General features: G+C 47.5%; 1 protein-coding gene, 1 long non-coding RNA gene and 1 other non-coding gene across 3 annotated transcripts; 2 read left to right on the top strand and 1 right to left on the bottom strand.

Moving 5' to 3' along the window:
• Positions 1-7,999: 7,999 nt before the first annotated feature.
• TRNAP-CGG (transfer RNA proline (anticodon CGG)) lies at positions 8,000-8,071 on the bottom strand. The gene has a single exon. It is a non-coding gene; the product is annotated as a tRNA-Pro (tRNA).
• Positions 8,072-16,390: 8,319 nt separating this feature from the next.
• LOC139048042 (neprilysin-2-like) lies at positions 16,391-42,891 on the top strand. The gene is made up of 4 exons (XM_070522426.1): positions 16,391-17,578; positions 20,802-21,014; positions 27,324-27,434; positions 40,577-42,891. The coding sequence occupies exons 1-4, from the start codon at positions 16,466-16,468 to the stop codon at positions 42,602-42,604; spliced, it is 3,465 nt and encodes a 1,154-aa protein (XP_070378527.1). The 5' UTR covers positions 16,391-16,465; the 3' UTR covers positions 42,605-42,891.
• Positions 42,892-65,869: 22,978 nt separating this feature from the next.
• Positions 65,870-66,680, top strand: LOC139047522 (uncharacterized). The gene is made up of 2 exons (XR_011507194.1): positions 65,870-66,074; positions 66,594-66,680. It is a non-coding gene; the product is annotated as an uncharacterized lncRNA (long non-coding RNA).
• The last annotated feature ends 5,409 nt before the right edge of the window (positions 66,681-72,089 follow it).

Consider the following 72,089-nt stretch of genomic DNA (forward strand, 5'->3'; position numbering starts at 1 on the left):
CGTCTTGCATATAACCGCGCCGTTCGGGTAGCGCGCGCGCTTTTTCTGCTTCCTCGCGCTGTTTGTGCGCCTAAAACGAAAACTTTTGGGGCATGGCGTTAACTTGTCCTGACAGCCAGAAAGAAATTATAAGGTTTTAGGTGCCAAAACCACTTTCTGATTATGAGGCACGCCGTAGTGAAGGACTCCGGAAGTTTCGACCACCTGGGGTTCTTTAGCGTGTACCTAAATCTAAGCACACGGGTGTCTTTCGCATTTCGCCCCCATCGAAATGCGGCCGCCGTGCCTGACAGCCAGAACATCGCACTCATATTGCTAGTATTTCGGCTACGTCAAAAACGGAAGCGGACCATACATGTACATGCGAAAGCTATTCGACAAGCGCCCTCAACTCGGCGACTACCACCAGCTAGTACAGGAGCTGCGAAATGCAGCTTACCTGTGGCGAGACCACACTGCTTTCGTATAGCTTCCCACGCGTTGTTCTTGCGCTCTGTGTCGCGGTAGTCCATGCGTTTCACATCGTATACACACGGAAGGTTGCAAATCGCTTCAAGCAGGCGTCCTCACTCGCGCTGTCATCCCGCACGGATGTTGAAAAAACCACAGCCGCACTGTCAGTACGCGCACCGCAGGCCGCCATTCTGCCTTCTGCTCGCTGCCGCTGCAGCGCGCAGTGCATTCTGGTCTAGCGGCAGCCGCGTGAAATAGAACACGCTCTATGTCCGCGCCGGCGGCGTTGTGCTCGCCAAGCGCGCCTGGGCACGCCGGCTACGCCGTGACGCCGGACTGTAGAGTGCGCGTTTTTCACCGACGTCGCTTAACCGCGACGCGCGTGGCCGCGCGCGCGCGTTACGCCGGACTATATCTTGCCCTTTAGAATGCAACAAACGTTGTTCGCGTTGCAGCGTGCAACCTATTCAATTCGCGTCGTCATTTCGCGATGCTAGAGACAAGCCAACTGAAAGCGGAAAAGAAGGGCCATCACATTGAAACAGAAGGCAGCTATCGTGAACGCAATCGTGTAAGATGCTGACAAGTTGTGTGTTGAGGACGCCGAAATTTCTTTTGCTGTTTTCTCTTCAGCGCACGTCGATACGATCTCTGAGGCCACGTCTAGCTGCACTAGCCTGCGCGCTGCCGAAATCGGAGAAATTGCGATGGCGGTTGTGAACCTTTGCTTATGCGCAGCTAAGCGCAATGGTGAGAAGGAACAGTGTTCGACGGCGCATTCAACGCACATACCCAAACGTTTTGGCACAGAATGTGTGCCGAACCCCGCGAAATGCGATGGAGCCTGCAAAAGCCGGGCATTTCATGTTTCGGAGACAAGTCAAGTTTGTATTCCGGAGACAAATCAACTTCGGCAAATCTATTGGCAGGATAAGTTTACTTAATTGAAACAATGTTTAAAAGGTGGACATCTACGGAGATTTCAAGGCAAATTTCACTTTGTTACATCCAATAATCGTTATGTCCCGTTTCGTTATAACGAAGTTTCACTGTAACATGTATGTGTTAATACCTTTTTCTTATCTTCTAATTAAAGGTGACAAATCTGAGCTCAAGTAATATTAGGAACAAGCTACATTGTCTGCGTGTGCATCAGCCTGTGGAACTCCCTGAATCTACCAGCCCCTGTATCGTGAAATGACCAATGTGTGATAACAAACAGGCACAAGGCAAATTTCTAGAAGGTGCATAAGAAACATTTTGCTTATATAATTGTGTTATTGATTTTATTTATTAAAAAAAATTATTTGAAACCTTTGGCCACTTTAGCGCTTCATTTGTGTGAATCATCATTCTTTTGCTAAGGGTGGCCTTAACATGTGTTATCACTTTTGTGGCCTTGCCAATAATTCAGTGGTGCTGTCGTGGATTGCAAGAATTGGAGCATAGGCATTGGTACTGTCGGTACAGCCATTCTTTTTTCAATATTGCGAGGGTTAGGTTTTATTCCCATTGATTTGTCCATTTAGCAAGTATCAGGAGACGCTCAATTTCTTTATACTTATGGTATAGTGGAAGGGTGTATCATGTTCTAAATTCATGTGAGTGCCAAATATCCACGTAAAAAAACTTCCGTGATAGTGTTGTTAGAGTCCTCGCTGTTATTCCATCCGCAAACCTCAAACAATGTTGACAAGGTAAGGAAAATGATCTTCGGTTTTCCCAAACCATCACAGATGTGCAGAGTATGCTGTTTCTAGCCAAATCACTGAAGCTCAGCAAAATTTCGTTGGACAGTTGATCTGGAAGGAGACACACTCTGGATTGCAATGTACGTTATGACTGAATTTTGGCGTCTAGAGACTACTTAAAATGTAATCTTTGTGCTAGTGCTTCCCCTGACAATAGTGTTACCATGCATTGTAAATCGACAGGTTTGGTAGGTCTTGCTGTCATTTTTGCAACTACTCCCTACCCCAACGATCAAGTGCTTTTCGATACACTTTTAAGGTGCTGATGCTTGCAGTGAATGTTAAACATTCCTAACTAGAAGTTTCGCCACTTTTTCAAGAGCTTTGAATGGTCTGCGCGTACGTTACAAATCTCACTCAACGAATTGCTTTACTAAATTATGGGGTTACGTTACACAAATATTGACTAGAAGGTATCATACCTTGCTCTTCAAAAGTGTGTTCAATCTGTTGGGAAAACATTTCTAAGACGGCTACAAAACGTCTCGCAAAATTTCTTACAACCATTTTTAAAACGACCATAAGACATCTAGTAAAACGTATTTTTTGGCGGTGCATTAGACGGTCTTCACGGTGGCTACAAGAGGTTTTAAGACATCCGACAAAGTTTTGTAAGACGTCTTCAAGAAGTCTTAAATATCTTGCCAAGACGTCTTGAAGATGTCTTGCAACCGTTTATGATTTTCGAGACGTCTTGGTGATCTTGCCAAGAGGCCTTGTAGATGGCTAACAGACCACATGTACTGCAGTGTGTTCAGTGGGCAAGTTACTGCTCTTTTCAAAGAGCGGAATACAGCCACATTCTGCACAATGGACACCTAGAAACCCCTCTCGCCCTTTGCGCACATTATTGTTGTGTTCTTGCAGTCTATCATTTAGGCATCTGCCTATCTGCCCTATATAAGGCACACTGCATTTCAGGGGTACCTTGTAAACTACACCTCTCGAACCCACAAAAAAGCACTGCGGAGAATAGGTAAAACCAACGTTTCGATAGAGCGGGGCCACAGTGCCCTCTGACGCGCCTTCCGGGACGCCACAATGCATTCTGAAGCTCCTTGCGCAAGAAGGATCTCTGGACGCCGTAATAGGACGTGACTCCTCTCAGAAGCATTGCAGGAGCTGCCGCACTCGTCTCCTTGCTCGCGCGCAACAGCAACGACAGTCCATGGAGGAGGTATGGGGAATGTTAGAGAGGGAGTAAAGAGAGAGAGGAGGCAGGGAATGAGAACAACCGGATCCCGCATGGACGCAGTCACGAGGCGGGTGATTTTAACTTAACCCCTTCGCGCTCGTGGCAACGGGACAAAGAAGAAGCGTCACCAGAAAGCATTGATAATTTGGGCTCTCTTCAGTAAAGGAGTGAGTGAATGAATGACACGGCTCTCTGAATTCTGTCTACTACGTGTAGAAACCCGAGTGGTGCAGGCAAGGTAACCTTTAAAGAATACATTATTGCGCCAAAAAGGAAAATAAAGACTTAGGAGGGAGAGTATGAAACGACAGATCGAGTGCTGATTCAACTGATTTTATTCTTACAGCAGGGCAGGGAGAATGAACAAATGCGCATGCGAACATCAGTGTTGCCTAGAGCGATTACAGTGACGTTTTTAACAGCTGCATCTCGTTGTCAAACAGAAAAACAGACGTATCACTAACACAACTCGCGCCTCTCTCTTTTATGTGATATGCTTCCAAAAGTTGTCTTGCTAACGTATCACTACTTCTGACAAGTATCTTTATCTCACGCAGTAGTGACTGGCATCTGCCTTCCAGGTAAACCATGCAATGGGCAGGTAAATGCGCATTACCTGTGTTGATTACAGACTATTCATGCTCCCGTGCCCGGTCATTGACACATCTCCCCGTTTGTCCAACGTAGGACTTCCCACATTTTAGCGGTATCTCGTATATAACGCCCGTCGCACATTTCACGTACTGTATAGTGTGCTTTTCTGGCATACTGACTTTTTGTCAACGCGGCTTATGCGCGGACAAAGTCCGGCGCCGAGAAAACAACTGGCACACCAAACCTAGTAGCGACTTTCTTCAAGTTGTGGGAAAGCTTGTGGACGTATGGCATCACTGCGGGTTTGCATCGTTCTTGATCGGGCCTAGGCGTAGGCTTTTCTTCTTCCCCTTCACCTTCTGGAGTAATGTTTTTGAGGCCACGCCAACGACCAAGCTCGGTAGCCGGCTGTGTGTAGCCTCGCCAATTGCTTATCAAAGCTAGCCTGCATCGCGTGAGGGTACGACTTCATGAGAGTAGATTCGAGGCAAAAAGCGGTTATTCCTCTTTTAACTCAGCGCTCGATCTGTCGTTTCATACTCTCCCTCCTAAGTCTTTATTTTCCTTTTTGGCGCAATAATGTATTCATTAGATCACAACCAACTCGCCCAGCGACAAGTTCTACGTAACATTAAAAATCGCACCGCGACTGTCGTATACCGTTAACGTCACCGCCAAATACCCTCAATGAACGCAAACAGCACAGAAAGCTTCGCTTTCATCGGTTCCACTAATGACGAGAGCGGCCCTTCGTCGCGGGGAAGTCGTGCTACCAGTGCCAGCGGCGACAACACCCAAGGGAGCGTCACATCGAGCCTTACTCGTGGCCGCTCGCCATCGCCCCTTGCAGGAACAGTGATCCCTGCCACACACGCTGGTACCGCGAACTGGCCTCAGCAGCAGACGAGCGTAACCCCCCTCACCTCACGTCACCCTGGCCCGCCGTCGGAAGCACAAATGAGATCGCTCACGCGGCTGCGGTTGCCGCGGCCGCCGGCAATTCAGCGCATGCGCAGGCCGTTTCCCCTCCGCGCCTCCTCCGCTCTCCGCCTCATGGTTCCGCTGCACCCTTCATGTTAGCCATTCATGTTAGCCGTATTAAATTTTACATATTTGTCTCCTCACTTATTCTGCATTGGTATAGACTTTTAAAATGGTTGGAAATTTCAAAAGTACTGAAAACCTGCGCAGACCGCACAACTGACAAAATGGGTTCGAAAGCTGCGAAAAATCATTTTTAATATTCCTGCATTCGCCACCGCAGTGAAGCAAATGTGAACTGACACAAGTACACAAATGTGATTCAAGTAGACAAGAAAGTAGGCAGTACGTACGAAGCTATTATCGCAGATTGAAGAGCTTCATAGCTGGCATGACAAGAAGGCGTTAAAGGTGAGGCCGAAGGTCGCTGTTCCTTCTGCCGTTCTAGACACGAACTCGCATCCAAGTGCAGTTCCGCAGCTCCCTTCTTGTGCACGTGGAGGAGGAGAAGGTGTGTGAGCCATCCTCTGCGTCATTCGACTGCGCGAAAATGTTTTTACTCGCCTCATAGCACTTAAAGATCGCTCGCCTGAAGCAGCTGACGCAGGCACAGAAAACAGGAGTTGTAGGTACTGGACAGCCTGGTCCATCATTTTTTCCGCATTTGGTTTTCCAGTTTTCAGCATTTGCAAGAGTTCTGGTCAGTTTTGTTTGATCTGAAGAGATAGTTTGGAATTGTAGTGTCCTGTCATTGCCTGACTTGTGTATTATTTGTAGGGCAGTGCGGTGGTATGAGGGAAATGTTTCTCATCCATTGATGTGTTGCTCCCTCTCCGTGAGTAAGTCAATATTCCGCCATTTTTTGTGTATCTGTTTGCGTAGTTGCGATTTAATGAAGAGTTTGGTTACTGGTATGTTGAGTGGCATGACTTAATTTGTGGCTCCTTAACCGGCCATCATGCCACCGTCGTACGTCCAGTTGATCATCGGCTTTCTGGAAAGCACTGGACCACACAACCATCAGTTTGAAAATTCAACGTGTAAAAAATGTGATTTTGGCGTAAACAGCCGGAATGTGGGGGGTCCTGCTCTCTGTGGAAAAACGTTGGAGGAGGGGGGGGAGGCAAAACGCCCACCGGTACCGGAGAGCCTGCTGACAAAGAGCATCGTTAGTGCTGTCTCTGTATGCTTCAGGCAATCAGTTGCATCGGACCCGCCGTGGTTGCTCTGTGGCTGTGGTGTTGGGCTGCTGAGCACGAGGTCGCCGGATCGAATCCCGGCCACGGCGGCCGCATTTCGATGGGGGCGAAATGCGAAAACACCCGAGTACATTATGGTGCACATTAAAGAACCCCAGGTGGTCGAAATTTTCGGAGCCCTCCACTGCGGCGTGCCCCATTATCAGAAAGTGGTTTTGGCACGTAAAAGCCCACAATTTAATCCTTTAATTTGCGTTGGGGCCAGTACATAAGTAATGCGGCATGCTTGGACGCCAACCTTTCGCGGGAAATGTGTCGTGAGAAATCATAGTAATTGTTGATCGTAAGCACACGTGCAGTCATCATCATCAATCAGCATCTCAATCATCATCAAACAAGCTATTAAAGAGGTTGACAATTGGCCAGAATGCGTTGTGAGACGTTGATGGAAGCGAAATGACTATGTTTTATAGTAATAGAATCTCGCAAACCGTTCGCAATTTAAATAGGAATTATAATTTTAAATCGGCAAAGAAAGTCTCAAAAACCAGGAAGTGGCGATACCTGGCGGTGAAATTTCGGTACTTCGGATGTATTCTGTGAGGTTACTGCACGTAAGTCGACTGTTATTAAGTACAGCACAATCATTGCTTAAAGTTTTAGTTGTCATATTAGTAGACACTCGCAATTTATTTTATGCTTCGGAAATCAAAAGCGCATGCATGGTTGCGGCAACACGCTGAACCGCGTGTCACGTGTAATAGCGTCGTTTCGTTTTCAATCCGATTGGCTTTATTTTGTCTGGTTAAATACGGAAGCAGTTGGACAGGAAGCCACGAAGACACGAAGCTATTATCGCAGAAGTAGTTTAACACTTCGGAAAGCACTAATCGCAGGAACATCGAGTTGATAAACAAAATGATACTTTCTCACAGTTACGGCCGCGCTTGTCGTCTACCTCCGACTAATGTCGGCGTATAATCGCTATTGCGCTCACCTATCGCCGCTTTCAGCATGCTTCCTGTGAACGACTACACCCTCACTTCAGATAGAAAAATTACGATAAAAAATGTTCCACGGCGTTTTCCGCGTTACCGCTTCCTGATTAGACACACTGACCGGTGAGCATTCCATTGCATTAAAAAAATAGGTGCCATGAAAATTGGTTGCCACCTGGCGTGACAACTGTTTTTACTATAAGTATGCAACCAACTTGTGCTTGCCAAATGACATATTACTGGCACGTTTCAGTTGGCATCACAAGTTAGTAATTGAAATCATCAGCGGAAACGGAAGTTTCCAGTTATTTCCGACGCGTGCGCGTCTGGGCACTTCTGATTTTTTTTTTTTTTGCGAGTAAGAACACGACAGCAGTTGTGGCGATAGCGTACGGTGCGTCATCTGTATCGATGAAGCACGCTACTCCGTGCATTGTTTACGCGACGACGGGGCAACAACCGTCGACTACGGTGTGTTTGTGTAATCGTATAATCGCGTGCTTCGTAAAAAGCGTCATTTTCTGCTATCTATACGTATTTCGTCTCGTTTCTCGCCCGGCTGCACCGGTGTGTCGGAACAGCGGCCACGCTGAAGCAGCCCTTGTTTTCTTTTTCTCTTGTTTTTCTTTATTGTCTTTTTTTTCAGAATGGTTGTCTGTAATAGATCCATTGAGCCCAGTTTCGATGAATACTAGTATAGGCTACTGATAATTATGCGGATGTTTCTGCATACTACGTTAAGCACGAAAAAACAAAAAACCTGGCCTTACTCAAAGCTGTAAAAGAAAAAAAAGGAAAAAAGGGAAGAGTAAGAACAAAAAAAGACTCGGGCTCGTCCGGGATTTGAACCCGGGACCTCTCGCACCCGAAGCGAGAATCATATCCCTAGACCAACGAGCCGAATTTTTTTTTCTTTATTGCATGGGATTATCGTTACTGTCAAACCGCTACAGTTACATCACATATGATCATACAAGAGAAACAAATTCACAGAAAGTATACAGTCCAATGACAGTTCAAAATTCTGGCAAACAAACACAAGCGTCCAGGTGTGAAATCCATTCAGGGACGGGATCATATGTAAGCACCACACTCCGGACTTGAGCAGTCTCTTCACGGAAGATAGACCTTGTCGAGCGAGGTGGCTCGGCATGTCTGTCGATCATTCGACTTCTCCATAATGAATAAAGTCCTAATAACATAAACAAATCATATGGTGTATTACTGGCTGCCTTTTTGAAAGGAAGGAACCGGATACCATAACATGTGAGAGGAAAGTCTTTTTTGATAGTTCTTTGTAAAATGTCCCAAAAAAGAAATGCGTCACGACAAAGTATAAAGCAATGTTCTATTGTCTCGGGTTGATTGCAAAGCCTACAATTTGTATTCCAGGGTACATAGAGTCCTTTTTCCTGAAGCCACGTTTTAACTGGCAGTGTGGAGGTGTGCAGCTTAAAGAAAAACGTTTTTGCTGCTGGCGCAATGCACATTCTACGGACACGGCAAAGAACATCTTGACCAAATAGAGACAGATACGGCTTTCGGTACAGCGGTTCAGGGAAAAGGTTATCTATAAGTGCTGCATTTAGCGACGTGCGATTAACGGTAAACAAATATTCAAGGTTGAATCTGGCTTTTAAGAAAGAAATAGTGTCGACAAGTTCCTTTAAGAAGCCCCATAACGGTAGTTCTTGAGCAACGTTTGTCGTGACAAAAAGAAAAGGGAGGTGTGACGCAAGACGTGCTCGATTAACTGCGAGAAGGAATGGATGACGGACATTTTTAAGGTAAAATAAGCGCATGACCAATTGTCGCACAAACAAATGCACAAGACCTAGGCCTCCCTTTTCAAGCGGGAGAAAAAGGTTGTCCCTTCTCATGGCTTCCCATGATGAATGCCAAATAAAACATGCAAATATTCTATGAAATGCCTGGACATGGACACGTGAGCAGTGCAAGACCTGCAGAACATAAAGAAGCTTAGAAGCGAGAAATGTATTGCATGCCTTAGCTCTCGCAAAAATGGAGAGATCTCGTCCTTGCCAGGTTGTCACCTTTCTACGGATAGTGGTTATCGTGGACGCCCAATGAGGTCCACTATTACGGAAGTTATCGAGAGGTACTCCAAGATATCGCAACGGAGACCAACGAGCCGAACTGGTTTCCTGCTGACCGCTATATGATGTCTAAAAGGAGAGATAAGAGTTTCACCCGCTGCAACGGAAGCGAGTAGTCTACGCGTCAATGCAGAAAAAAACATGTTTTTACCAGTTCGTGCGAACAGCAGTTCTTGCTATTTACACAGTATTCGCATAGCGTGACTTCCTAGTGAAAAAAAACTGCGAACTAACAATGGTACAAAGGACGGCCATGCATCACAAAAATGCACTTGCGAACTCGTGCGGCAAGAGACACAGGTCACCTCTAAACGACAAAGCATAGCGAGAAACGAAAAAAAAACAAAGAAGAAAAAAGCAAACAAGAAAAAAAAAGGAGCGATAAAAAATAAATATAAGCGACGAGCAAGCCCTCGCGAGACTCGCAGAAGCAGCGCGTGGCTTTCGCAGTAACAGCGAAGGACGACGCTTTTCTCTCATTTTTACTACTGATTAATTTCCTCTCGTGCTTACCTGAATCCTTATACAACCTTGCTGTTAGCAGACTGAGTTTTTCTCAATTATATGCATATAGTTGAATACTGATAAGAGTGCTTGGCAACTGCAAAGTTATTTGAAAGAATCCCAGGTTGAAAAACATCACAAATTTATTTTCGACGTTACGGTCGGTCCCCAGCCAAAACGGTCAAAATAAATTTGTTATGTTTTTCAACGCGGATTTCTTCAAATATATCTGTTTACATAAGTTGTCAGCCTATTTTTATGGTCACTGCAGGCAGAAGGCCTCTCCCCGCGATCTCCAATTACAGCTGCCTCGCACCATACTATAGCTGATTCCGTCTTGCGCTTGCAAGTTTCACAATTTCATCGCCACATCTAATTTTCTGCCATCCTCGACTCTGCTTCCCTTCCCTTAGCACCCATTCTGTAACTCTAATTGTGCACCGGTTATCTACCCTACACATTACATAGCCTGGCCATCAATTTTTTTTTTCTTAAGGCCAATTAGAATATCGGCTATCCCCGTTCGCTCTCTTATCCACGCCGATGTCATCCCGTCTGTTAACGTTACGCCTAAAAATTTTCATTCTATGGCTCATTGCAGGGACAAGCTTGATTCCTTTTCAAAACTTCATTGTTAAAGGGCCCCTCACCAGGTCTGGCCATTTCGAACTGACAAGCGCCGTGCATTCAATACACGCGAACGATTGTGCCTGCAAACTATTACACTCCTACGAGCCGCAATTAGAGCTGGAATTTCAAACCAAACGCCCTGCGCCCTTCTCCTCGCGCGCGGGCGCCGCGCTTCCAACCTGACAGTCGACGTCAAACACGCAAGTGCGCCTACGTAGAACATAGTTCGCCGTGCTGTGACGTCACTCACAGTGACACGTGACTCTGAGAACTATTCGAGGCAACAGCGGCTATTTGTTTGATATTTTACTTCTATAGATAAGTTAAAGTTTAGAGAAATAATAAATCCTACAAGGCGTGTTTGTTTACGTCTGCGTGTTTTTGTTTTACTTCGCACCTTAACAAGAGAGATGCGACGTCTGCATATTTTTTTTTAATGCGATGGCAATAATATGGACACTCCAGGCACATTTCTGTCGTTGCCGTGAGATTCCGTATAAAGTCCAAGGGCGATCGCCGCGCGCCCTATGCTCTAGCCGACATCGCGGCCCAACCTCGCGCGCGCAAGGGAGGAAAGCGCGTATGGCACTGGAAGGAGGGGAGGGCGGGGGCGTTGTTCTTCTGCGGCTGCTGCTTACGGCGCGGCCGTGCGGGCGGGCGCCGTATCTTGAAAGCGATCTGCGATGTTTGCGGAGTGCGCGTAGTGCTGGTCGCTTCGTATGCGCTGTGCTTTCGAGGTTACGTTGGCGTTGAAGCGAGAGATGCACGAGGGTCAATTCGATACTTGCTGCTGCCGCGATTCCTCACTCCACCGTTTTAGACAGCGAGTTTCCGCGCTTATCATCGAGCGAGATGTGTTCATGTTTGCCTGTGCGCGCGTCACACCGTGTTTGTTAATTTAGTTAAAACACGTTGGCGGGCTAGTTGGCCTGAACCCTTGATAGAATGTGTAAGCGCAACTGAAAGAGAACGTAGCAAGAAGCAGATACAAAGAGACAGCGTTGTCTCTGTGTGTCTGTTTCTTTCTACGTCCTCGTTCTGTCGCGCATACGCATTATATCCTTGTTAATTTAGTTAATAAGCGAATGTTTGTTATAGGGCTGATAAAACCACTCTCATTACTTCGTATAGAAATTTACCAACTTTCTATCGCAATCGGTGCTTCGCGTTTCGGGCTAAACTATGACGTGTCTTTTTCTTTTCTCCACTTGGGTTCCCACGGGGCATATCGTGATAATGGAGTTCAAAATAAGCATGCAGGCCCGTTTCATTGACATACTGCAACTGCGACTTATCAAATGTGCTGTCCATAATCCATCTTCCGTAGTCTTCAACTTAACCGCTGTGCAAATTTCACACCTTTAAGAACACTTCCGGGAATGCTCTTTGTCCCAGGGCACGTTCAAAGTAGATGACGGCAACCGCTGCCGACGCAGGAGCAGAGTACGTGGACCACTAGGCAATGTCTTCGTGCGGTGGACCCCAAGCGCAAGTGATGGCTGGTGTAAGGGCGGCCCCGGCCCGAAGCCTCCGGAGAGGCTTCGGGCCGGGCCGAATATGGGGAAGGGAGAGGACCCGCGGGGGCATGGGGGCAAACGTGTCTAGCCGGAGGACGGATTTTCGGGCAATGAAAACAGAGCGGTGCTATGAAGGAAGGGGAAGATGAGGAATTAGGGCATCGAGAAAGTGTGAGCAGTGCGAGACACAAGGTCCTTGTGGTCGTGACCACGTGCCTGCACCCTGTAGACCGTAACGTTCACGCGTGTAGAAATGTGAATTTTGTTGTGTCTCCTCACAAATACGCAACCTCTTCGTTACCTGTTTGAGATGATTAACTGCGCCGGGGCTGTCAGTGTAGATGTTGGCTTCGTTGATGTTAGGCAAGTTGACAAGGGTTTCTACCGCCGCGTGTATAGCCTACAGCTGAAATAATAAAGGGCCCGAAAATTCCGTTGTTTAGCTGCGAGTGGCTTGGATTTCCGGGTGTGTTGGAGTATAGAGAAGACCGTTTGTCCGTGTAAATCACACAGCGTTGGTTTGCAGTCGGTTATAACCCGCCGGCAGAGCTTTGTCGGCTTGTTCAGGGATGGATACTTCCATGACGGAAGATTATTCCCACGTCGTGCAGTCTTGCGCGTAGAGCGAAACTACGTCATTTTCTAGCGTGTTACAGCACACGATCGAGCTCTCTGATCCGCTCGCGCTTGCCTCAGTGTTCGTATAGTACTGACTTATACCAGCAGTCAGGTGTTCTCACGCGCAGCGCTCAAAATCGTGCGCTACGCGAAACGAGACGAACGCAACAGCTCGCACGCGAGACCGTCAACAGAACGGCGCGCGCAACAAAAATGCCAGAAGAAGCAAAACATATTCACAGTCACCTTAGCATACCCGACAAGGCGGGTGAAGGCGAAAGCCTGCGCACTCAAGAGACATTCATTAAGTTACTTGACATTCTCATTCGAACGTGCTGTTATTTCTTATTACTTGTTTTCTCCCACCAAAGGTCGTGGGTTCGAGTGCCGTAATTGACGATACATTAATTAAATGTGCCTCAATTAACTTCGCCTTAACACCAAAGGTCGTGAGTTCGACTTACACATAAGCTTAGATCACTATCATCATGAATTCGCGGGTATGAGCCACTTAAAGTTTTAGCCTTAAAAAAAGGAAAAAAGAAGGTGGGGCCCATGACATCATACTATCTTTAGGTGCGTCAATTATAGGGGTCAGCCACAGGGACGTGTTTGATGCCGTTTGCGGTTACATACAATCAACAAAACGAATAACTTTTTTATTGTTCTCTTGTAATGTAATTTATTAGTTTTTGTAGGTTTCCTTATCTTTCTTACTTTTTTTTTCATCGAGTATAAGTAACACTTCAAAAGAATCGGTAATCTCTTCAGCGCGCAACTCTAGGCCAATCCCCCAGTGTGGGTACGAGTCATAATATGAGGCCATCATCATCATCATCATCACCATCATCATCATCATATGCGTCACGCGATCTTTCAGCTCCGGTATGGAAGAGCGCAGGGAAGGAATTTCTCTTGCGGAGGCTAGACGAGGGCAAGTGGGGAGAGGGTGTATGTTGGCGGTGACACTCACCTCCTGAAATCACGGGTTCGCGGCACTGAAATATTTCTATCACGGCTATTTACGAGCCAGTTTGAAAAATTCTTGCCGTAGAACGCTCCCTAAAGGGCCCGTAACAACTTACAGCATATATAACAAAAATTTGCTATGTCGCCTGGTCAGGAGCCCTTTAAGAGGAATAATTAGCTCGGGGGTTCCTATCTAAATGCACGGGAAAAGAGAAATTGTTCTCCTCGGTAACCATCAGAAATGTACAGGCCCGCTCACTAATGTGTAGAGCACGCGAAGTCAATTTCTGCAGAACGAACGTCGAGCGTCGCGCTTATCTCGCAGTGTTCACGCTATATCGTGAACACTGTGTGTGTGTGTGTGTGTCAGTACATACATGTACGAGTATATACGTACGTGCTGAGTATGTGGCAATATGCGTACATGTCCCGCTATTCAATGAACCTCTTTGATGCCAAATTTGGTCAATTTGCCTGTAGGTGTGCGCCGCTCTTTAATGAACATCTTTGACGCCTACCTGAGTAACTAGGCGCTATCGGCCTCAGTATTACCTGCAAAGCGCAACCGGGTGGCAAAGAGCTTTACCAGGTTGGACAGTAGCGCCATTCGACGCTGTGTTCCAAACCAAAAGGGTGGGAGTTCCGCTGTTATTGTTTCGAACATCATCCCTTCATGCCTGCTTTCGCCTTCTCTTGCAGCCTTCAGGACGAAATCTTTGTTTTAAAAAGTTATTGGCATAGACAGGTATACACCTTTTGTGTGAGGTGGGTATCATTCATGCTTTTAAAAATGAAAACTGCTGTCACCTCAGAATTTCATTCTTGATTTATTGCCCCTCGATGGGTCGACACATGTTTCTGCATTACCGCTTAATGCACATTTTTGTTCCCCCTTTTTTCTCTTGCTGCGTGCAAGTGCAATATACGCAAAATAAACGGCGCTGCTAACTCGTTCTCTCTCACTGCGATTTCACCTGTTGAAGTGCGTAGAACAATAATTGACGCATAGCTCGCACACAAGGTGGACACCGTTTTTCTTATCGTTTTCATAAGACCAAGATTTTGTTCACTAAACTGGGGGAGAGGGCGAAGCCAGGCATAAAGGGACGATGTCTGAAACGATATCAGCGGAGCACTCTCTCTCTCTCTTTACGTCGGTAACAGGGCGCCGATCGGCGCAACTGTCCAACCTGGGAGAGCGCTTTGCCACGCGCTCGCGCGTTGCAGCTCATATTGAACGCGATAGTATGTGCCACTGGGAATGTGCGACTACACAACACAAAAACTATCCTTTAAAGTTCTCCGACGGGATTGAACGGAACAACAGCAACGCGACGTTTCTGCAGGCTGCGCCGCAAACGCGCCGTGTACGTCCCCCACCTTTCGATGAACGTCTTTGACGCAAACGTTCTAGCGAGCTACGTCATGGATGCACTGGCCATGTGCCGCTCTTTAATGAGTTTCTCGCCAACTTGGGTCACTGAGTATGTGCCACTGAGTGCACGGCAAGCGAGGACACAATTCCCGTCTCGGACGCCACGCGTGTACTTGTGGGCAGCGCCACTAGGTGGCACAGCGTGTCTAGAAAGAAGCGCGAGAGAGAAGCCCGGCTGTCGACAAGACGGCCATTTGAGGGATCGCCCGACGTTTGTGCGCAGGCGCGAGTAAGAGCGCGTGCGAGAGAGAAAATATGGGGGCTTTTCCTCCTAGAATATAAAACTCTGCCTAGGCACTACGGAGGAGGTTCCTTTAGCGCGTCTTGTATGTGTTTGCACCCAAGGCATGCCGGCATTGCGGAATGGGATCGAGTTTGTTTACGCTCCAACACTGGCTGCCCTCGCGGTGAGGCAGTTGGCACGAACGCCCCATTTGGTGATTTCTGTGTCTGAAAGTACGTCGGACAGACTTTCTCGCACCTGCGGCGCTGGTGCTGAGTCAGTCATGTCGGATTAAACGTTTTCTTGGTCTCTTATGGCGCTCTACCTTTAAAAAAAAATAATTGATTTTCCCTGGGGAGCAGTAGGGGCCGTAGTAGAGGCCGGGCCTGCTCTCCTGGTGCGGTATCTTCGCTCTTGGCAGACTTTTTGTATGCTGTACGCGACTTTTCAGGAGCATTTTTGAGTGGTCCCCTTTGAGTGAAATAAACGTACAGCGCCTTAGCAACCGCAGTGGAACGCCACTGCCAGAGGTCATGCCGTGAGGATTATTGGCTTTGCGTCTCGCCCACGTTAGGTTAGGTTAGCTTAGCGTAAAAGGCCTTAGGGTGCCGGGGCCTATTTTCACAGCGGGTACGCCGCGCGGATAATCGTATTTGCGTCGTGGTCATGTTTGGTTAGGTTAACGCTAGGTTAAGTTAGGTTAGGTTAGCGTAAGAGGCGTTAGGGTAGCACGACGTATTCTCATAGCGGTTTCAGAGGCGTCAAGCGGCACCGGCGGCGTTTCAGCCATTTGCGTTCAACCGCGGTTGCTAAGGCGCTCTGACTTCTATGTTTTCAATATATGTGACCTGGCCTCTACTACGGTCCCTCCTGCTCTTAAGGAAACATCTGTGATGTTATTTTCAAGGTACATCGCCGTAAGGCACGAGAAAGCTATGATCCGGCACGACTGACTTAGCACGAGCGCCGCAGGTGCGAGACAGTCTATCCGACACAGCGGGTGCCAAATGGGGCGTTTGTGCCCGCTGCTTCAGCTATTTCACCGCGCCGGCAGCCAGCGTCCGAGCTCCAAGAGCAGGTGCCCTATTGGTTGGGCGGCACAATAGCTTCATTTACAATCAAACCCGCTAGTGGGTAAGGGCCAATATTTGAGGAGCAGGCAAGCGAGCACGCTCTAAGAAGGAGCGCGAGGTAACGTGCAAGCGCCTGCACGGGTGGCACTCGCAGAACCCAAAGAAGAAGAACGAGACCGAGGAAGGAGCTTCAGTGCCCCAGCTCGAGATGTCAGCTCCTAAGAAGCCCACAAAATGCCGCAATCACTCGTCCAAGGGTACAGAATCGATACCTTCAGTGTCCCGGCTTGGCAGCAGCCGCAGTGTGAAGAGAGACAGGACGCCACGCCGTGGCCCGGCGGTCATAGAAGGCCGTGGGAGAAGCAGCAGCCGCGTGGCTGGCGCGGGTGGCGGACGCCGACGCGGTAGGTGTGACGGCGCCTGCACGCTCTCCAAGTCCTCGCTGCGCGGTACGCCATCACCGCTTCCAGCTGAAGACGTCTCCGTGTGTAGTGTCTCTGCGACACCCGTGATGACCCCTACAGGTAACGACTCAGTCCGGAGCCACGAATCAAAGGCATCGGACTTCCAGGTTGCTGGCAGTGACGACAAGCACAGAGACAAAATACCGAGTAGCAGCGCCCTGAAGGCCGCTGAAGACGCGGGCTGTAGGGAAAACAACAGCAGGGTGGCAGACGAGGAAGGCGAGCGGGGGCGTAAGAGCCGCGATGACGTCTCGGTGATCTCCAAGGTCTCGCCGCACTGCGGACCTTTATCGTCGCTGCCAGACGTCAGCGCGGACGTCTCGGCCACCCACGAGACGCCCACTAAAGGCCAAAAGGACTGGACAAGAAGTCCTGATTCGAAGCCTTCGGCCTTACGTCTGACCGCTAGTAATGTCACGAACAGAGTGAAGACGTCGAGCCGCAGCTTGGCGACCACCAAGGAAGCTGGCAGAAGCAAAAGCTCCCGCCGAATGAGTGACGTGCGAGGTGAACGCAGGCGCCGTAGTTGCGACGACGCCTCTACGGCCTCAAAGTCTTCACCACATGGCACGAAGTCATGGCTGGTTCCACTCGACGACGCGCCCACGGTCTCCGTGTCCTCACGACATGGCACGACGTCATGGCTGGTGCCGTTCGACGAAGCGTCCGTGGTTTCCAACTCCTTGCCGTGCGGCGCGAAGTCGTCGTTGGTGCCAGCCGACAATGGTTCCACGGTCTCCAAGCTGTCACAGCACGGTTCGCCAGCACCGTCGATGCCAGCTGATGACGTCTCTATGGTCACGTACCACACAACTTCACTCGAGACACCGCCACCACTACTGCCGCATGAGCTGCAGGCAAGTTGCGTCGTAATGGTGTCTTGGCAAAGGTTGCAGGATGGCAGCTAGCTTGTGAAATGCCACAACGGTAGGTTAAGGCTTCCTGTGTACACGCTGAGTTGCACAGTAAGACGTCTGTGTAAACAACCTTTTCTCCATTGGAGCCGCAGTTAACAGTGGCGTCTTTTCTTTCCTGTTTCTTTTCACGACTAAGCGGAAAGGCGCTTCAGGCCATCCCGAATTTTTTTTTTTTGTGCTGTCATGCACCGCCGACGAAAACAACCTCCGGCGCCGAAAATAATTCTGGACAAAAATCTAGAATGTCTTTTTCACGTTCGAAAAGACATTTCAGCTCTAACTTTGCGAGCTCTGGCTGGATTTCATGGCAACGCCCATGCACCTATAGTCACATTACGCGAGGAGCCCCATCTGAGCATAATGCTTTAAGGGCGTTTTGATGGCGAGTGGGCTCGTCGCGGCATCTCGCGGAGGCCGCGGAATCTACGGAGAGTATGGGTTTCAATCCCGAAACTTTATGAGTATAAAGTTCTCATAGGTTTTTGACACAAAAGGTGCATTGACATTCCCAAATCGTGCTTTAGATTTTCAATTCCGGATTTTTCTGGGTTTAATGTTCTTATAAACATTTAACGCCAAATGTGCATTGACTTCTCTAAAGACGTACGTCGGACCATACAACGAGACAAGCCAAATCAACAAACTATCAGACAAGTTGACAAAGCACGCAGCGAGGTCCGATGAGACGAAGCGTTGTGGTGGTTCATATGTGCCGTCATGTCCCAGAAAAGAATATCAAAATTTTTTTCACCTGTGCCAAGGCATCCATATCAAGGCACTAAATCGAGCAAAGGTAACTAGGTTCTTATTTATTTTTTTCTGTTTTGTCTTCTATTCGCGAGGAGACATTTAGCCTCTTCGATTTTCTTGTTCTCGCTACCCGCGGGCTGCCAGAGCCAGCCAGAGCTCATGTGTTTTTCTCGTGTTGCCCCGACCACCGCTCGGCGCACTTCGGTGCGCGTTCTTTTTTCTGCGCGGATACGTGCACCTCATGCGACGCACCGAGTCTCCACACTGTGAGGTGTGCAATGTGACTGAGACTATAGGTCATGTGCTTTGTGACTGCCCTAAGTTTGTGGAAGAGCGTGATAGGTTGGTCAAGGACCTTACGCGTCTCGACAGCGCACCGTTGTCCGAGGACGTTATTTTAGGCCCTTGGCCAGACGCTCAGTCGAGTTTCAAGGCCGTCAAGGCATTACTGACCTTTTTAAAAATTACGGGCCTGGACTGCAGACTTTGAGCATGCCCAATTGCTTGCCATATTTTCTACATCTTCCTTCTATCGTCATCGTCACCCATCATGCACCTCTTTCTTCCCTCTTTCTTTCCCACTTCCCCTTCCCCCAATGCCGAGTAGCTGGCTAGAGGAATATACCTCAGGCCGACCTCTCGGCATTTCGTGTCATTAAACTTCTTTCTCTCTCTCTCTCTCTCTCTGGCCGGGTGGATTTTGACTTGACAGAGTTTTGGGCGCTTTCTGGCTAGCAGACGAGAAAAAGAAACAATGGTCGCTCGCCGCCGTCACTGTGGGGACTTGACAGATTGCAACGCGTTCGCTTGATGGCATCACGTTCACTTCGATGTTATCGCAACCTCTCTGGAAAGTCCTTTGTCTCGCCGGTGTAGGATACCCATAGTATGCGTATGGTTCTCTGTGAACCAAGCATCTCACGTTTTCTTCGATATTCCTTTGGTAGCAACATTAGGTGCCCAAAGTAGGCATTAGATTGTGACCAACATGCTTTCCTTTGCATTTTTGTTTTTCATTTCGGTGCCCCCGCCCCACAAAAGAAGACATTGTTATGGTGCAGTGAATTGTTACATGGTGAAAGTTTGATTTTTATGCTACTTCTTTTGCGAAATGTAATGTGCCACGGCACTCTTCAGTTGCGGGATACTCTTATTACATTATTACGATAGCAGTTATATGGACAGTCCAGGCGCATTCCTGCCGTCGCTGCCATGTTCTGTATAAAGTCCAAGGGCGATAACATAGTCACCGCGCATCGCTTGCTGTATGTGTTAGAGAAAGCGCGGGGGGGGGGGGGGGCGGTATGGTTGAGCTGACAATGGTGGCTCAGTGTTGTGTGAGCAAGGGAGAAAAGCGGGGAGGAAGCGCCGCCTTCCGTCGCGCGCTATGCATCGGGGGAAGTAGAGGGGGGGAGGGGGGGCGGACCTCAGGATTGTGTGATCTGTGAATCTGTGATTGCGCAATGTGTTTATTTGCCTTGTTTGACACATTATATAGAGCGACTTTTTCTTAGATACGTAGATTTATTGGCAACTTATACGCATATTTAAATATATTGTCGCGAGGTTATGTGTATACGTGCAGGGAACGTTGTTTCTGCAGTGACGCTTTTTTGCCTTTTATCAAGCTGTAGCTTGGCATTTGTATCTTCCCTATATCTTCGCATTCCTAATGTATGTTTTGCAGAACTTTTTTCTTTTATGTTTGCTTCCTGTTGCTACAATAATTTCGGTGCAATTACTCACAATACAGCTGCTTCCGCGCTACAAATTGTAGCGAAGGACAGCGTCATGGTGATATCTTTCTGGCCGTTGCATATGTACAAAAATGTAAACAAGGGTCTTGAATGACAAAGCTTCATTAAAATATTTGTCCTCTATTTGTTCATGTTATGGCCTTCACATTTTTCATATGAGCGGCATGTACTACTTTGCTGGTTTCGAACTGCTATAGTGCTTAAGTTCGAGTGGTATTTTCTTCACTTACTAAATAGACAAAAAAAAACATGGAAACATTGATATCTGTTATTTCTGGGACAACTTGTGGGACATACGAATATATTATTTTATCAAAAAGTACATATATTACTTGTCTCGACAGTGCGTAGCGTTCAACAATTCGTTTCCGGCATCTTTGGCAAGGGAAATGTGGTTATGATTCATGTATTTGATGCCCCGATAAATTCTATAAGGAGGAATCCGAGCTGCAACGTAAGCTCCCCCCCCCCCCCCCCCCCCTCTATCGAAATTTCTGGTTACGCCACTGCTAGCCACAAACCTGTACTTTTCCGTACGTCGGCGTTTTGCGCTGCCTTTATGCGGTGAGGTTGGGTACCAAAATATCGCACGAGATCGCATAAACCACTCAATATCGATACTGAACGTAATGCGAGTCAAAACCTTGCGGCCGCAGGCATCCGACCGAGGCGGGAAGAGTGGAGAGAGGACTACTCCGGGCCGCACCAGTGTGGTTCCTGAGGAGGCTGGCGGGAAGGCCAGCGCTTTGGACGGGCGTGACGACGAAAACATCAGCGCGCTCACCGGGCACACCGCGGTGCACTGGGCGTCGTCATCGCCTCCTTTGCCGGCAACAGACACCACCGCGATACCACCATCGGCACCGCAGGTTAGTTTCCGTTATGTGGCCAGTGCTAGCAGACTGTCATGCGTTGAACAGGGCGCTTTAGCTAGTAGGCAAACATGTCGGGTCACCGGAGACGTGAACTACGAGATTTAGATGCGCTCGTCCTGTCTGCTCCTAGTCTCTGTCCGTGTCACTTCGCGCTACAATCTCCAAGATCATGTTACGAGATACCATTTACCCACGCCGCTGCATGGACGCTGCTATCTCTAAACACGCATAACCACGTCGCCACGGTGCAATTTCAGGCTTCTCTTTGCCGACGGTGGACGATGTGCTTAGTAAATGCAGAAAAGCGCTGTTTTTCGCTTTCTGCGTGCATTATCATTCTCCAGGGATGCAACTTCTTTAACCAAAAGCACGAACGGAAAGCTTGCACTGGAGAACATACGTACAGCCTTCTTTTAACCTGGCAGTGGTAAGCCAATGCTCTAATTTGACGAGCGTGACTCCTCCGATGAAGCGATGCTCGATTGCGCCTACTTGTTCTTTCTTCTATTTTCTCTTATCACTCTCGGCAATGTGTAATCTGTCCTTATAGTCGCTGTTATGAGCTATCAATTTATCGACAGTGTTTTCACGGCTATTAAAAACTTACCTTTGTTTCTCGCTGCATCTCGCAATCATCGGCTCCTCTGAACATATGCAATAGGTTAGCCCCCGGGGCGCATAAGCAGCGCGAACGGTCAGGTCTGTCCACTTAGTTACGCTATTGTACGTTATATTGGCTTATCGGTCATCGAATTAGTCATTTGGATAGAAAAGAAGAACAGAAGCAATTAAACATTTGCGCCGAAATGGCGTTCGTGTTTTGAGCTTCAGCGAAACTTATGTACTTGCCACAACACTCAGAAGATGTCGTATGCGTCTGAACCGGTAGCGCCATCTTTTGCGCTTCGGCGGCTAACCGCTGTAAGCTGTTTATACTCTACAGCAACTACTCTGGTAGCTAGATCTGACGTTTGTCCTACCCCAATGTCTGTGATACGTCTTTACGTGGGTGTTCTCGTCGAAGTAAAAATGTTCGGTAGCGTGTTACACTCGTGTAACACGTCAAGGCGAAAGCCTGCTGCACACATGGTAGTGCATTAAGGTATATGATCGGAGGGGTGAGACTTCTTGAAAGACATAACGAGCCGCAGTATGAAGTAAACGTGTGACACTGCAGGTCGGTCTCCTCAACGACACATGCGAGCGCAGGACTACCTAAAGCTTCTTTCGTTCTCTCTCTCTTTCCGTCTTTCTTTCTTTCGTTCTTTCTTTGTTCTTTCATTCGTTCATTCTTTGTTTAGTTCCTTCCTTCTTTCTATTTCTTCATTTTCCTTTCTTTCCTTGTTTCGCTCTCTCTCTTTCTTTATTTCGTTTCTTCGCTCATATTCAGCCATTGCACCTTTGCTTGCTTACGGAGGTATGAACCATTCCTGATGATATTTTTTGGCCTCATTAGACTAGACGCCACTTTTTTCGGGTGTGGGCCATCGCAACAAGTCACTTAAGGCTTTCCTGTTACAAAATGCCGCATATTAACGATTACGCCACGGTCGACATTTCACGCCATCAGCTAAACAGAATATGTTTGTTTGCTGTAATAATAGGCTCTTTGGTAGCTCTGGTTAAACTCTGCGCCACTAGGTGGCTGCACCAATCCGGCCTCATAGGTTTGCATCTCCTGTAACCACGGAGGAAGGAAACGAGAGGCCCTGACGTCACTCTTTGTGAAGCAAAAGTGAAGCTGGAAGTTGGCGTTGCTCATGGCGATGCTCCACCTTTTGTGCCACCCTCCTCTCTTGTTTACATCTTTCGCGAAACCACGCCGCGCTGCGCGTGGTCTCGCGCGCGGAGCGCGCGCGCTCGCGCAACATCCGGCAGAGCACGGTGCAGGTAACACAGCGCAACAAGACACGGTGACTAACGCAAACCCGCCCACACAGCGCCTTTGCCACGGCACGAAACCTACCAGAGCAACACGTGTGAGCGCTCAAAAAATCAGAACAACGCCGCCATTGTGGCCCAAAAGGCGTGGCCATGCAGCAAACAAAATAAAAAAAAAAAGCAGCAAAAAAATGAGAACCTATACGTCATTTCCGCCACACTTTTCTCCTAGCGCGCGGAGGGGGTAGGGCCTCTCCTTAGTTTCCTTCCTCCGTGTCCTGTAACCCTGCATTGTGCAATTGGCAATATGTCTGCGGACACGCTAAAACTCCCTAATAGAGAGTTTTACAGCATTGTCCCTAAACTACGTAGTATTTACGGACTACGAGGTCACTGGAGCCGTTGACGGCAGGTGCAAGAATGGAGCGCGAAAAAGAAGAGAATTTAGGATAGGACAGATGGCCGCTACTTATTGACTATAGGTGATTTCACTCTATTATTGGCTAAGTTAATCGAACTCTGATTTTCAAATAGCATCTAACTCTTTGTTTTACTTGCGTGTCCTGAATTTTTTGTGGTTGTTTTCTTTCGGTCTTTTTTTTTTAGGACCATGGTTTTGACTGTGTTGCCGCGGTATTGCTTCCTATCTGTACTTGAATTCTACAGTGAAGTTGTTAGCCTCTCGGCGGTCTGCATTTTTCGTGTGCGACCGTGAGCAGAAATTATCATCATCAACAATGGCTCATATCCCCCCTCCCTCTTGAGCAAACAAAAATGCAATGGCTCTCAGCTCTCACAATGCAGAGGCTAGAAACACTCAGCAAAGTGAAGCGAACAGTGCATACATTAATTGGAGTCACGCATGCAACGTACCGAACAGCATACGTTACAGTAAAGAACAGGTCCAAAACAAGCATCTATCGTCATCAGCAATGGCTCATATCCGCGTAAGCAAGCAAAAATCCAATGGCTTATACCTCCGTAAGCAAGTAAATAATGCTATGGCTCATATACCCGTAAGCCAGAAGCTCATTCATTTAGCGCTCAGCAAACTGAAAGGAACGGTTCATACATTCATTGAAATCCCGCATACAATACATAGAACAGCATGCGTATCATTAAAGAACAAGGCCAAAAGAAGCGTCCGAACTATCAATGAAGCATTGCATGCCCCCCTCAGCAGTTGCAGTGATTTTGCAGCAGCTTCGCTGGACATCCACTTTTGCAGAGCGGGATGACGAGTCAACTTTTTTCTAATTTATCTCTCCTTTGAAAGCCTTGTTCGCCTTGCGGATCTACCGTTATTGTGTTATTTGGAAAAATTTTAGAAATGCGTATGCTATACGCAGCCCGTGTTATCGTCCTCGAAAGAATGCGACATCCTGTAATAAATAAATAAATAAATAAATAAATAAATAAATAAATAAATAAATAAATAAATAAATAAATAAATAATCTAATTAAATGAGTTGGTGAGTCGATGAGCAACATATTGTGTCCTCGATCAATCAAATGATGTACATGATGTAAACACGGCGAGACAACACAACACCGAGAGAGAGAGAGGGGGAGGGAAGGAGAGAGAGGAAACATTATTAATGAATGGTCCGGCACTTTCGTTGTGGTGGCCTCAGGTGGCGGCAGATGGGATGGGCGCTGAGCAACAGCTCAAGGTCTATTTGAAAAAAAAAAGTTGACAGTCACTTAGGCATTCTTACGTGATCCTAAAGCGAAGGCATGATGCTAAGATATAGCCTTAAAATAAAGCCCCATCTCTTTCCGCCTTAATCCGCCTTGCTGTAACTTGTACCAATCTTAGAGCACCTTACTCCACTTTGATCCACTTCAATATATCTTCATCCCCTGTAATCTACTTTAATACACCTTAATCCGCTTTAATACATCTTAATCCAATTTTGGGAGTGCGCCAGCTCCCACGCCGTGGCATTTCACAGTGCGAGCCGCAGTAGGCCCAGCGCCGGGAACGTGACGTCATCGCTTGGTCAAGGGGGGTGGGGGTGGGGGAGTGGTACCATCAGATGATAACGCCGGGTGCCGGATCTTTCGCTTCATGGGGCATAAAGGGCTTTCGCCTAAAGAAAAAGAAATGAAATAATAAAAGTGAATTATAAGGGTAATGATACAAGCATGCTCAACTTCATACCAGCCGTAAACAGCCATTTGGACCAACTTGCACTAAATGGTTGGAATTAGACTACACGCGTAGTGTACCGCCTATAGAGAGGAGCCACCTAGCGGGCGCTTCCAACAGTACGCTCGGGAGCAGTTGCAGACGACAACCCTTTGCAGCAAGGATGGCTGAAGTTCACGGCTGCGATTTCTCTTTTGTTCGAGTGCCAGACTGCTTCTACCATGGTGACAGATGTAGGGAAGACGCTAGCCTCTGTGGGAGCGGGTATGAACACGACGTTACCTGTGTTTGGGACAACCCGGTCCACATACGTGCCAGGTGCGTCCCGCAGACAAACGCTATGAACCCCATTTACAGGAAGTGGAGCGCATGTTAACTAGCCGCTAAGTTTTGTTAAGTAATGCGATATCTCGATCGTCTTTTTTTTTTTATTCTACCCTTGCCGTAATTCTGCTTCTGTACCTCAGTAATGAGCGCCCGTCGTTAATGCAGACCTATATCTCAACCAAATCCGCACGGTTAAATGTCTGCACATGCCGTTGTGAGCTTTCTGCCGACGAGTACATTTGAATACTTTGTTTAGCGCAAAACAACAGACACAAGAAAGACGACAGGACAAGGCGCTCAAAGTGTTCAAAGTAACAAAGTATTCATGGATTCGCACCAACTAGCCCGCCAACGCTTTGTGAGTACATTTGACTTCGCCGAATAAGTGCAGTCGAAGCCACCTCAAAAGGGTAATTGGGAATTTATTCATGGAAACGCGTAGACTAGTCAACGAAGTCACCAAAGGCAAGGGTTAATAAGAGCGCGTGTTAGCGCTGTACCGCCGATGCAATTCTGCCGCATACGCCGACGAACTGCCGTTCGTGCTGCAGTTTTTGCAATTTTAAATTCCCCAAGGTAGCTGCTTCGAAACGTACAAAGCTAAAGTCTGACAATCTTTTCAGTACTTTTTTAAAATGTTACAAGACAGAGATGCCACATGACATATTAGCAGCGCCAGTCAAAGTAGATTTGCGCTGGCGGCAAGTCCAGGTTCAGTCCTCTGCGGCGTAGGTATAGTAAGAAAGAATTCAGTTGAGTACAACATGTACATGCCAAAAGGGACTACGTTGCAAAACAAACAAATCACTCTGCGTGGTAAGTCTGCTCAGATAGCATCGACGTGTGACGACTTCCCAAACGTGACGCGAACTTTCCGCGAAAATGGAACAAAGATATCACATGCAGCAAGTATTAGCAATTCTCGCCCTGAACTACCCATATTCTAGAACACATTTCCCAAAAGAACAATATCTAAGATGCCTTCGGGAGGAAAGAATAAAGCTATTAAAGAAGCATTTGCTTGGTATTATTCCGGTAGGACACAGTGTGATTTAGACCCTTTACAAACGAGGCAGGGTGAAAACCTCGCATCTCAAAGAAATCAACAGCAGTTATGCATGAAGCAACTTGCAATAGTTCAACATGCGCGAAGCCACACATAAAATGGATGCAAAAACATGAAGTGCGCGACAGCTGGTGCGAGGACTTACCGGGCCGCACAAGACCAACAATTTCAGTTCCTGCAAGCTCCAGTAGCTTTAACATACAGTACAGTGCGCTTGTGCAGTCGTGCTGCATAGCTAGCGCAACGCGGTGATGAAGCGACAAACAGTACAAGCGGCGAACGGCATTCAGAACTTTAGCGAAATGTCTTTAAACCGCATGCTGCACTGCAGCCGAATTTCGTCACTTACCCGCCTAAATATTATCGAGTGGAAGAAACACCAACGAGACAAAGGAAAGGATGAAAATAATAAATTTCCCTCCGAACGGCCGCAATCCATTGCTACCTTTGCTCCCGCCGATAAGGCTTTGCGGGGAATGGTTAGAACCGTATCGCCGGTATTTGAGCCCCCTACCATGCAACAATTCTTCTTCGACATTCCTTGAAGCTTTGGCCACCCTCCAAATGGGAAGAGTGTTGCTTATTTTGCTCTGAAAACGTGAATAAGACAGAGAAGCACGATCCACGACGCAGCAAACTACGGTGCGCGACTGGCTCCTTTCCCGAGTGTTCTGCGCAAGGCCGCCACTGGTGGCGCGTCCATCGCGCACAACGCGCCTAACGCGACAGATCCGGTCGGTTCCTCACCATGTGACGTTCGCGTTGCTTTCTGCCATGTGCAGTCTATACCAGCTATCCCAGTTCTCACTTGTACCAATAGAATAATGAAAGTAAGGTGCCATTAAATTATTTGATTCAATTTGTTGCATCGTTGCAGGTATGCGGTCCGAAGACAGCAACGCCTACCTCATCCAAGAAAACCACCAGAGCCCGGACGAAAGCTCCGGGTCGGTGGGCCAGCGTGTTATACACGAACGAGATGTGCATCGTAAGACGGCTTTCGTGCTTGCGTGCCGACTTGCGCATATGTGATCAGCTTCGTTCGTTCACGCCCTTCTCAGAGCATGGCTTCCGAGATTGCGCCGGCGCACCTTAGCACCGTTTCAATTTCGGAGGCCACGAGAACGGCGCTTCTAAAGCAGCGGCCGTGTGGTGGCTGGTCAGTGTCGGAGTGTCTATATAGGTAGGGTGCCTTGGTGTGCCTTATAGGGCGCCTCAATTTCCTCCGCGCCCGCTGCTGCGAGCAGCGGGAGAGGAGGAAATCGAGGCACCCTATAGGTGTGTCTAGAGTTACTGTATATGTTACCATCATATACAGTAACTCTAGGTGTGCCTATATAATGCCGTCTGATTTTCACGCTGCAGTCACGTCTAATAACGTTCGGTTGGGTTGCAGCCAAGAGACGGTAACAATTTGGAATTAACTTTAGATAAGACTACACAGGGTAGCCATCACACGACGAGCAGTGGATGCCTAAAGTATGTACAGAAGATATGTTCTTGAGCAGAAACAGCACAAAAGAATTGTACGTATAAGAAATGGACGGACAGTGGTGGTGACCAAATGTCTACTGTTTCAAAAGCAATGTAGTGCACCGCTCAACAAGAAAAAACAAAACAATAGACAGCATATGAGCATGCGTGGAACTGACTGAAGGAAATAATCCCAATAAGAATGATATCTCCTTCGTAAGTATATTGAAATGGGAGGAAACCTTACGCATGCTTTGCCACTTTTCTGGGTGTGGACGGCTTAGGATATCGGTCGTGCGCATCTCCTCATCATATTCTGACACAATGGCACAATCTTTGAAAAGTGGTTCACAGCCACATTTCATGCAGTGCAGAGACAAGTGGTATATTTTCCTCTTTGCTAGCTCACTGACATTATTTGAATGTTGCATTCATTGTACGTCTTGTTCCTTTAAGCTGCCTCTGATCAAGTCATGAACCAACCAGCCCGAATGCGTATACGCTTCTGTAGATATTACGTTCATGCGGTAGCACCTTTAAAGCCCGCAAAAACCGGAAAACTAAATCGCCTTAATTTGGAATGGCAATCCTTCAAAAACTCTGTTGACATTTATTTAGCGGAGAGATGAAGGGTATTGGCAGAAAAAGAAATGCAGCTCAAGTACTCATTTGTGAGTTTGAACCATCCGGGCATCAGCGGAAGCTACAGCATCAACGCCCACAGACACTTCTACGTGGTTGTCAACTCAAGAAAACAGCGGAGTTTGTCCCTTAAAATTACTTTTGCAAGTGCTGTGGCAAGCAGGTAATTTTCGTATTTGCTGCGCTACCAGTAAATTCTGGACGAAAAAAAAACTTTTTTATGTAGGGCACAGCGCACTCAAAAGGACTGAAATGAATGAAATCTTTAGGACTCAATAACAGTTTTTCCAATGGAAGGCATACCATTAAATGAAAAACTAAAGGCTTATTTGTCTTTTCCAGGTAAATAGTACTCAGAAGTTATGCTGGAGGCGTTCACACCGTGTACGTCTCATAATCCCGTGTCTTCACAGTTTCCTTTTAACAGTTTGGCTAACGTTAGCATAGACCCTGTTCACATTTGCCTGTGTGTTGTACTCCATGTACTTCATTTGTGAGCTCAGTGCCTGTATCGTACGTGCCACGTTCGTAAGCTTTCGCGTGCTACTTGACCTTAACAGTAAGAATTGCTATATTGCAAAAGCACGTGCTCGTAAACAGTAAGCATCACACACATATTTACGCCAACTACAAGAAAGGAAATATTTTAAAAATAAGCTTCAAAGTTACAGCATGTGTCTAGCAGCACTGAAAGTAATGACAATCGATTGAGCAATCCACTAGCCTCTGTTCTTGTGTCAAGAGGTATCTATACTGAGGAGCGCATTATATTTGTTCTTTGCTCTAGCTTATTACGGCAAACTGTAGGACATCTCGGTTCACTTCATAATTCGATGCATGCATGATAGTTGTCATGTAATAAAGACCCTAGCCCTAGGCCGAGCACTCCATGGGTGCTATAACGTAAAGCTATTCCAAACTTTTCCATTCCAATTCTGCAATCAGCCATCCACGATTGGTTAAAACCTTTTTTGGACCACCCTCACTTCGCCTGTCTGTCATGCGGCGTCACGAAAACCGCGATAGCCCCCCATCTGATATGACGTGTACACGCTGAATATGCCTGTTTAGACCGCAAAAAAAAAAATTCTGATTAGACGCCTTTTCGCCCTTTGCCCTCTGCCATTGTTCAAAAGTTTTCGGGCTTCACCCACCTCACATGTCTGTCACGCAACGCCAGAAAACCGCAAAAACTCACCGCGTCAAAGTGACGTGTATGCGTTAAACATGCATTAATATGCTGAACAAAACTGGACTTTTTTCTGAATAGCCGGAGTCTGTCCCGTTCCGAAAGGAATAGAAGATGGCAGCTGCTGATCGCTCAGGCACTGGCTACTCGCACCAGCCGGAGAGCAGGGGTTTATTTACGCATGAAAAACTTTTTGCGGGGTCGTATAACGTTATCGAGCCCTTTCGGCACGTGTACGACATCGCTGTGCCAACTCTTCTTTGCTGAGGATCCGTTTTAGTGGCATTTTTAACCATCCGTTGCACGCCGCTGCAGTTTTAGACAAGGCATCGCAAGATATTAGTTAGGGAATGTGGACCGATCGCAGACGCGGGCACCTGTCTCTTCATGCGGTTATCTATAATCAGTGCGCTGGCTCGGCCCCATCGAAACCCTCTCCACTTGAGCGTGCTCCTCGCCTCTTGTCAGCCAACTAGACAAGAAAGGCCGTTCAATGTAGGCAATGTTCGTTTGAAAAGCAAACAAAAGTGACCTCCTATAAACGAGGAGATCGTTTGATTGGGCTGTTCAGGCAACGCTGCGGGCTACTGCCCGATGCTTGCGTCGGCGGTTACGTAAGTTCGACGTCAGGACATTGGAATAAAAACACATTGGAATAGTTTTACGTTATAGGGCCCTATATTATATCATCATCATCATCATCATCATCATCATCATCATCAGCCTGGTTGCGCCCACTGCAGGGCAAAGGCCTCTCCCATGCTTCTCCAACAACCCCGGTCATGTACTAATTGTGGCCATGCCCTGCCTGCAAACTTCTTAATCTCATCCGCCCACCTAACTTTCTGCCGCCCCCTGCTACGCTTCCCTTCCCTTGGGATCCAGTCCGTAACCCTTAATGACCATCGGTTATCTTCCCTCCTCATTACATGTCCTGCCCATGCCCATTTCTTTTTCTTGATTTCAACTAAGATGTCATTAGCTCGCGTTTGTTCCCTCACCCAATCTGCTCTTTCCTTATCCCTTAATGTTACACCTATCATTCTTCTTTCCATAGCTCGTTGTGTCGTCCTCAATTTGAGTAGAACCCTTTTCGTAAGCCTCCAGGTTTCTGCCCCGTAGGTGAGTACTGGTAAGACACAGCTATTATATACTTTTCTCTTGAGGGATAATGGCAACCTGCTGTTCATGATTTGGGAATGCCTGCCAAACGCACCCCAGCCCATTCTTATTCTTCTGATTATTTCCGTCTCGTGATCCGGATCCGCCGTCACTACCTGCCCTAAGTAGATGTATTCCCTTACGACTTCCAGTGCCTCGGTGCCTATTGTAAATTGTTGTTCTCTCCCGAGACTGTTAAGCATTACTTTAGTTTTCTGCAGATTAATTTTTAGACCCACTCTACTGCTTTGCCTCTCCAGGTCAGTGAGCATGCATTGCAATTGGTCCCCTGAGTTACTAAGCAAGGCAATATCATCAGCGAATCGCAAGTTACAAAGGTATTCTCCATTAACTTTTATCCCCAATTCTTCCCAATCCAGGTCTCTGTATACCTCCTGTAAACACGCTGTGAATAGCATTGGAGATATCGTATCTCCCTGCCTGACGCCTTTCTTTATTGGGATTTTGTTGCTTGCTTTATGGAGGACTACGGTGGCTGTGGAGCCGCTATAGATATCTTCCAGTATTTTTACATATGGCTTATCTATACACTGATTCCGTAATGCCTCCATGACTGCTGAGGTTTCGACTGAATCAAATGCTTTCTCGTAATCAATGAAAGCTATATATAAGGGTTGGTTATATTCTGCACATTTCTCTATCACTTGATTGATAGTGTGAATATGGTCTATTGTTGAGTAGCCTTTACGGAATCCTGCCTGGTCCTTTGGTTGACAGAAGTCTAAGGTGTTCCTGATTCTATTTGCAATTACCTTAGTAAATACTTTGTAGGCAACGGACAGTAAGCTGATCGGTCTATAATTTTTCAAGTCTTTGGCGTCCCCTTTCTTATGGATTAGGATTATGTTAGCGTTCTTCCATGATTTCGGTACGCTCGAGGTCATGAGGCATTGCGTATACAGGGTGGCCAGTTTCTCTAGAACAATCTGTCCACCATCCTTCAACAAATCTGCTGTTACCTGATCCTCCCCAGCTGCCTTCCCCCTTTGCATATCTCCTAAGGCTTTCTTTACTTCTTCCGGCGTTACCTTCGGGATTTCGAATTCCTCTAGACTATTTTCTCTTCCATTATCGTCGTGGGTGCCACTGGTACTGTATAAATCTCTATAGAACTCCTCAGCCACTTGAACTATCTCATCCATATTAGTAATGATATTGCCGGCTTTGTCTCTTAACGCATACATTTGATTCTTGCCAATTCCTAGTTTCTTCTTCACTGTTTTTAGGCTTCCTCCGTTCCTGAGAGCATGTTCAATTCTATCCATATTATACTTCCTTATGTCAGCTATCTTACGCTTGTTGATTAACTTCGAAAGTTCTGCCAGTTCTATTCTAGCTGTAGGGTTAGATGCTTTCATACATTGGCGTTTCTTGATCAGATCTTTCGTCTCCTGCGATAGTTTGCTGGTATCCTGCCTAACGGAGTTACCACCGACTTCCATTGCACACTCCTTAATGATGCCCACAAAATTGTCGTTCATTGCTTCAACACTAAGGTCCTCTTCCTGAGTTAAAGCTGAATACCTGTTCTGTAGCTTGATCTGGAATTCCTCTATTTTCCCTCTTACCGCTAACTCATTAATCGGCTTCTTATGTACCAGTTTCTTCCGTTGCCTCCTCAGGTCTAGGCTAATTCGAGTTCTTACTATCCTGTGGTCACTGCAGCGCACCTTGCCGAGCACGTCCACATCTTGTATGATGCCAAGGTTAGCGCAGAGTATGAGGTCTATTTCATTTCTAGTCTCGCCGTTCGGGCTCCTCCACGTCCACTTTCGGCTATCCCTCTTGCGGAAGAAGGTATTCATTATCCTCATATTATTCTGTTCCGCAAACTCTACTAATAACTCTCCCCTGCTATTCCTAGTGCCTATGCCATATTCGCCCACTGCCTTGTCTCCAGCCTGCTTCTTGCCTACCTTGGCATTAAAGTCGCCCATTAGTATGGTGTATTTGGTTTTCACTCTACCAATCGCCGATTCCACGTCTTCATAGAAGCTTTCGACTTCCTGGTCATCATGATTGGATGTAGGGGCGTAGACCTGTACAATCTTCATTTTGTACCTCTTATTAAGTTTCACAACAAGACCTGCCACCCTCTCGTTAATGCTATAGAATTCCTGTATGTTACCAGCTATATTCTTATTAACCAGGAATCCGACTCCCAGTTCTCTTCTCTCCGCTAAGCCCCGGTAGCACAGGACGTGCCCGCTATTTAGCACTGTATATGCTTCTTTCGGCCTCCTAACTTCACTGAGCCCTATTATATCCCATTTACTGCCCTCTAATTCCTCCAATAGCACTGCTAGACTCGCCTCACTAGATAACGTTCTAGCGTTAAACGTTGCCAGGTTCATATTCCAATGGCGGCCTGTCCGGAGCCAGTGATTCTTAGCACCCTCTGCTGCGTCGCAGGTCTGACCACCGCCGTGGTCAGTTGCTTTGCAGCTGCTGGGGACTGAGGGCCGGGGTTTGATTGTATTGTTCATATAGGAGGTTGTGGCCAAGTACTGCACCAGGGTGGCCAATCCTGCTCTGGTGAGGGAGTGCGTTACTGGTTCTGGTCACCGGGATCAGGCCACACTCCAGGCCTGTTTGTGCAATTTTATCAACACGCGGATTTTTTTTCTTTTTTTTAAAAATCCGGTGGAAAATTGCCGGCACCGGGATTCGAACCACGGACCTCTTGCACGCGAGGCGGGTGTTCTACCTCTACGCCACCGCTGCACTATATTATATTGTTATTCTATTGCTCGTGCCGTTCCTCATCTTCTTTCTCTTCTATTCTCCTTCGTGTCTCCGCCTGTCGGCAATGGTCTTCAATATATTCCCAAGGGGCCAAGATGATCACCCGGTAGCTGGTTCTTGGTTGTTTACTTCGAGAACGTATACCTCTTAGGAACTGGTAGTTTGATCGTCTGTCCAGAAGCTAGTCGTAGTGTACAAACGCGCGATACCATCCTGTACTGGGTGCATTGACAGAACTCTACCCAGCTTCCATAGTAGCGGACTTGCGCTGCCATCACGCGCAAGCACCACGTCACCTTCGTGTAGCCGAGGTAGTTCACGAACATGGCTGATGGGAACATTTCTCGGAGGCGTTGTGTCCACTAGTGCTCCGCCTTACAAAACTATGCTGCGGTTAATGGTTCAGCAGTAGAAAAGTACTTCGACGACGCGTTTCCAGCAACACGATAGACCCAACCAGTGACTCTCAACAATTTCTTCAGGGTACTGTGATAACATCTACTCCAGTGTTCGAAACAGAAGCTGCAGAAGGACACACCGACGTCCCTACCGGCATTGTTGCCAGTTCTTCAAGTTGTTCTGCAATCCAGTGTATTCAGAAGTAGGTATTGCTTGTTGCGAATCATGAACCCAGGTTGAACCATACAACCATAACTTTGACGCAAAAAGACAAGGGAACGACTCTCCTCGGGTTACCAAAGCAGCTGGGTTGTCTTTTCCGGCTTCGTGATTCTACTGGATCGGTTATTTCAGGCGATAAATATCGGAGGCTCGATTAAGTGCGAAAAGCTATCTTTTTCTCGGCCTACAACGAATCCACTACAAGACGACGAGCGAGTTGCTCCAAAGGTGAGCTCGAACAGAGCTCTGCAATGACACTGTCTTGACGTATCCGCACAACTTCGTGCCGATGACGCAGGCTAATAGCTCCAGATGTGGAAGCGAAGTCTGCTTTAGTGGTGCAACACGGTTTTTGCTTATCAGGAGCTGTGTGCTGTAGGTACCGTTTGCTGAACACACACGTATAAGTAGACACAGGCCCCGCACGTCTCAGTCTTGCCTCGAAGAATACGTGTTGCTTGACTGAAAAGACTGCATCGTTCGCTCGCAGGAAGACGTAACATTGAACGCTGCAGGGGTTCATGCTAGCCAATTGAGTACGCCAGCTGTTGCAGTTTGTTTATTCCTCTTGCGGAATGGCATCGTCCCATTTGCATTTCCTCTTCCACAGGTCTTGAAAAAGCAGCTTTGCTTTGATCGTAAATGGTGCCAGATAACCCAAAGGATCGTACATTCTTGATATGTGTGAAGTACCACGCTTGGTAAAAGAATTGTTCGCTGCGAAGTAAGACGCTTCGCGTACAGTGAGAATAATCCGGTCGCCTTCACGTTCCTATAGTACGCCTAGAACCTTGATTACGGGACCCTCTCCGGCTTCGTCTTCTATAGCAACCTTGTCGCACAGGAAGCGTTTCCGGAAAGCATCAGAAATGGAGGCTCAGTTGCACAGTTCCAGGCTTGGTAAAAGAATTGTTCGCCGCGAAGTCAGACGCTTCGCGTACAGTGAGAATAACCCGTACGCCTTTTCGTTGGTGGGGTTCGCCTAGAACCTTGATTACGGGACCCTCTCCGGCTTCGTCTTCTATAGCAACCTTGTCGCACAGGAAGCGTTTCCGGAAAGCATCCGAAATGGAGGCTTAGTTGCACAGTTCCACGCTTGCTTCGGAGAACATATTGCGCGTTTCACTATAGATTGTTGCAGATTTATCCACATTTGGAAGTCCGACGATGAAGTCGTCGCCCTAAAAGGTCTTTGCCAAGAAAGCCACAATCTCCGAATATCGCTCTCGACAAGCGACAAGGTAATGGCGAATGATGGCTGCTAGCAAAAAAAGAACAGCATCTGAGGGAACCAGTCAGTCCATAGGAATCGCAGCCCGTTGTGCCCATCCGCACAAATAAGCATGTGCAAGTATGTTTTTTTTTATATCAGCAGTTAGGACGACTGTGTGACAGCGAAAGACGATTGAGTAACAGCTGCCTAATGTTAACGCTGAGCTTTATACTCTTGAACAGGACATCATTCAGGCAGCAATGACCAAGTGCATGCGAGGAAGTGTGAAACGCAACATGATGGTTTGTCTTGACAGCGTCTCGGCGGACAGCGGCATGATGGGGCAAATAATGCATCTTCCTCTCGCAGGTGCTCATCTCTCACTTGTTCTGCGTGTCCTTCGTTAAAGTAAGCTCTGATTGCCGTGTCATACCGTTTCAGCAGTTCGGACTGTTGTCGAAACCTATTGGGTTGGGCTTGCAGGTGGTGCTCGGCTAACTTTCGATTATCGCCGCCTGAAGGCACTCCTGGATCTTGTACCATCAGCGGTAGCTGGTAGCGACCATAAAACTTGATGATGCTCTTTTCAAATATCTCAAGTTCTGGGTGAACTTCGCCGTTATCCACTGTAGCTTGGCTAGTTCCAATGATGTGGAGACGCCACATCGCAGACGGATCACAGCCAGGAAGGGAAGTCGTACTGCAAGTCAGGAAGGGAGCAGTCGTAGGCGTTGTACCTCCTTTGAGTTAAACGGTTCCCTGAACGGTGCATCCGAACTTGATTTCCAGGGTTGTTAGGTTGCTGATTAAATGATCAACCTTTGCAGTGACTACCTACCAATACACGTTGGAACCACGTAAAACACTTATTTCGTGTGGCTACCGTGTGTAGGGGGGAAAGTTGTCCGCAATGCCGTGCTTGTTTTCACACGGGAGCGGCAAAACTGTACTGCAGAGTGGCAGACCTGTCACCATGCATAGTTAAGACGCCTCCAGAGCCTCAACAGTTACCGCGATATCACTGCATTGGCCTCGCAGAGTCCAAGCTACCAGTCGGGTGCGCCTGACTTGACGTGGCTTCGCGTAGCCGAACGCAACAAGAGATATTTCCTCGTTTCCGATAACCGGGCACTTAAGGTCCATCGAAAGATCCGTTCGAGTAAAAGCGCGCGCGGGCTGCCGCTGTCCAAAAGGATGAGCACGATACACCTTCGTGATTCGCACTCAATTCACATCATTCCGGTCTGGAGAAGGACTGCATCGACTCCGCTAAGGGCACTTCGGACAGATGTTTAGGAGACTGACTCGTGTCACGAGATACAAGGCGCGGCACATCTTGATCCACTGTCGTCACGGCTGTTATTGCTGATGCTACTAGCTTAAATAACTCGCAGAGGATGGTCAAATGGCAACGATGACATTTGCTACACATGACGCTTCTCGATAGCAGTCGAAGGCTAGCCACACGATTGGTCCTGCCGCAACGGTAGCAACAACGAGCACTGCACAATCGAGCCCTTTTATCACCGCCAGAACTTTGGGAGTTGTATTTCGCAATGGTATGGCGACAACTGTTGCATAAGAGGCAAGCTTCTTCAGTAACAGCGACAGGCTCGGTAGCAAGCGCGGACGCCATCGGCGGCTGTTGTCCCGTTGATGGTGGTAGAGATAGGAAGTCGTGTTTAAGTAGGAGACGTCAGGATGCGGACGCTCGCGCCCTGGCATGTCCTTCCCTTTTATTTGAATCTGGACACTCAGAAAGTTGGCGTTTCTGTGGCCTGCCGAGCATTCTCTTTAGGAGTCGTTTCACCTGACCTGCGACGCCTGCTTAGACATCTGCCGATAAAGTATCGGGAGGTATTCGGGCAGGCACCTCATCATCACGTGGAAAGACTACGTTGCTTTGATCGGGTGAGACGCCCAAACCTGTCAATGCGGACACCCGAAACTGGGTCTTGTTGTAGAGCAGCGTCGAAGTTTCTCGACCTCTGCCGATGACTTGACTGGTGGCAAGGTAAGGAGGTGTTCAACGTGCTCGTTGATGAGCAAGTCGCGTCGACCAAATCGCTCTGTCATTACCTTGATGGCGATGCTATAATTTTTTTTCCGTCAGTCGAATGCCCTCGATTGGTTTCTTGGCGATGGCAGTCAGCAGATATTATAACCAGGTGCTTAAACTTCTCTATGAGCAAAGGCTCTGTGTTAAGATGAATTCTGGCGCTAAAGTGAACCCAGAGGGACGGCCAATCGCGAAGTGTGCCGGAAAAACGCAGGAAGTTGCCGTTTTGGCAGAAGTCCCCGATTAAAAGTTTTTGCCTCCGTTGATATGCGTGGGGAATAGTCACTTATCTCACTTACTGCTGGGGTCTCGTCGCTACCGGTGTCGGCACTCGGTGGGGTTGCGTCCGGACTTGAGGTAGTCCTCGGCGTTCTTTGCTTCGCAAGCTCTCGAAGAAAGAACCGTGCCGCCGACACCGCGTAGGACACCTTTCCATCGTATTCGGCCGTTACATCGAGTTTTTCCCAGTAAGCAGCGTCGTCGAAGATTTGCTTGTCGAGGCTGACAAGCTCCACATTCTTCTGAATAAGGTAGGTAACGCGCCAGTCCAACTCGGAGGCATCGGGAGCGGAGGCCTGCAGTTCGCCGGTGAGAAGCGTTTTCGTGACACTGGCCCTGATGACGCCACGGTTCTTGTGCAACCGCCCTACGGGTGACATTGAAACTGGAAGACTTGGAAGGACGATGACCGGGAGTGTCGGCACCAAAAGAAATATGGCTTAGAAGAACTTTCTGTGGGCCTAGTTGGGGCATATTCGACAAAATTTTTAAGTGCGAAAAGAAAAAAAAAAGAGAGACATGGCCCAAAGAGAAGGTTTGTTTCGGTCTTGTCCGGTGCTTGAGCTTTTGTACCGTGTCTTTCTTGCGCTTGAAAAATTTACCAAAGGAAATGTCGCGTAATAAAGACCCGAACTCTAGACCAAGCACTCCACTTTTTTTGTTCGAGTGCTCGTTCCCTTCCTATTCTTCCTTATTTTCTCCTCTATTCCCTATCGTCGCCCGTTGGCAATGATCTTCAAGAATGGCTATTACTCAGCTTTTTATTATATAGGCTGTTCGTCAGTCCTTGAAATAAAACACTGAAGGGCATGGGTATAAGTTAGGAAGGTGGTCCAATACAGTTTCACTCGATTATCAAGTAAATACTGCAGTATGCTTTGTTAAAGAACCCCAGGTGGTCAAAATCGTCTAATTCGAAATCGCTTACTATACGGCGCGCGTCGTTATGAGATCATGGTTTTGGCACGCAGAACTCAATTTTTGTAATTTCTTTCCAATAAATGTAGATACATTCCATTTTGGTAAACGCATTGTCCTCGCGCTATCAGCGCAATGCATCACCAGAATTCTGGGACAGATAAACGTCGCGCCATCTTTCGGCAGCAGCACCGAGTCCTACCGTAAGTGATGAGGAACAGACGAAAAAAGTCGCATCTCACGAACAAAATTAGCTGCCGAAAATGATTCGCGATTATACATACCAGGAAACTGGTAGATTCTGGTGAAATTTCTGTAGCGGGCCACAAACACCTAAATTCCCAGGTCATTTGAATATTTTCCTATGGACCATGATACTATACGAAACAGCGAGACTCTCTGATGAGACTATTTCGTATGCTCTGTTGTAAAATATTCAAATATCCAGGGAATCTACGTGCTTTGTAGCACGCAATTGTAATTTCCTCAAAATGGCCCAGTAAAAATAAAACCATGCAAAATGTCTGGCGCACATCTGATGCAGGGCGTGCAGAAGCAGTGAGCGTCGAGCAACGCAGCGTTCGGCGCGGCAATGAAATGTGCGTCTGAGCAAGCGACGCAAGCCTGAGCCTTAGAAACAGCTCGTTTCTAAGGCAACACCGCATTTACTAGAGGCGCTTTTGTACCGCTTTGAAGCATCGTACTCGTGGCTCAGTGGTAGCGTCTCCGTCTCACACTCCGCAGACCCTGGTTCGATTCCCACCCAGCCCATCTTGCAAGAGTTGAGCCGAAGCCACCTAGAAACAAGCGCAGCTGCTTATGTACCGCCGCGACGCCGCGAGCGATGGCGCGAGTTGGAGCCCCGTTTCTCCTCTGTCGTGACGTCTCGTTGTCACGTGGTGTGGCATGGGGTCAAAGGTCATTGAAGGCGACACCGACGCGCCTGAGGAGCTGGGTTGAGCTTTCGTAATATGCTTCGCTTAAAAAAAAAAATAAAAAACGCAGTGCCCTTCCTCTCCGTGAAGGATGATCAGCGAAGCTGTGTATGTGAGCCCCTTAATGGCGAACTGCACCTTCGCCGCGGGTAGGCCCGGCATTGCACTATCTTCGGGACCGGTCCACGTATGGGGAGTGCTTAACGCCTGCTTCATCTCCGCCGCAGGTCGGCCCGACATTGCACTGTCGTCGGGATCGGTCCACGTATGGGGAGTTTTTTTTTTTCTTACGACACGAAAATTTCCTTGGGATAGAGGTATACAGCTTCGCTGTAAAACGCTCGCACACCTTGATTTCGGGACGGGTTAAAGAACACCAGGGTGTCAAAATTAATCCGAGGTGCGCCACTACAGCCTGCTTCATAATCTCATCGTGGTTTTGGCACGCACATGCCCATAATCCAAGTTTAATGCTTCTGCTACAATGCGATGTGGCATGTCGGCCAATGACGATGCTCAACCCTCTCAGGGGTTATGAAATATGGAGCCCAACAACGCCCCAAGCAAACACCTTTCCCTTTGTGTTTTGTGTACTATGCAGACAAACCGCAGTGGTGCACGCAAGATAACGTTTAACATAAACTCACCACTCTCGTGTTGGACAAAACGTTGAAGAAATTAAACATTCGCCGTCATGATCGTCGCTAATTATCGTCATTAAAGCAAACAGCACAGAAAGCTTCGCCTACATCCATTGCCACAACGCGTGGGATCTGAATATTCTTTTTGTAATACTTAATTAGCCGATTCACGAAAGCTCTACTTCACATATTCCAAAATGTGCGTTGCATCTGCATAATTCTTTCTTACGCAGATTCTGAGACCCAGTACCAAGAAAGAAGACGTTCGAGGGGATCGTGCCAAGAAAGTCGTTATCATAGGCGCCCTCTTCGTGGCTTTGTGCGTGCTGATCTTGGTGGCGTTGAGTTTACTTGGCCGAACTAGAGGTGGGGGCCCGCGACTTTGTATGACGGACGACTGCTCGGCGCACAGGAGCCTCCTGAGCGCCTTCCTCAACAGCAGCGTGGACCCGTGCCAAGACTTCGACGCGTTCGTATGCCCGCAGTCGGGTGCGAGCTTCACGGAAGCGCCCGCCGTCGGCGTCACCAGGTCCACCCTTTCGCTCATGCGGTGGCGTTGGCTGGACGGCTTGCGGAAGCTACTCGAACGCGGGAAAGAGCGCCTGGTCGTCGGGGGAAGAAAAGCGCTGTTCATGTACACGAGCTGCATCACTCAGAAGAAGGAAGCGTCGACCAGAGACGCCGTGACCCTGTTCATGGGCAAGCTGAACTTGCGACGACCTGCGGAGCCCATCCCCGATGGCCACGCGTTCGGAGTTCTTCTTGACCTTGCGTTCAAGTGGAACGCGCCGCTGTGGTTCATGGTCAGCCTGCTGCCGCAAGACGGCCACCACCCGCATCGGCGACTCCTCTTCAGCACGAACCCTCTGATGGCCGAGTGGCAGGAGTCGCTGGTAGGACTGAGGAGCGTGCGCGAGTACCGCGAGCGCTGGAGCGAAAGCCAGGGACCCCTTCCCAACGACAGCGTGGTCGCGCAGAGTTACGCGTTGACATTGACCATCTTCCGCACGTTTCTGAACCAATCGGCGGACGGGGCTCCGTGGCAGTTTTTCCTCGAGGACGCCGCAAAGCACGTCACGTTTTCCGAGAACATGACGCTGCTGCTAAACGAACACCTACAACCGAAGCGGAATTTCTCCGAACGAGACGTGATCGTCTTCGAGGAAACGGGCCTCTTGGAAGCGCTGAACGTTTGCTTCGCCTTGTACGATGACTCGGAATTGCTGGACCACATTCGCTGGCTCTTTGCGGAGACGTACGGCTCGATAGCCGACCCGTCACGGCTCTCGGTTAGCCTCCACGGCGACGACTCTAAGAGAGACAAGAGACGGCCGTACTACTGCGCCGCCGCGGTGGAAGCCAGCTACCCGTTACTGGTTAACGCGCTGTTCGCTTTGTCGCGGTTCACCCCCCAAGAACGGCAATTCCTCGTTGACCTGCCAAACAAAGTTTACGGAGAGGCGGTCAGTTTGTTGAGAAGAGCCGATTGGCTCGACTGGCGCACCAAGAGCAAGGCACTCGCGAAATTCGAACACCTACGGACTGTGCTGTGGCCTCGGGAGGACCTCCTTAAAGACGCTGGTATCGCCGGCGTCTACCACGATTTTCCCGATAGCGCGCCTTCGTTCGACGCCTTCTGGGTCGATACGCGACGGGCCATGAGTGACTTCCAAGCCGGACGTGGGTCGGCAGCGGCCTTTGAGTTGACGAGCGCGCCGATCAGCTATGTCTTGCCGCTCGTCAAGTACACGCACGTTCTCAACACTGCCTTCGTTTCAATGGGAGCCCTGGAGATGCCGCTCTACTACAGCTCGGGCACCATGGCGATGCTGTACGGTGGACTCGGCTACCAGTACGCCCAACAGATCGTTCGGGCGCTGGACAGAGTCGGCGTGACGGTGGACGAGCACGGAGACCGTGTGGAAAGCTGGCTTTCCGCCTCGTCGGCAGACGGCTTCGAGAAGCGAGTGAGGTGTCTCGGTTCGGCGGAGGGCGACATCTTTCCGGAGGTGCCCGCCCTGGAGGTGGCCTACGCGACGTACGTCAGAGCGGCCGCGGAAGGAAGAGACGAGCCCGGTCTGTACGCGAATGTCAGCGAAGCGCAGATCTTCTTTATCACGATGTGCGTCGCAATGTGCCGACTGCCGAAGGCGAGGAACTGCAACAAGGCTGTCATGGCGTTCCGCCCTTTTGCGGACGCGTTCGGCTGCAAACCGGGCACCAAGATGAACAGGCCGCAGAAGTGCAGCTTCTTCGAATAGCATCGTCGGTGATGAACCAATGGTCGCTTTCTTTCAGCTTTTTTTGTTTTGTTTGCCCCTCATTTACTACGCCCCGCATGGAAGTCGCAGGCTTCTTTCTTCTGCCGCCATGCAATGTGGACAAATGGCACAGTTCGCGTCAAAGGCGGTCGTTTTTTTTACTTATGATTCTAATACTTTAAGATTGATTTCCTCAAGCGATTGATTCCACTGGCAACTAAGTGTTTTATCTAATGTTACACGTGAAAGCATAATGGAGTGCGCAATAGCATTTCTTTTCGTTGGTATGAATTGTGCATACATGTTTCTTTTTCCTGCACAAGATTTCAACCGTGACTCGCGCTTTGATTGTTAAGTATTATATAGTGAAATGCGACTTTACACTCTTACGTTAAGTTCTTATGGTGTTTATAAGTTTGCCTAATTATTTCAGAGCTAGTTCTCAAGGCAGGGGAGTGCTTGGCCCCCTTAGTCGTGTGTGTATATAATATTTCAATGTGATTAGCATTTCTTGGACCCTTTACCCACTTTTCGATATGCATCCCGTTTCTCTCGCGTGCCCAGTGACCCAAGCTGTCTGCTAGTTTGGGCCTTTGCTGTGCCGCCGCAATCTTGCCGAGCAGACAACACTGACCACTGGGCATGTGCTCAAATGCAAGAAAACAAATACATGCATACATAATAGTGTAGCACTATTAGGACCATTTATACAATAGTGATAACAAAAGACGCAGTGGTGTATGCGTGTCATCTCGCTGCGTCCACTGTTTACGAACTATTAGTTTCGTTTTTACAAACTTTTTTACCGAAGGCCAAGTTGCTGCTGTCTGGCTAAGTAGGCGACTTGGGTCACTCGGTTTGCGACTGGACAGACAACTTTGGTACTGCTGCAGGTGGGGCGCTGGTACGTGGTAGAACATCGTGGGTTGACTAGCTGATTCGTAGCGAAACAGAAGACACGTTACTGGCAACCAACACCTTGATATGGATGATTTGGAGAAAGACAGACAGAGCAGGGCGAGTGCTACTTATAAAGGGAATTTCATTGCACCATGGCAACCCGTATTCATTCCCTTCAGTCACTCATTATGCTAGGCTCAGTAAATGCATAAAATTTGCGTTGTTTTATTCGAATAAGCTAAGAAATAGCGCTAAAAGCAAGGCCCTGTGGTGGAAGACTCTTTCAGAAACATTTCGGTGGCGGAGGGGGGGGGTGCGAAAAGGGGGGCGCACTGAACTGAGGTTGGAGAGGGGGAGGGAGGGAACGTGTCCGGTATGCCATCCTGTGTACATGGCATAGTTAATTAGCGTAATAGCGCTACACACCAGTATTAACGATGACGCAGAGGCCAGTGGTGTGAAGACGACGACGATTGCAGGCTGCCAGCGCGGCCTGTTTTTTGCCTTTTGGCCAAGTGCAGCGTATTCATTTTGTATACATACTTGTATACAGCTTCTTGTCTGCGCCTTCCCACGCAACAATATATCTATTAGTTGCGCAGTCGCGCGTTTCTTCGTAATATTTCAACTTCCGGGTTGAAATGCATGTACGAGGAAATTATTGGCTGCAAGAAGTACGTGATTGGAAAATACTTGGTGGTGGTTGCGGTGGTGACACTGAAGGGCTAGCCAGGCAGGTTTGGCCTGTGAGTCGTCTTCCGCGTCGAATATGTCACCGTGACAACAGCGACAGCCCACACTCCTGCGTGGAAGTTCCATCTTGCACCGAGTGCAGTGACATGGCTGGTGTAGAGCACTTCGCCTGGTCCTGCAAGCTCTTCCATTCGAGGAGGCTTCTGGGCAGCTTGTGATGAAGAGGGCTTCCTCACGAATCTTTAAAACTGCTCGTTTTACCTTAGCGGCCGCGGTTAGGGTGCAAGGAAGTGTCGCACATTCATTCTTGTCACATTTCCAAGGGGAAAAAAAGCTGCCTTCTCGCCATTGCTGACAAAACACGACGCGTATAACATGGTAGTGTTTTCAGCTGATTAACGGGATACACTACATTCTGAAGTGAAATGGAGTAGGTGAACACCTCATATATATTGCTATCGTATTAAAAGATGCGATAACAATGCGCGCTTGTCAATATTTTAAAGCGAAGCTTTCAATGCCGTCACGCCGCGCGAGCGACGTCCCAGCGTGACGTCACCATGCGTGACGTCACCGGCGCACGTGCAGTGAACCTGTGTGTGTGTGAGAGAGAGAGAATGAATGAGACTCAGTGCACGAAAGAAAAGAAAGAAATGAAAAATAATCGTTTGAGCATAATCCATCGACTGAATAGTATGGCTATAAATGAGCTCCTAGTATGTTTTGACCACTCCATAAGCTGCGTGTATACATTTTCCTAAAAGGAATGCACTAGAGGTAATTCCCTGAAGTTATCGCGTCTTAACGCAGACCTCACGGGTCTTAAGTAAAACTGAGCTTTCTTTTTTCTTTATTGTTAAACTCACCTTTACAGCAAGCACATCATGCTGTGATGATGAGCATAACCATGCAGACGTTGCCTGTTATAAAGTTGACAGCAGCAAAGTAAGGCAGCAGAGACAGCGAACTTGCCGCTCAACAAATTATGCACTTATGCACGCTTTTGCTTTGCCACATTCGCATGACCATAGCAAATAATTGAAATAAATTATGGTTTTTTACCATCGCTAAGTTACACAGCGGCTTTTGGGGGACACTTTAAGGAAAGGCTCCGGATTAATTTTGAATATCTTGCGTATCTTCGCATGCTCATAAATCATGTTAACACGTTTTTCTGCATTCTTCCCTCATCTGAATTTAGGCGCCGCCACTCGGTACGGTTCCACTGAGCCGCCGCGGCTATGAGTGACAGCTGTAGACGAAGTGCATCGTGTATATCGTTTAACGCTACAGCGTAAATGAGGCGAAAATGAGTACCTTCATCCCAATGCATTACAGATTTTCGTTCGAAGACAATATAAGCGATGATCAGCTATCAGATGATCAGCGAACATCAGCTGTGATTTAAATCTTCATGAGAAAAGTGATGTTTTCAAAACCTTATTTATGCCAGACTTTAATCAACTACTGCTGGAAACTGTTGTGCTAAAACACTTCTGGGAAAGTAATTTCAGGGTGAAGTACGTTCCCTCACGTTGTTTGCGGCCTGAGAATCTTTACCTCGTACCCAGGCGTTGTACAAGATATGGCAGGAGAATACGAGACTACTATGTCCCTGTATATTTTAGCAAATTGTCTCAAACCGCCTTGCGCGTTCGAACAAAATACAAGTTAAAAAAGGCACTCAGGCAAATTGACTAGTCGCCTCAGGGAATCATTAGTTTTTTTTTTGCTTTTTATTTTTTTCTCATATACTACTTTAAATGTGAAAAGTACATGTCAATTGAATAATTGCTTGTTCCGCTGCCTGCCAGGCACTGCCACTCAAGCCCTGTGTGGCTTTGGCAGGCCTGTTATGTACGCTGCTTTTTTGTGACTTTGTGGAATAAAGTATTATTATTATTATTATTATTATTATTATTATTATTATTATTATTATTATTATTATTATTATTATTATGTATCATTTCGACACCGTGAAGATGTGTATAATCTGCGACAAAATGTTCGCTTTCGAAGAGTAACACATTCTTGTGGTTTGATCTACAAAAGAGGCACACTCTTACGAAATCACTACATGCCGACTTAAGGGAACCATGCACTCGGCAACAACGCTACGTTTCCGTGCCGGCAAAAGGGGACGATTACACTTTCTAAGTACAGTTCGTAAATGCTGTCGCTCCAAAAAACTAGCAACATGCCGGAGTTACGATTGCGGCAGTTGATATACCAGCAGCGCCCGTATGCAGGGAGAACAGGTTCGCACGAGCCTTTTTTGCCAATCAGCGCCCACTTGGGATGTGCGGCAGACGGGAGGGGCGCCCGTAGTGACGTCATGCTGTTTGCAAACATGGAGATACCTATTGCCGTGGCGTCGTTATTCATGTGTGAAGGCCAGGCTATACACGTACGCATGCTGGCGCGCGAAAGATCCCGCCCACGGCCGTTCGAACTTGCAAGACGCGCGCCCACTTGGCTTTCTACTTAGCCTTGGTAGATATCGTTTCGTATTTCTGCGAGGCAGCCAGAGCGTAGATATTTGTCTGGAGAAGATATCTGGGCTCGCGCCGCAATTGGACGCGTACGATCTGCACATCTGCGCATGCGTGCGGCGCGTGGGCGCGAGCTTTCGCCGCAAACGTACGTGTAGTTTGGCCTTAACAGTGCAAACAGGGCTGACCTTCGAGATGCCGAATTGAACTTCGGACGAGCACGGAGTGCGTGCAAACAAAGGCGTTGACTTGGTGGGCCGACCGCGATGCCAGTGCTCCTCGCAAGGGCTTTAATGGGGTTTGTGAGGCGGGTTGGTTCTGCATAATGCTCTCGCATTACAGTTGCTCGGGTGTACCACGTGTGTCCCATCTGCTTTCCTGCGTGTGCTCTCTGTGTCTCGCCGAGTAGACGTAGGGGGGCACACTCACACTTTCGGCTGAGTCACGGAAAGGGAGAACATGAAGAGCTGTTTTGACATTAGCACGGGGAAGTTACGAGACGAAACACGTATGCGTAGTGGCACTGATTTATACGTCAGAAACGATGTTCGCATGGTTCAGGACAACCTAAGAGGGGCTTTTACCAACCTATAGATTAGGAGATGGAGCAAATGATCGTGTTTTTGTATTGAATTGAATTATGGGGTTTTACGTGCCAAAACCACTTTCTGATTATGAGGCACGCCGTAGTGGAGGACTCCGGAAATTTCGACCACCTGGGGTTCCTCAACGTGCACCTAAATCTAGGTACACGGGTGTTTTCGCATTTCGCCCCCCATCGAAATGCGGCCGCCGTGGCCGGGATTCGATGCCGCGACCTCGTGCTCAGCAGCCCAACACCATAGCCACTGAGCAACCACGGTGGGTCGTGTTTTTTTGAGGGGTGCAGATGTGTTAAACAAGAATTATTAGGTCTCTTGTACTCTAAAAAAAAAGAAGAGAAAAAGAAAACAAACACCCGCCGTGGTGGCGTAGTGGTTTTGTAGTTGCGCTGCTAAACCCGAGAGCGCGGGATAATATGCCGCATTTCGATGGGGGCAAAATGTAAAAAAGATAGGGGGACACTGCACCTTTAAGGGTGTGACGCGTTAGCTTAACTGTTGCCTTCAGTGGTTTTTATTCTTACACAATCACTGTTGTTCGTTCGCATTCGTTCGTTTATAACAATTATCACAGCACAGGTTGTGTCCTGTTGTGCGCGAACTGTTGCACTGTGCAGCTTACGTACATAACGCTGCTTTTAGACGCAGTGCACTGCATACAGTGGAATGTGTCTGAGGCCCGCCTTGTCGGGATGCGTGCATTGGCTCCAACATTAGTGCACCTCCATAGTCAGCACTGTCGTGCAATATTCGTGGTCCTATAGTTGAACACACCCACTACTGTCAGCAACATCTGTATCGACGCCTTGCCATGCATACACCCACGCATCACTCTGTCGGACGTGAATATCGGTGGGTCGTTCGGTGGCCCTATCGTCGGTGCTGTCTTGTGGTGGCTGCCTGTCTCCTAGCCCCTGCAGCATGGCCTTGTCATCAGTGTTCCTTGCGTTCTCCGCACCTGTCTTCCGCGGTCTCCCTGGACGCCGAGGCGGTGGCACAGACGGGCCAGCACACGCTTCGGAAGACGGACCCGCGGCCCAGCACACGACGCCAAAGACGAACCGGGCACATTACCCATTGCAGAACTGACAGCAGCGCGCTGGACGCTGAAGACAGAAATGAGGAACGAAGCTTGCACGAGATCGCGCGTGCCATCTGTTGGGCAGAGGTGCAATTAGATCGCGCGAGGTGGGGGGCAGCAGCCACATGGTGGCACTGAGCAGCCGTCGAATACATCTTTATGTTGGAGAACAGCAGATCACTATATATATATATATATATATATATATATATATATATATATATATATATATATATATATATATATATATATATATATATATATATATATATATATATATATATGTGTGTGTGTGTGTGTGTGTGTGTGTGTGTGTGTGTGTGTGTGTGTGTGTGTGTGTCACCATGCCAACAATCGGCAACCACTTCTTCATTTAAAATACCACACGGCATACACCTAAACCCCGCTTATATTCGCACATTAGAAGCTTGCCTGTGTGGCGAAGCGGTAGCGTGTCCGACTCGCCAGCCCGACTCCCAACCCGACGGACCCAGTTTGAAACCTATAATGTGAACATTTCTTGTTTAAAGCTAGAATCGCTTACTTTATAGATTTAAAAGATTGTGAGCCATCGCGTGACTGTGACGTGGGTTTCTCGACACGCCGTGGACGGCGCCGCCCTTTCCGCTGAACGGAGCCTGAACGCCATCGCGTTAGAATACCCGTGTAACGTGCATTGGGTGCACGGGAGGGAACCCCAAGTGTCCTAAATTGATACGGTGCCCATATTCATATCGTGATATTGGCACGTAAAACCCGGGAACTGAGAAAAAAGAATGGTTATACTCATTGGGGTGTAATTCTTCCCTAAACAATAATCATAATCTTCATTAACTACGTTTATTTTCTTAAAAACTATGCGCTCACTACTTTCCAATCAATAACGTTATGCCACGATCGTGATGCCCATGCCGATCATGACCTCGAGATATCGGGTGCGCAGGGGCTAAGAAAGAGAAAGGCAAGTAAGACAGAATGCGATTATTGTTTGGAGACACGCTAACGCCCCAAAGGGTGAAAAGTTTTCTTAGAGCGTACTTCATAGCAAGTACACCTACGTATGCTCGAAATTCTACCTTCACTGAGAGACCAACAGCGTCTCGGTCTTAGAGTGTGACGGAAGCCGTCGACAAGCTTCTCCTCGACGGATTCACTGTGTGTGTCAACCGTGTAAATTTTTTTCATTGACTATTATTGCGATGCTTTCGTGCTAATACTGCTTTAGGTAACTTTTTCGGATTTGTTTAGTACATCATTTTATACCCGCGAAGCCACAGTTACCGTCGGAGTAGCATAAATGTTGCGCGCTGTGGTGTGTTGCGATAGGTGCAACTTTGTGTTCACAGGTTGACATCGATGACGGCGGCCATTTCTTTTTTGTGCTTGGTCTGCCACGTCGTTAAAAAAGTTACTTGTCTTTATAAATTAAAAAAAAAAGAAATTGTCGCTAAGCAGATAAGAAAATAGCTCAATCTAGCAGCGAAAATTCATAAAATGGCAACACTGACCGTGTCCTATGATGTGACTCCCCCCGACTCACACACGACCCAGCAAAAAAAAAAAAGGAAAGGCTACGACAGCACGACACTACATCGTTGGCTTTTTCATTTTTTTTTCTTTCAGAGCTTGTCGGTTTTATTTCGTCTGAAGCAACAGTGTGACAAAAGTTTGGTCACTTTACTATGAAGGGGAGTTATTTATGGACTGAGTGAATGATTGACATGAGCTGATGTCTCCCCGAGCTGCGCGACGTCTCCGTACCGGCGGGTTCCTTACGTGCACACATGCCACACAGTGAACGTGAACGAGTCTTCTCGCTTCGCTGCTCCTCCGCAATAGCACCCGCGACCTTGCGCTCAGCAGCAGAACGCCATGGCCACCGAGTCACTGCGGGGGGTTGAGAACGCCTTTGCAGGCCGCATTGACTGACAACATGGTGTGAACTGTGTAGGCACCGTCTAGCAACCTACCAAATCAGCTATAGAAGTACAGCCTCAGTCAGAGAGAGAGAGAGAGAGAGCAACGAGAGGAAAGGCGGGGAGGTCAACCAGACGATCGTTCCGGTTTGCTGCGTTACACTGGAGGTAAGGGAAAAGGGGGAAGTATGTAGGATATTTGGCACCTTCCCTAACATGTGTCGTTCGGCTGTGTACAGTGCCATTCCTGCGGCGTTCTTGACGCTTCAGACCTCTGCAACCACGTTGAACACGAGTGTAGTTTTCATTTCCCGGGGCGTCAAGACATGAAATACTACAGCGCGGCGGTCCCAGACAACGTATAAGCGGTACACTTTCGACAGGTAAAAAGCGCGTGCTTTACTCGGCCGTTGCTTCAGTTTGTTGTCGGCGTGAAATAGCGCTTTCTCGCGTAGAACGCTTCACTGTTGCAAAGATAGCGGCCACCGAGTTCACCGAGATCAGGCTGCAACACGGAGAGTGAGGCATGCCAAAGATGCCCGAGAGAATACTATAAATTGCTAGCGGAGATCCCCGCACAAGAGGCCTGCAACATCGCGAGATTTACGGAAACAGTCGAAGCCGCGCGGCGCTTCTTGGGAATTGCAGAAGCGTGTCGGACACTTCCATTATTCCTGAGTCAAACAGTGTTTTTGTTCTGCACTATCTTGGTCAATCTAGGCTTATATAAAGCTCAGCGTTCTTATTTTCCTCCTTTCTTTCCGGTTAGTAACCCCAAGGTCTATGATTCGCCGGACAGTGCTTATAAAGTCGCCTCGGGACCTCCACTTCAGTGTTGTGCCGGCGGCATTTTGTTTTATTTTCCGCCAAGCCGCCCACACATTGCGATGCTCCGTTATGGTGCGTTGGCTGGGACAACGTTGTGAACGGCATTCGTTCGAAGTGTATTTCACGTCGCCAGCACGTACGCATTTCACGAAGCCGTTCGTATACTGCCGCAGTAAATTATGTGCGCACAATAACACACAGCGGTCCTGGAAGGACACGAGCTGTGCCTCTCGGGAGACACTTGCCTTGCAAGCGTAACTTCTCTGTATGTCTTAAGCTCCCACGCACGTTTAGAGTGTCGCTTTGCTAGACGGCCTACGGGAGACAAACAAACAAACAAGAAGGTAAACTACGTGTAAAAAAAGCTGTTGTTCTGGGAGATACGTTTGCCGTGCACATAAAGACGGGCGATTGAGAAAGGTCGGTGTAACTCTGTATATAGGCGCGTTATGGGTTGGGACATCGTGCTTAAAAAGCTAACGGCCCTTCATACGCAATGTCTCACGACTTCAAGTGTTCCAGAGTACTGGAAGAACGCCAGGACTATACTAATCCACAAAAACGCATACGTTAAAGAATGGAAAAATTATAGGCCCGTTTGCTTACTTTCAGTATTGTATAAAATATTCACCAAGATAATTTATACTATAATAATGGCAACATTTGACTTCATTCAACCAAGATAACAGGCTGGCTTCGGGAAAGGATACAATAAAATGGATCACATCCATGTCATCAATCAGGTAATCGAGAAATCTGCAGAGTACAATCAACCTCTCTATATGACTTTCATAGATTAAGAAAAGGAGTACAGACGGCATACGTGAATATCTTGGGAAATATCTATGAAAATTCCACAGCTACCTTGGTTCTCTACACGAAAAGTAGAAAGATACCTATCAAGAAAGGGGCCAGACAAGGAGACACAGTCTCTCCAATTATATTCACTGCATACTTGGAAGAACTAGTCAAGCTATTAAACTGGGAAGGGTTAGGAGTAAGGATCAACTGCGAATACCTCAGCAACCTTCGGTTTACAGATGACATTGTCCTGTTCAGCAACACTAAGGAGGAGTTACAACAAATGATTGAGGACCTAGGACCTTAACGGAGAAAGTGTACGAGTTGGGTTGAGTAACATGCAGAAGTGTAACAGAGAGAGTGTACGAGTGGGATCGAAGAATAATATGAAGAAAACAAAGATAATTATCAAGAGCCTGGCAAGGGAACAAAAGTTCAGGATCGCCAGTAAGCCTCTAGAGTCGGTTAAGGAGTCCATTTATCGAGGTCAATTACTGACAGAGGACCCTGATCAAGATAAGGAAATTTACAGAAGAATAAAAATGGGTTGTAGTGCATACACCAGGCATTGCCAGATCTTGACTGGAAGCTTACCGCTATCTTTGAAGAGAAATGTATGCAATCAATGCATTCTACCGGCGCTAACATATGGGGTAGAAACTTGGAGATTGACAAGGAAGCTTGAGAGCAAGTTAAGGAGCGCGCAAAGAGCGATGGAACGAAAAATGTTAGGCGTAAGGTTAAGAGACAGGAAGAGAGCGGTGTGGATCAAATAGCAAACAGGGGTAGCCGATATTCTAATTCACACTAAGAGAAAAAAACATGGAGCTTGGCAGCCCATCTAATGCGTAGGATGGATAACCGGTGGACCATTAGAGTTACAGCATGTGGGCCAAGAGAAGGGAAGTGCAGTCGATGACGGCAGAAAACTAGGTGTGGTGAGGAAATGAGGAAATTCTTACGTGCAAGTTGGAATCAGTTGGCCCACGACAAGGATAATTGGTGATCGCTGGGGAGAGGACATAAAAATACGCTGCTGCTGCTGCTGATGATGATGAATTGGGATTTGCTTTGCCTCCCAAACCCTCTGCGACATTCATGACGCGCGTGTACTCGCAGCCTCTGGCATGGAGATAAAAAAAAGAAGAAAAGAAAGCAACAACAACAACAGCAACTAAATGGCTGCACGACGTTAGGTTTCAGTCACGTTAGGCAAGCTCTTCTGACGCTGTTCTCGTGCTATTTCATTTAAAGAATCATGGGAAATGCACATATCGCGTTTTGGATCCTGGGAAGAGTCGCGCCGTACGTTCCTTGGGTCATGGTATATACAGGGTGTTTCAGCGAACACTTTCAAAAATCTTTAAAAGTTGTCTGTGGCAAATATCACAATACTAGTTCCTGAGCTGGTCTACTCAAAGCGGCGGACAATACTTGCACAAGAAATTGAGATGTAAAATCGATTAATCAATAAAAATTCACTAAATAAGTTAACTAATTACATTATAACCCATATTGTAATATACAAGTTAGAGCCGTGGAGTTCGCAAGGCGGATCCACTTGGAACGAATTTTCAAGATCACACCAGTTTCGAGATATAAATTCCCGCACTTCGCGGAGAAATCCATTGGGGTTCCAGTTAATTTGTTAACTAAACGCCGTTTCATGCACTGAAGCACACACGTAAATGGAACGCCAATGCATTTCTCCGCACAGTTCGGGAATATATATCTCGAAACTGGTGTCGTCGTGAGAATTCGTTCCAAGTGGATCCACCTTGCGAAGTACACTGCTAGAATTTGTAAATAGCAATGTGGGTCATAGAATAATTCGCTTTCTTTCTTTCTTTCTTTCTTTCTTTCTTTCTTTCTTTCTTTCTTTCTTTCTTTCTTTCTTTCTTTCTTTCTTTCTTTCTTTCTTTCTTTCTTTCTTTCTTTCTTTCTTTCTTTCTTTCTTTCTTTCTTTCTTTCTTTCTTTTTTTCTTTCTTTCTTTCTTTCTTTCTTTTTTTCTTTCTTTCTTTCTTTCTTTCTTTTTTTCTTTCCTTCTTTCTATCTTTCTTTATTAGAACATAAAACATACAGTCAAATATTTTGTCAGCCCGCCAAAGCAATGATTGACAATAAGTTAATCAGTGAACTCATGTTAATTAGTCGATTTCGCACTTCAGTTTTTTGTGCAGGCAGTGTCCGCCGCTTCGAGTAGACCGGCTCATATATTAGAATTGAGCTATCTGCCACAGGCAACCTTTAAAAAATATTGAAAGTGTTTGCTGAAACACACCCTGTATATGTAGCTTTAGTGTTGCTGGTCGACAGAGTTGTCGCCGCTTTCTCCAGCGCGTGCCGCTCGCTTGCTGCTGCAATGACAGCAAATTTTCGGTGCGCTCACACGATTAATTGGCCGCGCGTTACAACTTTCTGGGCGGTGCGGACCAGACAGCCACCGATGGATCCAGCGCAGCCGCGCGGGTCGACTCAAAACATAGCTTCCTTTGAATGCAATTTATCTATCATCAATCATCTCTCAATCATCTATAAGTAATCTATCAGTCAGTTAGTCATCTATCAATCATCTATCAATCGTCTATCAGTCATCTACAGTGGCGTAGCCAGCAATTTCGTTCGGAGGGGGGGGGGGGAGGGCTCACATTGCAGCTCGGTCTCCTCCTTAATTAAGAGGAAGCTTCAGCTCGAGTGCTCGTATCTAAATACACGTAGAAGGAGAATAAGTTTTTCTCGGCAACCAATGCACCAAATTTGACGAGGTTTGTTGCATTTAAAAGAAATAACTTAAATTCTAGTGTCTGTTGATTAAGAATTTTTCATTTATGTAGTCAATTCTTTATTAATATTGACCAAAATCGCAAATTTTCAGTAAACGAAACCATCAAGTTAAACCTCTGTAACTCAGCAATGAAAAATGATATCACATTTCTGTGAATTGCACCCAATAGTGCATCTACAGCGGACAAAATTTCTATGTTACACATGAATCTCAAGAAATTTAGCATTATGGAAATACGGCTTTTGCTGAATCCTTGTACACAACGTAATCAATTCACGTAAGATACGAAATGACACACCAAGTTTGTCCGATTTCACTGTTATAATAGATGCTGTAATAGATGCTGTAATAGATGTAGTAGATGTTTACTGAACAGCGATATATGTGCTTGCTGCAGAGCTATTAGTTTGTAAATGTCGTGCTTCTATTTTCTTTTTTGCTTTCGAGTTTTTCAAAATCGAAATTCCCTAAACCGAAATTCCGCTTCCAACAGACACTAGAATTTAACTTTCTCTCTCAAATGCAACAAATTTCATTAAAAGCAATCCTGGGGTTACCCCGGAAAAGCGTTTCTGCGTTTTAGATGTATTTGAATAGGCCGTGTTGGAGTTGGGCGCGAGCTAAAGCTTCCTCTTAAACAATTTGTCCAGTGATCAAATACATGAATAATAACTACATTGCCATTGCTAAAGATGCTGCAAACGAATTCTTGAACGCTACGCACTGTTAAAAAAAGTAAAATATGTATTTTTTGATAAAAGAACATGCTTGTATGTGCCATAAATTGTGCCCAAAATAACTGATGTCAATGCTTCCATGTTTTTTCTTTATTTAATAAGTAAAGAAAATATCACACGAACTTTAGAACTGTATCAGTTCGAAACCAGCAAAGCAGTGCATGTCGCTGCTATGAAAAATGTAAAGGCCATGAAATTAACAAGCTGAGGACAAATATTGTAATGAAACTTTGCCGTTCGAGAACTTTGCTTAGATTCTTGTACATACGCAACGGCCAGTGAAAAATGTCAATGACGCTGTCATTTGTTCCTATGTATTAGGCAGGAGTAGCTGTCACCGGTCTTGTATCGTGAGTAATAGCACTGAAATTATAGCCGCAACAGAGACCACGTATAAGAAGCCGAAGTTCTGCAAAATATACGAGGGCGAGTCAAATGAAAGTCAGCCAATGCGAATATATGCCATATATGCCATACTTTATTTAAAAGCAGTTTCCATGATTATTTAGACATTTGTCTCGTTGCTTAACGACGTCGCGTGATTCCAGTCTCATTCAACTCCTTGGGTTGCTGCTTCAAAAAGTCTGCAACTGACTCTTTCACGTCATCGTCCGACACGAATCTGGTTCCCTTGAGCTGTTTTTTTTTTCGATTGCCCAAAAATGTGGAAGTCGCAAGGCGACAGGTCTGAGCTGTATAGCGGATGTTGTAGCGTTTCCCACTTGAACATCGCCAGTTTTGTATTAACCACATCAGTGACGTCAGGAAGGCATTGTCGTGGAACAAGATGACCCCATTCGTCCATTTTCCACGTAGTTTGTTCTGGATTGTGACACGCAGCTGGTCTGCCGTTTCACAATAACGAAAAGAATGGATAACCTCTCAAGATTTAGCAAATTCTATCCATAATGGCCCCTGACGATCGAGAAAGAAAAGTCAACAACACCTTTCCGGCGGGAATGACGGCCTTTCCTTTCTTGGCGGTGGTGAATTCGAATGTTTCCGCTGTAAGCTTTGCCGTCGTGTTTTAGGCTTGTAGAAGTGGCACAATGGTTCGTCCCCGATCACAGTTGGATACAAGAAGTGGTCACCCTTATTGTGATACCGGATCAGATGAGTCAAGGCAGCGCTGAACTTCTCTGTCTTCTAGCTGTAGTTAAAATCTTGGGCAACCATTGCGCACACAATAGCCGATAACCGAGATGTTCATAAATTATGGCGTGAACCGAACCGTGACTGATCACACGCTCTCCCAGTTCATCGATGCTTATTTTCCGTTCTTGCCTAATCAGCTCATCAAGCTGTGCAATTTTGTTAGGGGTGATTGCACGATGGCTTTGGCCTGGCCTTGGATCGTCTTTGCAAGTTTCACGTCCTTCTTTGAACCGTTTGCTCGAACGCTTCACAGTGGCCAATGAAATGCAATGTTCAACGTACACGCCAGCCATACGGCGACTAATGTCTTTTGGGGAATACCTTCCGCTGTCAAAAACCTCAGGACACCACGCTGCTGAACTTCTGGAGCGTCCATTACGTCACGCCACCATGTTAAACCCAGTGTATGTGAGCAATAAAAAAATTTATCCTCACACCTGCGGGTCACTTTTGTAAATGAGAGGTGCCTGTGTGCTACACGCATGCCTCGCAGATAATGAACTGAACGATTTCTGCGCGGGGCTGGTTGGATGACTTTCATTTTACTCGCCTTCGTACATCAGAAAACCGAAGATTCAATGGAACATACAAATGCGAAGATACAGCTTGATAAAAGGCAAAAAAGTGTCATTTCCGGCACCGGGGATTGCTTTGGTGGGCGGTGCATAGACAGCATGAAAAAATTTCGGGGGGGGGGGGCTGAAGCCCCATAAGCCCCCCCCCCCTGGCTACGCCCCTGGTCATCTATCAGTCAGTCAGTCATCTATCAATCATCTATCAGTCATCTATTAGTCAGTCAGTAATCTAGCAGTCATCTGTCAGTCATCTATCAGTCAGTCAGTCCATCCGTCCGTCCGTCCATCCTGTCTACATCCACTCTTCCCAGTGAACCAAGTTGTCTGTTCCGTTGGGCCACTAGGCATGTGCTGGCTGCTGTCTTGCCGAGCAGACAACATGGGTCACTGGGCGCGTGCCCGAATAGAGTATACTTGTTGCTTGCTCCTCGTCCCACCTAGTAGGCAACCTGGGTCACTGTATGTGCCACTTGGTATGTGCACGAACAGGCAGCTTAGATAATTGCATAACATAAACCTAAGAAAAAAAATATCCACCAATGATGAACTTCTCATCATCAAACCACATGCGCACGAACACTTGAATTCTCATAGAATAGACGTATAGATAATCATCCCGAAATTGTGCACTCTGGCTGGCTTTTGTGTATTTTGTGAAAATTTTCAGCTCCCTCCTAGTTTAACAGCGAAGTTTTATATGGCTAGCAGATTCGTCTGTCCATCCGTCTGTCGCCTGTACGCCGAAAATCCTTCCGGGGAAACCCCATGACCATGCGCGATAAGAAAGGAAGAGAGGCGCGCGATTGGCTGCGCCCGACGTCGTTGCTCTTCGTCGCAGCCGAGTGCGCGCGCAGCAGTTTCCCTCCGGCTCCGAAACGGGTAGGCCACGCGTCATACGCAGTCCTGAGGAGCAGGCAGCTTTCGGTCAGCAACGGTACGAGCAGAACCGGGAACGAGCTTGTCTACACCGTGCCGATGCTGCAGCCCCGGCACAAGAACAGGCTCGTGCAGCCGAGCGCAAGCAACCGCTGCGCACTGAGAATCCGGCAGCCTGACAAGCCGTCGTTTAATGAACCCAGTGATAAACACCGGAGTCGCACGTTTGCGGAGTGCTTGGGCGGTGATTTTTTCCGTTCCTCCATGGACGGTGGTGAATGCGCTGCCGCCGTATTAGCTTCGTGCCGCGGTCCCCCACGCACTGAAGCAAATAAAAAAACAAGTAAACCTTAATTTTTACACTGTCCAACGAGCACCGCTGGCTCGTACACGTGAATTTAGTGATTACTGGACTGTATCGGTTACGGCATATTGGTTCCTGCCCGACTCCACTTTCTAATTTTAACAACGGTCATATGTCATGTCGCTTTTAAAAGCGCGGAATTTTCTTTCATGCCAGGGGAATGCGATCTCCGGATGAGGTATGCTCAGCACAGCCGCAGTTCGTCGCGCGTGCACTGTTACGAGTCAGATGCCACCGAATGGAAGCACTCAAGGCGCGTGCTTTTTCATCGAGAAATGAGAGCGGCTCTCATGAGCCATTCCATCGCTGAATCAAAGATCAATGCCATTTTTCAAATCAGAAAGAACGAAGTACCAAAAAGATAGTGAGGCTTCTGCCTCTGTATTTGCGAGTGCTTTTCGCTAATACAGAGAAGAGCAAATCGGTCGCAGCTTTCCCTTGTAGCTTCGTGCTACCGCCGGGTGGGTTACAATTTTGGGTTGCATAAAGAAGAGCGGTTCATGACAGAAAAAAAAACCCAGGAAACCGTATGCGCCGGGGAAAGTGGAATCTGAGAGCCCTTTTCATCGTTCGGCTCTCAGCATCGAAGATTCCGATGCACGAGCAAAATGCGCCATCCTTCTATTCTTTAATCGGAGTTCCAGCTCCTGGACCATTTTAAAAGCGACTCAAAGTTCTCTAGTACTGCCCCCACACCCCCGAAAAACGAAATATATATACATTGAAGCTGCCATGCAATGTATGCGTTCAGTCGTTGGGAAACGCTACAATGTCGCCAAGGGAGCACAGTACGCATGGGATAACTTCCAAAGACGAAATGGAAATGTGCGAGACACTTCTTTGAGCCGCAACCATACCAGAGGCAACAAAAGCATATGAATCTGGCCGTTCCGTACGCGCTCGAGCCGCCGTCCCTTATCAAGCTCTTTGTTCAGTCGTTCCCGTCGGCCATAATTGTACTTGCGCCCTCTTTCAGAAATTTCATTGTGGTACGCTCTCGTGCTCGTGTTACAGGCATGTACCGTATTTACTGAAACGTGGGCGGTTGCTTCTTCTGTAAAGAAATAATGTGTGCAAAAATCGGAGGTCGGCTCATAGGCAAGAAAACGTGGTTTAGCCGCAGTCTCGAGACACCGCCGACAGCAGAAAGGTCGAAGCCACTGGGTGGAAAAGGACGTTGCTCTTTTCACCCGAACACAAAGGGAAGCGGGAAATGTCCGTAACTACCGAGCTCATTCGGCCAAAGGCGAAAGAGGACGCAAACGCTCGAGGCGTTGCTCCGAACAAATCCAGACGCCTGTCGGCTTCTATGTGTTTTCGACGCGTCTACTTCGCTTAGGTAGTCCACTGGGTCACTGTGAACGCGGTATGAAATCGACAATGGAAGCATTCCTAAACACGCAACACCTTGATGATGTTGCGTGTTCTCTTCGCAGTCCTATTGGGAAAGTCTGACTTTCTTCCTCTGTATTTTTTTCTTTAACATGTACTGGTTCCTGTACTTGTTCAGTTGCCACTTTTGTATTGTAACCCCCCTCTGTAATGCCTTGTTGACGCTGAGGGTACTGAAATAAATAAATAAATAAATAAATAAATAAATAAATAAATAAATAAATAAATAAATAAATAAATAAATAAATAAATACCTTTCTCTCGTTCCGCATACATTTGAGGAAAGTTGCTACCTTCATTTTCGAACCTTCCAAATTTGGGGGGATATGCCTAGAATCTACGCAGGCCTATATTCGAATAAACACGGTAAGTTGGCTCGCACACTCAAGTCGCTTTGTCCAACGAGGAGGGCGCATCAGTGATGCGCATTGCGCTTATGTCGTAATGCATTTTAACAATACACGTTAACTACATGCTTCTTTATGTGAGTGAAGAGAAAAATATATGAAAATGACGACTTTAAGAAGGCTTTGTAAGAAGGTATGGTTACTGACGGCCGAAAGAGTTGGAAAGTTTGAAGGACTTCCGGAAGTAGGTGGAAGCGAACAAAAGAACCATCGAGAAGGAATCGGAAGTCGTTGGATCATTCTTGAGAAACTCGTAGGAACGGCCAAGCTCAAAGAAGTGTCTTGCGGCACTTTACGGCTAGAGAAAGAGACGATGTGACTGAGCAGACTGAAAACAAACACTTTGAAAGTTTTGTTCCTAAATGGACAACTACAAGAGCACTGCTTCAAACGGGAGACAAACGGCTTTGCTAGTTGGGAGCTCTCGCCCCCGTGGAGAAGTCAACCATACTGTTGCTCCACGGTGCAAAGATTGCAAGAAACCTAACCATACTACAGAAAGGTAATTACCGAAAACAAAGTATCGACGGTCCCCTTAATAGCGCTAAAGCAACGAAAGCGTGAAAAGTCGTGCTGAGAAAAAGTGCTGAACCTCATATGAGTTTCACGTGGTAATCCAATGCCAATCATGAGTGCGAAGAAAAAAAAAAGGTCATTTACCGAAGAAAAAAATCTTCTACAAAAATAAAACTCGCGCAGAAAAGCTTACACCAACATGGTCCCATACCTTCCTTTCACCACCCAAATAGTTGCATAGGAAACGATTACACGCAGCAAATCGTAACGCAGCCGGAACATATCACTACTTCGCAAACGCTACTATCCCCTACGATTGACTAAACGTAAGAAACACAAAGCACTCCATACGCCACCCTGACCGTATGAGCCACCATATGATCCGGCCCATATTAAGTAATTTTGAGCAACAAGGCAATGTTGTCTTCGGACGTGAAAAGGAAGACTATTTAGATCACCGAAGCATGTGGTGGTCTCGTATAGTAACAGACACCGCGGGCGCTTAAACAGACAGAATGGCCATGCCACCCAAGGCTGAGCCCATTCAGCAGTTGAACGGACAGAACGACCGCGAGTTTTTCCTAGCGTTTGCATGAGGAACACACAAGTGTAAGTGCTAATATGGCAGTTTTAGGCAACACGATTCAGTGCATGGCCTTTAACCACCAGACGCGGCTGACGGCGAGCCCTTTAGTTCTCTGTCACACCACGCAACTGTCATTTGCGCATTCGGTGCAAATAATAGTCTCCCTTCTCACGTCCGAAGCCGCGCTGCACACAGTGCTGTAATTATTTAGCCATTTGGCTCTCGAGGAACTGAGGCTTCGTACACCATAATTATGGAGTGGACAGCTACCTGAAGGTAAAACCGGGCACAAAATGTTTTTGTCTGTACTAATTTAGTGTTGTGTAAAGCGCACGTGAGCCGAGAGATTGGCAGTTCTGTGTGAATTACCCGGCTTCAATGCAATGGCATTTTCCTATAATGGTAATTTCATCACAGTTTTCCCTACGGTGGTGCAACAGCGCAATCCCCGTCCCCATAGGTTCCTCAAGGACTGCCGCCCGAAGTTGAGCAGGTTGCGCCACAAATGCACTAGCCACGTGGCGCTTATATCAGTGAACTTCTTACACGCTAACGCTTAAGCGAGCATGAATGCACTGGGTATGTGCCGCTCTTCAACGAACCTCTCGCCATCTTGGTTCACCGAGTGTGCGCCACTGAGTGAGGGGCAAGCGATGGAGCAATTGCTTAGCTGTCACATGCACCAGCGCTCCACGTTTCTCGTTGCGGCGGCCACGCGCGCACGCTTCGGTAGTGACACCAGATGGCGGAACGTGCACAGAAAGAAGCGAGAAAGAGGAGCGCGGTTGCCGCTCGACGCGTTTCTCAGAGTGCGTACTATAGTGCACTAGAAATAACTCATTACTTATAGTTCACTGTACTGCGTACGCACCGGCGCTCCGTGCAGCGGATGCCATGCGCCGGCTTCGTGGCGGCGGCGCTGCGTGGCATCGACTGTTCTTAACGAAGCGGGAAAGAAGGGTTCCGCTGCAGTGCACGCATCATAAGTTACTCGTTTCGACGGTGGAATTACGTTGTGTCGCTATGTTGATTCAACGGTAAGGCATTACGGTCGACAGTGGTCGTGAGATGGATTATGCCGTAATTTCTTTTTTATCTACGTTTATGAGCTCTTGCGCGTCTACGTATTGGATGTGACCTGCTGTAGTGGCTTAGTTGCTATGAGGTCACGCTGCTAAGCACGAGGTCGCGAGATGAAATCCCTGCCGTGGTGCGGCCGCAGTTCGATGGGGCTGAAATGCAAAACGCCCCTGCATTGCGCACTGGATGCACGGTAAAGAACCCCATGCAGTCGACATCGATCCCGAGACCTTCCACTACGGTGTGCCTTAATAATATCGTGGTTCTGGCACGTAAACCTCCCACCCCGCCCCCCATTTTTCTTTTATGGGCGCACGTGAAAACTGTAAATTGTCTACCCTCTCGCGCTTGTTCTTGCGAGCAAGTTCATAGTTTGTGTAAAATATGAAATAAACAAAATAATGTTTTCCGAATACGGACCCTGACGGTTATATAGGTTAGCATAACTCTGAGCCCGAAATTAGGAACACAGCGTCCCGTTACCGCGAAACTGCAGCTGCTTCTAGGAGACAGAACAAGTGCGCTTGATTGCGTCTTCGTTGCAATGGCCAGTTGGAAATAGCTCCATCGCCAGCCAACGCACACGGTGCGCGAGCTTCCGCCAAAATCAAGCGCGTGAACTATATACGTGTAAAGAAAGGCACGCTTGAAGTCTCCCAGCAGTTCTCGCGCGCCTAATTAACGCGCTTGGCACGTGCTCTGTTCTTTACACGCTCGCTCGCTGGGTCGCACACACGCACACAAAAGTAAAAAAAAAGCGCACGAGGCTGTTAGCACCAGCCGCACAGCTCCATCCTCTTTGCCAGCCACGCTTTCCAATAGGCTGCTTCTAATTAAGTGCAGCTTTTCAAGGCGCACCCACGAAACCGTCGGTGCATCTCGTTGGCTGAGACATTCTTTTTTTTTTTCACCTTCACAATCAGTTAACATCCTTGGAAAGGCAACGCGCTAGAACAGGTATCAAGACAGGTGCGAGAGACACGAACATTGACTTGAACACGGCACACGTTTGGCTGACACTGCTGATGCGAAGGGAAAAAAAGAAGCTTAGTTCGCAGTTTCGCTTCTTATTCGCAACGGTGTTTAGGAAGTCTGAAAAGTCAGGGGAGGAAAAAAACAGACGGCCAAAATAATCTACCGACAGCATGTGTTCGGAAAACTCGAACGCTGCCCATATCGATTTCGGCAGTTCTTCTGTTTCTGGAAGCGCTCACATCGGGGAGGAATCCCTTAATGTTGGTACAGTTTAAACAGGACGAAATGGCACAGCTCATTAAGAATAATAAGAGAAGTATATAATGTGTCTTTAACGTCTCTGTAGCATTCCAATCGATTACTCGCCAAACCTGCAAAGGGCTGTGTGTACGTTTGTGCTTACGAAAACAACTTACCAGCGCTGTATTTCAAGCCTAAATTACCGGAGTAATTACGCGCGCGCTTATTTTGACAGCACGGCTGTGCTACAGCGAACGTGTAATATACTGTATGAGGTTCAGCGTTTTCAGTTACAACCAAAGACCACAAAAATTGTACGCCAGTTATCTTTTTCTGGGAATTTCATTTTATCCGAAAAAGGTCAGTGAAACCAAATTTAACAGGATGTTAAGATGGTAAGGCGTCGGCCTGCCATTCAAACAGTATAACGTTTCAACGCGATAGCTTTAACGGGCCCGAGTCACAGGAAATCCGGCACCGACGACCAGCGTCGACCGTCGTTTCTGCAAAAATCAATTCGAACCACGCATACCCAACTATGCAGGCCCTCCATGTAGCGCAAGAAGGCTGAAATAATTGAATTTCTCAAGGTGAAAACGTGTCAGAAAAAAATTGTGATGTACGACTTACACACTACCTACAGACGTGATAGCGTCGGATTGTAATATGAATATACGAGAAAACATAATTCCGTTACGCGGAAACTCAAAACACAAACCTCTTTCCCAGCGTTTCTATCATTCGTAGAGCGGCCATGGCCTCCGAGATTCGCGCGCGTTAGCGCGCGCAAATTTTGAGGGCCATAAAGCGACGCGCGCGGTTACTTGCAACACTTTCAGATGGCGCTCGCCTCCGCCGTGTTGTGGCCCACGCAAGACACCGCGTTACTACCAGAAAGCTCACCATCATGAACAGCGTTCGTTGCCAGCGTTTCCCGGTAAATATTACGGTCATATAAGCTGCAGTTGCCGGGAAGCGTGAGAAGCAGTCAGGGATCTTTGAGTGCTATCGCGTTCTACTCTTAAAGGTGAAGCTTAAGCGTCCTCCAAACTTTGCTGCGCAGTCTTCCCTCTGCCATTGTCGTGGACTAACATCGTCCGCAATCAAACCGAAACACGACGATATCCTCTATTGATTATGCTGTCGCAGTTGACGCCAGGCTCCGTTACTTAAAGTGATTGACAACCTATTTTCATTGTATGCACATAGTAAAGTTTTGTTCGTTCTCCATCCTCGCTTCACCGTTGGAACTTGAAGCTTCTCGGACGATGATCGGCAGTTGTTGATCAAACGCAGGCAGGAAACGATGAGGTCAGATGTACAAGAAATATTTATACGTGAACTTGTCTATATACATGGCAGGTAAAACAAATACATTACAAACTTGAACAATTGAGAAACAAAGTCTCACTCTTCTACTGTCATTTTAGAGCCCAGACTCGTTTTAACGTACATAGTACGGAGGCTCACTGATCTATCAGCAATCCTGATTTCAGCCAAGTCTCAGGGACAGCATGTCGTCCCGACTTTTATAGCCCAAATACACAAAGAAAAAAAGGCGGTAGGGCCGTTGGCCCGTCCCACAGGTTCATTTCCCAGTCGAAAAAAACAATTGAAACCATTTGGAAATATCAATGGGTCCAACTGGAAACGGCAATTTCCAATTGGACCAAGTGTTTTCTCCAACAGGACCATTTGGACCAGTTAGAACGGCCAATTGGTTCATGTGGAAACCCTCCCTTCCAATTGGGCCAGATGGAGTCTCCAGCAGGACCATTTGGGTAAATCCGAATTGCCACATGGTCCAATTGGAGTTATCGAAACCATTTGGATAAAATTTAAGTGAGAAAATGTTAATGTCTCTTGTGTACAAAATTTGCAGATTTCTCTTTTCCTTTTGAGATTTCTCTTTTGAGATTTGGACGCGAGATATCGAGATTGGATTCGTGAGATTGGAAGACACTATTTGGCATTTGGAGGGCAAGTAAATGGGGAACAACCATAAAAAAAAAGTGGTCGCGATTTATTGATCATGTTAAACAGTAAAAAAAAAACTTGCACTTTTTTAAGTGTTTCTTAAACACACGACTCAAACAACTTTTAGGCATAATGCAATTTGTAATTTAGCAATATTGTTTAAATTTTATATTTCACATCTATGAAATAATTCTTCCTTGGAATTAAATTTTGTCTCAGCGTCATTTTTCCTTGGCGACCGAACGGGACAGCATAATCGACATCAACATTAGCAACATGTGCTCGTGCTGCACTGCATTCTGCGCTTTGTCCTGATCGCCTTGCGTGCTTCGTGCGGCACGAAATCGACAAACATTTGGCAATTGTGCCAGTGACAGACATAAAGAACTTCAAGCCTGACGACGACTTTTCGGCGGGTTTTTATATGGTGAAGTGGACAAACGCGGCCGGCACGTGTGCCCACTACCTTGCCAGAATTTTGCAGATCGGAGGTAAGTTTCCGCGTTTCCAAAGCTCTTGTAATTAATTTGCATTACTGCACAACACGAGTGCACGGGTCACGCACACTCGTTTGAGTTAAATGATTGCACAGATATATGTATACGCTTTTGTGTAATGTAGCAAATATGCATGATGCACTGAACTAATTTCGACAAAAATGCTTCAATTGTATTGCATGAGCGTTTCTTTAAAAGCAAGGTTTCCCCGAGAGCGTCGTGACAGCACTGGTGAAACGTATGAATCACTACGTGGGGGAGAACATTGCTGACATTGACAGAACAGCGAAAAATATATACTGATTAGAACAATTTTCTTGCATTTGCTGCTTGAACCTTAGCTACATAAACCGCAAATTGTGACTCTCTTCAACCTGGTTGGATTGCTTAATATTAAAATTGAGGTGCCTTTTTATCTAATATCAGCTTGCCTGTCGTGCCAGCTTTTGAGGGCAACAGGTTTTTCAGGATTCCATACACAATGCTGTCTTTCTTTTTTATCCATTTCTGCAGGTTGTGGCGCGACTAGACCGGAAAAGGACCATGAACAGTATCCCGCATTGCATTTTTCTTAGTAATAAAGCTTTAAATCCTACTTTTCACTTGTTGCCTCATTGTCACATGTAGTTATCATCTTAAGGAAGTAGTGGCTCCTTGTGTGATATGATGTGAAGCAAGAAAAGCATGGGGAAGAGTATTAATGAAGAGATTCTCTTTCTGTGCTGTTCGTATTGTATTGCATCATATTAGATCACAATATATATGAACCAACTAGCCGAGCAACACGTAATAATGTGGTTCCTTATTGCTGTGCTAGTTTGCCAGATTCACACAGCGCAGGCAGGCGGTGCACAGTCGAAACCATTTGACCCGTCGAGCGGCTCCATTTGCACCATTTGGTTCCATGCCAATCGGCCCAAATGGTTCTCTGCCAACTGCACCATGTGACCCAATTGGCAACAACCAATTGGTTTTATGCCAACTGCACCATTTGAGCCAAATGGTATACAACCAATTGGTTTTATGCCAACTGCACCATTTGAGCCAGATGGTATACAACCAATTGGCCCAATTGTTCCAAGTGGCCCAATTGGGTACTAATACACAAATGGGACCAATTGGAAACAAGTGGAAATTTTCCTATTGGGTCCAATTGTTTTTTTCAACTGGGTTGCCAATCAGAGTCAACCGTTTGTTAAGCCACAACCCATAGGGATGGGCTTACTCTTAAAAATAAACATATTGGAAAACAAAGCTCTTTTCCTTCTTCGCCAAAACTCCGTTGCCCTCTCATTTCTCCGTAGTTAGTGACGGGCTCAGCAAAACACGCCAGGCCCGAACAAGTTATCGCTAGACCGTTTCAAATCCCAACGGCGTCTAGGCCGCAAATGTCTCGGAAGCAGGGGCATCGACACCACGAAGTGCCGCTGTACTCAAAGTTTGGCCGTGTGGGAGACGGATGGCCCTCCTTGTCCTTCAAACTTATTGTCTACAAGACAAAGTTCTCCGAGTGCGTGTTTCCAAGACGCCGTCGTCTGAATGCACTTTTTACGTGTGCACCGCATTCCTACAGCGTGCACGGTAAGCTGGCCTTCGACACCACACAGGCAGTCGCACCCAACAACAAGGCTGGCGATTGCGTTCCGGACGCGTAGAAGACTAGGTCCATGCTCACTGCATGCCGCACGGGGTCATAGTTGCTAAGTCCTTCTTAACCTCGGCGGCGCCTCCAATTAGTCAGGCACTCGGGCGCCAGACCCACAATACCTTGTACAGCGGTCCGTTTCAAGGCTGGTCTGTGTGACCGTCGGCGGACTGCCAACACCATGCGCACAATACCGATTTCCCGGAATCGGCACCCCCCGCCTGGCGCCTGCCGCGACGCGTCACCCAACACCGCGCGGTCCGTGACTCCACATAACACAGAAATGGTTGCCCCGCTGACATGGGGGGGCGGGGGGGGGGGGAAGCGAACCCCCTCTCTATACACACAGCACGTGGCCGATTCGTGACACTTAAGAACACGAACAATCAGAGCGACCTTACACACATTTTCTTTGGTGCAATGCAAAGCTTACCGGCCAGAGTGTCTGCTCATGAAGTAGTAACGCGGAAAACGGCGTGGAACATTTTTTATAAGAATTTTTCAATCTGCAGTGAGGGTGAAGTCGTTCATTGGAAGCATGCTGAAAACTGTGATAGGCGAGCGGGGTTGCGATTATACGCCGGTACTAGTGGGAGGCAGACCACAAGTGCGGCCGTAGGTGTGAGAAAGTATTATTTTATTTATCGAGTCGACGTTCCTGCGATTCCTGCTTTCCAAAGTGTTAAAGCATTTCTGCGATAAAAGCTACCTGCTTTTGCGGTTCCCTGTCCAACTGCTTTGGTATTTGACTACTCAAAACGAAACCAAGCGCTTCGAAAACGAAACGACGCTCTTGCACATGATACGCGGTTCGCGTTGCTGTAGCCAAGCGTGCGCTTCTGCTTGCCGATGTCGTCTGAGACCTCAGTAAGCTGGAACAAAGGATTTTAGCTCGCATGGGTGCTGATAATTTACATCCTTGCGAAGTAGCACCCGAATGTCATGCATCGATTGACGAAAGCGGCAGCGGAAGCGACGAATCCGGCTTGCACGAAAGACCACCGCCCCCGCCACAAGCAGCGCGCCTGGAGAATGCCGACTGCTAAATGCTCACTCACACTAGGCCGACCCGCCACCGATTTCGGTCTGCCGACTGTCGGCGACAGCGTTTTTTCCTTCGTGTCGGCGCCTTTGTCACACTGTGCCGACGATCTTCAGATTGTCGGCGGAGAGCTCGGGCTCGAGACAGTGTGACAGATCATCGACATGAAGGTAAAAATGCACCCATTTACGGCACAACTCGTCGATGACATCTTGTATTACATAGAGATCATAAAACTCTGGGAACTTGAAAATCGCGCTATATTTGCGCGCGTACCACGCGTACAACAGCATGTGCGCCGCCATGCATGTGGAACGATGCGAGCGCAGCTCGTTAGCGTAAACTTTCTTTACTTCGCAATACGCATAGAATACAGCGCAAGTGTCTAATAATACACTAACTGCAATTTTAAGCAATAATTATACTGTACGTAATGACAGTCGACTTCCGTACAGTAATCTCTTGACTTCATTTCGAAGTATCAAGATTTCACCGCCAGGCCTCGCCACTTACTGGTTTTTCTGACTTTCTTTGCCAATTTAAAATTATATTTCCTACCTAAATCCCGGACAGCGTGCTGGATTCTATCACTATATATCATGGTCATTTCTTTTTCCGTGAACGTCTCGCAACACATTCTGGCCAGTTGTCAATCCCTTTAATGGATTTCATCCGCATCAATGCAGAGAGCCTGGAGAAAATAAGCCCTTATTCGTCGGAGAATAGAAACGCGTCGATCGTCAATGCGACAACTCTTAGCAAGTCCGTCTGAATGGGAGGAGAATGAATGCGTGAATGGGAGGGGAGCGGGCACGGAGCGCGCCGTCTTCGGTCGCGCGCGAGGAACCCAACCTTGTGAGGCACTCGGGGGGAGAGGAGGTAGGGCGGGCGGTCTTCTACTCCGCCTGCAACTGCGTATGTAGCGGCTGCGTGCAGTCACGCAGTTGTGTCTTGAGAGCAATCTGTATTGGCGGCAGAGTGTAGGTGCGTAGAGGGCACGTTGCTTTTTGCGGGCTGTGTTCTCTGCGCTCCGTTTGCGTTGAAACGATATACATCAGGAAGGCCCTTCGCTCATTGGTGCTTCCGTGCTTACCCATGCCAGCGTTTTGACATCGAGTGTTTGCGGTCATTGACTGTGATGTATTCACGTTTCCTTTGCGCCCTGACACCTTCGGGTGAAACTGCGACATTTTTTTAAAACATTGAAAGTCAGCCTCTGAAGGAAACGCGCTGTTTTCGTAAGATCACATCCCACAGTTCAAAGGAATGTTCATCTCGATATCTAGAGAAGAAAAAAGAGATTCTTCGGCATGAAGCCCGTTGTTTTCGATGCACCACGAAGGGTATTCGTTTCAATGAATACCACTGACGCGTCACTTGTTACGTTTGCAAAAGAAGGCATGCATATTCTCTTTGTACTCAGGCGGCTACCAAAGTTCCATCAGCTCCTTCTCATGTTGAGAAAGCATATTATGCTGCTGCATCGGACTGTAAGAAGCACAAGATGGAAGAGTCAGTCTTCCTCCAAACCTTTCGTGTCTGGGTCGCTTCAGACACTGCACAATTTTCATGGCTTCAAACGACGGGAAAAATGTGCCGACATGTACGCATGCCTCTCGGACGCCATTGCATATGGACGCTTATTAGCATAATTGGCGCAGCTCGTCGCACTAAAATCTATGTCGGAAAATCTTTGCAATGGTGGCCCAGCGCAACGTTACGCAAGGTCAAGTTGACGTTTACAAAACGGCCCTTCCTGTGACGCTCCTCACGGAATATTCCTTCAGCCAATTAGGAAGCTGACATGGCGGCTATATTGGACCGCAACCGCATATTCCCGAAATTACAGATGCATTGCACGAGCTTATGTACGCTACTTTTCAATTTCTCTTTTAAAGCACTACCGTCGCAATATATCGGCCAAGGACCAGAAAAAAGCATTAGTCAATAAAATTTTCAGCTCCAACGTTTGATGAAAGCGCAAAATTGCATTTTTGCAGAGCGTGCGCTTCCCGGCACAAATCACAAGACCAGTGACATCTCGACAGCCAATCAGAGAGACAACAAGGCGGATAATGGCGGTCGTCCAACCACCGTGCGTGTCGAGAATAAAACCCCAGCCTGGCAGCTCAGGCAGTCACATTAAGAATGATTCAAACTAAATCTTATCCCACACCTTTTGTGCTTAACAAAATTGACCGGGACTTTCCCGCGGAATGTAAAAGTTGTGGACACACTCCATGTCTATTTGATCATATGTTCTGGCTGTGCCCCAACCAAAGGGCTTCGGATCTCAACAGTGAGGAGGACTGGAGTCGGCGCATATCCAGCGAAGTCCTCCAAGATCAACTCCTGGCCGTCCGGAGGGCTCACGACATCGGGAAAGCCTTTGGCCTACCGGTGCCTACGTGGGCGGAGCCACCAACATAGCCCGGGGGCTTGTGCCCTCGGACCCTAGTTTCTCTGGACTAAAATAAAGTTCTTGCCATGCCATGCCATGGCAGACGGTGCGCGGGAGCTCGTGCCCGCTGTGACTTCCGGCAAGGTGACGCGTGCTGCACGCGCCATTTATGGTTTTGCATTAGCAATCTTGTTTCGCGCGAAAGAGGGAGATGACTGCACGATTTCTGCCTGTCAGGCGCACTGCGCGGTACGTAACCCAATAGTGTTTCCTTTGTTGGCCCCATAATTCGTCCACCACTTAATTCTGAATACCCCAAATCACGTAAAGCTCCCCGTTTTCCTGCGACCTACAGTGAATCACTACAGTCTGAATACCGGGACCGGAGCAGAGACAATTCGTGGTGCGGTATATCTCTGATAGCAGCGCGAAACAGCTTGCATAGCAAGCATAAGTCGTTGTTAGCGCTTCGGTCACAGCGCGGCGAGTTCTTCGAGTTTGACATCACGGATCGAGAATTTCGGCAGCAGCTTATCAGCGGTGCCGCGTTGACAAAGCGTGCGAAATGCGATAGCGGATATGGAAGCAACGTGACACTCGTCACATGACGCGTTGGTGTTCCCGGGCGCACTCGCCTAAAATCGCCGTTAATTTACATGCTCCGCAGCCGTCGCCCCCGAGCGCACTCCAGCGCGTGGCTTTGGAGTTCGGAGCGCGGTAGCTTACGCACCCAAAGTATGTCCAGCGCAGGACAACACATTTCGTAGTGTGCCACGTTCTACTATACCTGACAGAATGTTCTTGACATGTCCAGTGCAGAAAATGTACCCGCTAGAAGTTGTCAAGAGCCAAGGAAAGGATGCATCGTGGTAAAGAAAGAAGAACCAGCAAGCGTGCTATCGAAACCAATAAAAAGGAAGA

The sequence above is a fragment of the Dermacentor albipictus genome, chromosome 7, assembly GCF_038994185.2.
Source record: "Dermacentor albipictus isolate Rhodes 1998 colony chromosome 7, USDA_Dalb.pri_finalv2, whole genome shotgun sequence".
NCBI lineage: Eukaryota > Metazoa > Arthropoda > Arachnida > Ixodida > Ixodidae > Dermacentor > Dermacentor albipictus.

What these genes read in the sequence shown, in the direction of transcription:
- LOC139048042 (XM_070522426.1), top strand. Translation starts at nt 16,466, where the DNA reads ATGTCAGCTCCTAAGAAGCCCACAAAATGCCGCAATCACTCGTCCAAG. An exon ending in TACTGCCGCATGAGCTGCAG is followed by an intron (nt 17,579 to 20,801) that starts GCAAGTTGCGTC and finishes TTGCGGCCGCAG; the next exon opens with GCATCCGACCGAGGCGGGAA. An exon ending in ACACGAACGAGATGTGCATC is followed by an intron (nt 27,435 to 40,576) that starts GTAAGACGGCTT and finishes TTTCTTACGCAG; the next exon opens with ATTCTGAGACCCAGTACCAA.